The sequence below is a fragment of the Notolepis coatsorum genome (genome assembly GCF_963971535.1).
Source record: "Notolepis coatsorum genome assembly, chromosome: 6".
NCBI classification, from domain to species: Eukaryota; Metazoa; Chordata; class Actinopteri; order Aulopiformes; family Paralepididae; genus Notolepis; species Notolepis coatsorum.
This window is the reverse complement of record NC_140170.1, coordinates 69950850-70022938: the sequence shown is the minus strand read 5'-3', so window position 1 is coordinate 70022938 and position 72089 is coordinate 69950850. Positions and strand designations below refer to the sequence as shown.

Genomic DNA, 72089 nt, shown 5'->3' with positions numbered 1-72089 from the left:
AGGCGGTTGTTGATCTGGGTCCCACACCGCCTCACGCTGTGCAGCCAGAGGTTGGAGCATGGCCTCGTCAACGACTGTGGCGAGGCCCTCGACAGGCGGCCATGTTTCCCCCGCCAGTGGTACCCTGGGCGGAGAGTCAACGGGGATCCACAAGGCCGACAGCCTTGGCGGCCGAGGGATCGGCCATTTTGGGTGTATTCGGCTTGGATAAAACAAGCCGTCGTCATTCTGCCGCGAGCAACCCGCTCCCCGTTCAATCCTCTCTCCGTTACCCACGGAAGCGGGGCTCTGATCGTTTTCCTTTGGCTGCGAACCACTTTTCACTTCTCATGGGGACAGGGGCTGACACCCAGTTGATGGCTGAGCCTGGGTCTGTCCGTGAGAATGTTGTGCTGTCGCGTGGCTCTTGCACCACACGTTGTGTGATGGGTGAGCCTGGTGTTACGGCTGCCACTAGCTACAGTGGTCAGCAGGGGGACTCGAGGCCTCTTCTGTTGAATGCACAGCAAGGGTTACCCCGGCCTCGCCTTCGCCAGGCGGGGTGTCACGCTGACGCCTCCCACTCCTGTGAGAGCGGCAGTGGTCTGCAAAGAAGAGGCGAGCGTGATTTGGGTGATAGCAATATCACTGCAGGGCTACGGCGTGTAGGAGCCCATGGGATCCTCATGCCTTGCGTGTCTAGCTGTAGAACAACTCCTCAGCATGCGCTAGAGGGGTGTTCAGGGGGGGTGTGTGTCAACCAGTTTGATGACAGCTTCTCCCGTATCAAACCGGCCCTTTCTGTTGGGGTCCCCCCTTGGGTGCGTCGCACAGCAGGAGGGACCGGGCCAACTATCTACTGTTCCTTGCGGCCCAGCGCCAGTTGACGGCGGGTGCGCTGTGGGATTATTTTCACATATGGCGACAAGAATGTCGTTTGGAGGGGTGGATAGAGAGAACATTGAGGGAGGGGCTTGTTTTGCAGTTCGCACAACCCCACCCTCCATTCTGAGGTTTGGTGCCGACCCTATTGTCAGGGTCAGAAGCAATGACAGCCCTGGCCGACGAGATCCAATCTCTGTTGGCAAAGCAGGCCGTAGTCGTGGTCCCGAGAGAGGACGCGATGTCAGGCGTCTACTCCCGTTATTTTCTGGTGCCCAAGAAAAAGGGGGGTGTCAGACCTATACTGGATCTGTCCGCGTTCAATCGGTTGATTGTAGCGAGACCATTCAGGATGTTGACCGTCAAACTCCTTCTGCTTGCTCTCAGAAGGAGAGACTGGTTCACCTCCATAGACCTGAAGGATGCGTATTTTCACATCCCGATTTTCCCTCCTCACAGGAGGTTCCTGCCGTTCCTGTTTCAGGGCGTAGCGTACGAGTACCAGAGGTTGCCGTTCGGCTATTCTCTGGCTCCCCGCACATTCACGAGGTGCGTAGCGACTGCGCTGGAGCCTCTACGTTGTCGGGGAATACGGGTTCTATTCTATCTCGACGACATTCTACTCCTCAGTCGTTCGGAGGAGGTTGCCAGGTCTCATACCAGGCTGGTGGTGGAATTCCTCACCAGCCTGGGTTTTGCTGTGAACTGGAAGAAGAGTACGCCTCTTTCCAGTCAACAGGTGGAGTACTTGGGCTTGACGCTGAGGTCAAGGCCCATGGTTGTAACCCTCTCGGAGCAGCGGCGGGTGTCTATCCTTCACGCGCTCGGGGGTTTCCGTCTGGGAGGGACTTATCAACAGGCAGGGTGGGACTCGTTCCATCTGCCTGCAACGGGCGGCGGTCGAACTTTGGCTATGGGCATCTCGCAGGCTGCGCAGTCTGAGGGCGCTCCACATCCCTGGTGCAGAGAATGTGGGTGCGGATATGATGTCTCGGGGCGGTCCTCGTTACGACGAGTGGGAACTCCGCTCCGACATAGTCAGGCAGATCTGGGATCGCTTCGGGGAGGCCTCGGTAGATCTGTTTGCGAGCCGACGCTCTCACAAGTGCCCCTTGTGGTTCTCGGTCAGTCGAGCAGATCATCCCCCCTTGTGGGTGGATGCCTTCTCGATCTTTCCATGGCCGCCCGGTCTTCTGTACACCTTTCCTCCTGTACAGCTGTTGGGTCAGCTGTTGGAGCGGATACGGAGGGAGCGCAGGACGGTGATCCTGGTCGAGCCGGACCGGGGCACAGCAGTGTGGTTCCCGGTCTTGATCCAGCTACTGGTCGCTCCGCCTTGGGTTATTCCTTGGTCGGCGACGGCCCTCTCTCAGCAACACGGGTCGCTGTTCCAGTACCCGGTGTTGAGCCAACGCCTGTTGGTGTGGCTGGTGGGAGGGTAAGTCTGGAGAGGATGGACCCTTTTGTGGTTAATACCATCCGGAATGCGCATGCTCCCTCCACTGTCGCGCTTTACGCGGGCAGATGGCGTATGTTCCAAGAGTGGTGTAAGGCGGGGGGCCGGGACCCAGTCTCCTGCCCCCTGGATGCTGTCCTTGGTTACCTCCAGTCTCTCCTTGGTAGACTGTCGGCTTCGACGGTGAGGGTATATGCAGCAGCTATATCCTCCTATCATGAGGGGTTTGAGGGGGATGTCTTGTTCAGCCACCCTCTTGTGAAGCATTTCCTGCTTGGCGCTCGACGCGTTAAGCTGGTGCAACGCTCTTTGGCTCCGAGTTGGGATCTTCAATTGGTCCTCGGTCGGTTGTCCTTGGCCCCGTTTGAGCCGCTTGAGCAAGCGCCGTTGGGACGGCTGTCTTTCAAGACCGCATTCTTGCTGGCTGTCACCTCCGCTAAACGCGTGGGTGAGCTCTGTGCTCTTTCGGTACATCCAGAGTGCCTGTCTTTTCGTTCCGATTGCGGTGCCACTCTGCGGCCTAATCCTGCTTTCGTGCCTAAAAATATCCGGAGTTCCTTCCGCTCCAGGGATATTGTGGTTCAGGCGTTTCATCCGCCTCCTCACGCTAGTGAGTTAGATGCGGGCCTTCACCTATCATGTCCGGTCCGTGCTTTGGGAATTTACCTCAGCCGTACTCAGGACCTCAGGGTTACTGATCAGCTTTTTGTCTGCCGGTAAGGCACTATCGAAACAGCGCCTGTCCCATTGGTTGTGCGAGGGCATTGCCCTCTGCTACACGTTGACCGGGCTGGATCCCCCTGGGGGCGTCAGGGCGCACTCCACTCGTTGGGTGGCTGCCTCTGCCGCTCTGCTGGGTGGGGCCTCGGTGAAGGACATCTGTGCTGCAGCTTCATGGTCCTCCCCGGGCCCCTTTGTAAGGTTCTGGGGTCTGTGGCCTTTCCTGCTTCCCGTCCTTTGGTAGGGTAGCAGGAGTGTGTGGGTATGGGCCATAGTGTGTTGGGTCACACGTGGTTCCGCCTGTGCTGTGTGTTCAAGGGGTTCTAGTTCCCTCTTGCTTGCACTCGGGTGGAGTTGACTGCGCCCCCCCTTCATTAGGAAGGATGGGGTGACGGGACTCCCCAACTTCTTGATGTGGGCTTACGGGTCTTCAGGGGGTACATCTGTCGGGCCTCGCGTCCGCTCTACCCCATATCTCGATAGGCTTAAGAGCGGGACGCGATGGCCAAGTACGATAATATAATGACAGGTTATGTATATAACCTAGTTATATGAGTACTGGCTAAGCGTCCCGCTCTTAAGCGGCCCTGAGTTCCCTTGGGAAATCTTTTCCTGGAAACAGGTTTTTTGCGAGGAAGAGTGTTTGATGACCATGCCGAGTATCTTATAGAATACGCCTCTATAGGGGCGGGGCCCAGCAGGTGATGTGCGTATTTTTGTTTTCGTTGATGGAGTACAGTAGGTACATGAGATGAGGTATATCTCGATAGGCTTAAGAGCGGGACGCTTAGCCAGTACTCATATAACTAGGTTATATACATAACCTGTCGTTCATGTTAAAAGGATGACACAAAAAGCCAGACCGAGGGCTTGTTTCAGTTTTATAATAAACAATCAAACTGAGAATTTTTTTTGCCTGCCTATTTGTTTGGTGGAAACTTGATCATGAAGTAAAAAAAAAAAAAAAAGTAGTGCCGTGCTAGTAGCTATTTTTGCCATGTTCTTGTAGTGTAGCTTGCTACATTTATCTGGGGATAGCTTCCATTGTAGTTGAGCTATATTTAATCGAGAGTAACTTGTAGTGTAGCTTGCTACATTTTCCAAGTAGCTTGCCCATCACTGGCCTTAACGCTCGCCAGGCCAGGTGGGCGTTATTCTTCACACGATTTAGATTTACCATCTCCTATAGGCCCGGGTCCAAGAATATCAAACCCAACGCGTTATCGCGCCAGTTTGATCTTCCTGGTCGGGAGGAGCAGCCCCATCCCATTATTCCACCGGCCTTGATTTTGGCACCCGTGTCATGGGGCATAGATAAGGTGGTAAGGTTGGCGCTGACGCGGGAGCCCGATCCTGGCGGGGGCCCTCCGGGGCGGTCGTATGTGCCCAAGGCGGCATGCTCACGTTTGCTGCAGTGGGCACATGCCTCATCCCTCACCAACCACCCTGGGGCCACCAGGACCCTGGAATTTATCCGTAGGAGGTTCTGGTGGCCGACAGTGGAGGGGGATACGCGTTCCTTTGTGGCGGCCTGCCCGATGTGCGCGCGCAGTAAGACCTCTCGCCGTGCACCAGCAGGTCTCCTCCGGCCGCTTCCTATTCCTAAACGGCCCTGGTCGCACATATCCCTGGACTTTATTTCTGGCCTCCCCCTTTCGGACGGGTTCACCGCCATTTTGGTGGTGGTGGACCGGTTCTCTAAGGCGGCTCACTTTGTTCCTCTCCCCAAGCTTCCATCGGCCCGAGAGACTGCTGATCTGGTGATACAGCATGTCTTTCGGGTCCACGGGCTTCCGGTGGATATCGTGTCGGACCGAGGTCCTCAGTTCGCTTCCAGGTTATGGAAGGCGTTTGCCGCCGGTCTCTGCGCCTACGTCAGCCTTTCGTCTGGGTTTCATCCGCAGTCAAACAGGCAGACGGAGCGCGTCAACCAGGACCTGGAGGGGGTCTTGAGATGTTACGTTGCCGGTTGCCCGGCAACGTGGAGTAGGAGGTTGGCATGGGCTGAGTACGCGCATAATACCCTCCTCTCCTCCTCTACCGGTATGTCTCCCTTTCAGTGTCAGTATGGTTTTCAACCTCCTCTGTTTCCCGAGCAGGAGCAGGAGGCGGAGGTGCCCTCGGCCCAGGCACACGTGGCTCGCTGCCGCAGGACGTGGAAGTGGGTCCGGGCGGTGCTGCAGAAGGTTTCGGTTAGTACCCAGCGGCAGGCTAACCGCAAGCGTCGTCTGGCTCCGGTTTACCGTCCTGGGCAGCGGGTTTGGCTTTCCACCCGGGATCTCCCTCTCCGGGTGGAATCCAGGAAGCTGGCTCCTCGCTTTATAGGGCCCTTTAAAGTGGTACGTCGGGTGAATCCTGTGGCTTACAGGCAGGGCCGCCTGGGAGAAATGCGAGGCCCTGTGCGAGATTTAACGCGAGCCCCCCCCCCCCCCCCCCCCCAAAGGTAAAAAAAATTAAAAATAAAAAAAAATTATATATATATATATATATATTTTTTTTTTTTTTTTTATATATACAGTCAACATATTCTTAAATAATAGCGCTGCCCGAGGCGGGGCATGATACAGTCAACATATAGCAAAAGAGAGAGCGAGAGAGAGCTCCCGTTCTACAGTCAATATACAGTGTACAGAGAGAGAGAGAGAGAGAGAGAACATGTGTTTGTCATGTGTGTGTGTGTTAGAGAGAGACTAGAGCATGTATGACAGATTCAAAAGGACAAAGATCAACACTTAAATCCAAGAGAGAGAGAGAGAGAGAGAGAGAGAGAGAGAGAGAGAGAGAGAGAGAGAGAGAGAGAGAGAGAGAGAGAGAGAGAGAGAGAGACATTGGAAAGAAATTGAAATGCTATTTGGCCCTAAACAGAGAGTACACAGTGGCAGAATACCTGAGCACTGTGACTGAAGATCCTTGAGCACAGCCTAGCCATCGAGAAAGGCCGCCATAGGCAGACTGTGTGTGTTAGAAGAGAGAGAGAGAGAGAGAGAGAACATGTGTGTTTGTCATGTGTGTGTGTGTTAGAGAGAAACTAGAGCATGTATGACAGATTCAAAAGGACAAAGATCAACACTTAAATCCAACAAGAAGAGGGTATACCAGAGAAACCAAAGCAGCAAGGAGCCAATGGCCGACATCAGCTAAATAGGCTAGCCAGGTACTGTGACACCAGGCCACACACAGCTTTGGCCAATGGCCCAACGCTACCCAAGCTACACAAACGACCATTCACACACAGCACATGTCGTATCTCCAAATGTTGTGAAGTAGCATATGTTTTGCCTGGAAAAAAACATCGTTATTAACAAAACATTCGGGAGGGGAAGGAAGGAAGAGTGGGGTAATGTCATGACATTTTCATTAATCTTAGTTACCTGCACGAGGTACGCAGGGCGAAAGGCCGCAACACAGGTCTCCACGTTGACGAAAGGCCTCTCGCTGGCGGGACAAAAAGCTATGGCCAGAGCCTTGTCATGGTGCAGGCCCGACTACATCTTCTGTCAAAGGGCCTGCTATTCTCAAGGCTAACTGATAGCATCAAACGAACGTTCCCAGCTGACGCTAAACAGCTAACTGGCTAACAGTTAGCTCAATCAGGCACCTGGCTGTACAGCCAGGTGCTCTCACCACCAGGCACACACCGTTAGCGTTAGCTACTAGTAGTATTAGCTAGTCGACCAGTTTGGCTCCAGAGAGAGAGAGAAAGAGAGATGTCAGGTCCACGGCGGGTATATAATCATAGGTTGACTCACGTCACTCACCATAACGCAGTATCAACGTGGAAGGAGACTTTCTTGGCCCCACGGTGTAATTTCTTCTTCATCTTCTTCGAGTACTTTCCGGCAGACTGGACACCTTTCGGCGTATTGCTGCCTAACAGATTTATCTGCTCACAAGTTCTCTTCTCCTTCTTTTGAAAAGACATCCACTCGCCTCGCCTCGCTCCTCTGGATAGGCTAGCTAACGCTAGTTAGCCGTTAGCTAAGCTAGCTACTAGCCGACAGCATCATGGCTATCCCGACTGAACCACACGTTAGCACTCAATATTATAACGTAGCTAAAGCTAACTAGCTGTCCCTGTCTTTAGCCGGGATGGCTAGCCTGACTGAACTGTCTAACATGCAACAACTTTCATCTTCAGTCCATCTGCCGAACGATGTCCTCTTCACCTTGTCTGGGATAAACTCCAATGCTGCACGCGCGGAATAGTCAGACGCTTTAGAATAGTGTAACCCCTCCCCTCATTGAAACCAATGCCTGCTGCAGAGCACCAGAGCTCCAATAGTGACCCAGGTGCAGACCCAGGAACAAGTCATTCTACAAACGTGTCTAATGTGAAATATATAAGCATATAAGCAAAACTAGATTTTAGGTCTGTGATGAAAAAGGGCCTCGCGGGAAGGGGGGCCTCGCAAAAAAATAAAAAAAAAATAAAAAAAAAAATAAAAAAAAATAATAATTTTTTTTTTTTTTTTTTTTGCGAGGCCCCCCTTCCCGCGAGGCCCTGTGCGACCGCACTGCTCGCACACCCCCTGAGGCGGCCCTGCTTACAGGCTACGGCTTCCGAGCTCTATGAGGGTTCATCCGACATTTCATGTGTCCCTGTTGAAGCCGTTCCTCTCATCGCCCTTGGCCCCGCCACTGCCTACGGTTCCTTCGCCTCGGTTTATTGGTGGTCAGCCCATTTACACGGTGCTGAGGATACTGGGTTGTAGGCGGAGGGGTAGGGGGTTTCAGTTCTTGGTGGATTGGGAGGGGTACGGGATAGAAGAGCGTTCTTGGGTGCCTCAAAGGGATATTTTAGATCCCAGCCTGATCGTTGATTTCCGGCGGCTGAATCCCGAGGCCCCCAGGTGAACGTCTGGTGCCGTTCGTCGGGGAAGGGTACTGTTACGATTCTGGTTCCTGACTACGGTCGGGAACCACCCACCTTCTCTGTCCTCTGTCACCTGACTGCTGTCACTTGTTTTTCCCTGTCATTTAGTGCTGTCACTTAGGGGTTGGCTTCTGATTGGCTGTCACGGGGGTGGAATGTTGGTATTTGGTGGCTATTTAACATTCCTTTCCTCTGCTTGTCATTCGTCAGGTCTTCACTATAGGCGTTCGGAGATAACGCGGCCGGTTCCAGTTCTGTACCACCACTAAGCTCCATTATCTGTTACGATTAGTACGCTTCTTCGGCATGGTGATGAACCCAGGTGGCAGAGTATAATGAGACAGAAGTCGACGTGGTGATGAACAGTTTACTTCACAAGACAAAAACACGACTGACATACAAAGGTAACATTTAGCAATGATCGCGCACAGGAGGGCAGGACAGACAACACTAATATACACAGACTAATTGACAAGACACTGATAGACACAGAGGGTAATTACAAACAGGACACAGGTGTGATAGACAGAACCAACCGAACACAGAGTACACTGGGGAAACAATAACAATTAAACAACCAGACTAACACATATTTACAAACCACAGACAGGGGAACACAAGACTAACACAGTGGACACAACAACAACAACACAGATAATACACATAACAAACACAACTGACAATAAATAATAATGAGTTGGTGTGTGAGCTGATGCCAGATCTGCATCAGCCTACCGGTTGGCAATGTTATGTTCTGAGGGTTATTGATGGGGGGTTGTGAATGTGAATGTCTGGGTCCTGGTCCCACAGGACCAGGACCAGAGGAAGTGTTACAATACCCCGCCCTCGAAGGTCGACTCCCAGGCGACCCAGCAGGCCCCCCGGGAACGGGGAGGGTGGGGGGGATGGAAGCCGCATCAGCGAAAAGATGAGGGGGGAGGATGGGGGTTCGAGGGACGGGGCTCGCGGGAACTGGATCGGGGGGAGGGGGCTGACGAGGAGGGTTGGAGCAGGGAAGGATGGAGGGAAGAGGCAATGGCTCCGGAGCGCGACCTGGGGCTGGGATCTCCACGGTGGCGAGACCCCCCGCCGAACCCCGAACCGGAGGCTCCCTGGCGGCAGGACGCGGTGCAGGACCCCCAACCGGGGTCCCTCCGGCAGCGGAATCCGACGTCGTCCTCCAGGTCTGCCATGGTGGTGGCTCGTCTTCTGGAACCTCCCAGGGCGGAGGAGACCTCGACCAGGCCGGCGAGGAAGACCTGTGGTCCTGGAAACCCCCTCCCCTGGGGCTGTGGCGTCGGGATCCGCACCCCTTCCCTGACGCTCCCCTGCGGACCAGGCGACTCCCCACCCAGGGATCCAGCACAGGGGTGGCCGCGGCGCAAGCACCCAATGTCATCAGCGCCGCTGGCCCAGCCACTGCGTCCCCTGGTGCCAGACCCAGAGCGGTCGCCTGGTCGGCACGCAGGACGGAAGCGCCCAGGATCCCGAGCGCGAAGCTCGCTCCGTCTCTCCACTCTGCCGGATTCAGGTTAGGCGGCGCGATCATTCTGTTACGATTAGTATGCTTCTTCGGCATGGTGATGAACCCAGGTGGCAGAGTATAATGAGACAGAAGTCGACGTGGTGATGAACAGTTTACTTCACAAGACAAAAACACGACTGACATACAAAGGTAACATTTAGCAATGATCGCGCACAGGAGGGCAGGACAGACAACACTAATATACACAGACTAATTGACAAGATACTGATAGACACAGAGGGTAATTACAAACAGGACACATGTGTGATAGACAGAACCAACCGAACACAGAGTACACTGGGAAAACAATAACAATTAAACAACCAGACTAACACATATTTACAAACCACAGACAGGGGAACACAAGACTAACACAGTGGAGACAACAACAACAACACAGATAATACACATAACAAACACAACTGACAATAAATAATAATGAGTTGGTGTGAGCTGATGCCAGATCTGCATCAGCCCACCGGTTGGCAATGTTATGTTCTGAGGGTTATTGATGGGGGGTTGTGAATGTGAATGTCTGGGTCATGGTCCCACAGGACCAGGACCGGAGGAAGTGTTACAATTATCTATTTTCTCGTTCCTTGCCTTTGGCATAGTATCCTAGTATTACTTTTTGTGTTCTTTACTATTAAAGTCGAACCTGTTCAAGAGTATACCTTCTCCGTGTCTCTGTGATTGCCTACAACAATTGGAACTCACCTACCTCCATCCTGACAATAATCCATCCAGAATTACACCCAGGGAAATAAAAATATACAATTTACAGTAACAACTCTGACTTGTAGTCAGAAAGTGGACAGTTTATTGTTACGGCTTGAAAATGCTACCCCAATAGCACAACATTTACATTTACATTTAGTCATTTAGCTGACGCTTTTATCCAAAGCGACTTACAAGTTCTGTACGACAAGTCATCAGGAAGGGCACAACTCTATCAGCTGAGTAACAATGTTCATCAACGTGTTGGGTGCTACAGTGTAGGTTAGTTTATTAGGACAAGTGTATGACAGTAAGGTTAGTTAGGGTTAGATATATATATATTTTTTTTATTTAAATTTCAGATAATGGTTGAAGAAGTGCATCTTTAGTCGACGGCGAAAGATTGGACGGGTTTTGGCTGTTCTAACTGGGGTGGGTAGTTCATTCCACCATTGTGGGGCAAGGACTGAGAATGACCTTTGAATCTTTGATGACCCTGCCGGAGCTCGGATAGGAGTAGGTCTGAGGCGGCCAGAAGATGCAGAGCGTAGGGGTCTTGAGGGTGTGTAGTTGGAGACCATTGACCGGAGGTAGGCGGGAGACACAAGACAGGTATGAGAGTTAGCCAAAAACTGGGCATAATTTATTATATAACAAAAAGTGGCACAGTCCCTTTAAGGGAGAACACAAAAAACACTAGAGTCCATGAAATATGAAAAATGTGGCACTGTCCCTTTAAGGGCAAAATATAATAGAGTCCATGAATAACAAAATGTTCTGAGTCTGGCCTTGTTCAGACTCACCAGAGTAACTGCCGACGGGCAACTCAACTAACAGGGTCCACGGAAAAAGTGCGAGAACGCAGGCATCCTCCCGTGGAAGCATGCGACGACGACGTCTCACACCAGGAACGAGGAGCCATGGAGAGAGAGAACGCACACACACAGGAGTCCTCCCGTGGAAGCATAGGGAGCGACTCGACGTCTCATACCAGAGACGCGACAGTAGATGGTGGAGTACCAAAGGCACGACGTCTCGCACCGGAGACGCAACAAGGAATCCTCCCGTGGAAGCATAGGGAGCGACTCGACGTCTTGCACCGGAGACGTGACAATAGGTGGAAGGTTACCAATGGCACAACGTTTCGCACCGGAGACGCGACAGTAGGTGGTAGCAACAAAACGACCTGGCCCTGAGTGGAAGGCAGTCGGCAATTCTCGAAGTCAACTTCCTGTCTGTTGTTGCTAAACAACTACGGCGTGGGGGAAACATGCACCCCCGGGTACATTGTGAACGCTTCATTTAGTGCAGAAACGGATCGGAAAAACGGCAAATTAAACACAATCAAGGGTAATTTTATTCAGTGCATCACAATGCCAAAGAGCTGCTGTGTTACGTTTTGTACTAATAACAAAAACAGAAATCCAAATCGCAAGTTTTATATAATACCAGCCGAGGCATCACACAGGAAAAAGTGGCTGGCGGCTAACGTTAGCTACGTTAAACCAGACAAATAGTAGCTACATGCTAAGCTAACGTTAATTACATCATATCGAACCGATATGAGCTTATCTTATCTTATTTTACGTGGATGTTTGATCAGGTAGTGGTCTGATCAAACATCCACGTAAGATTAGATAAAATAAGCTCCTATCTTGTATGTTATAAATAATAATAATTCATTTATTTTGTATAGCGCTTTTCAATGACCCAAAGTCGCTGACAATAGGCAAAAAAAAACAAAGGAAACATAGAACCACAGGGAAACGGAGAACAGTATGAATACACAAGAACATAAAACCACGGGTAACGGATAACAAATACAGGAGTCAGTAGGGGAGAGAGTCGGGAAGTAAGTAAGGGAAACCGAGGGGGGGTGGGGGGGCAGGAGAGGAGAGAACGTAGGGCAGGGGAAAAGGGGGTGGTAGGTTGGAGGAGGGTGGTTATGGGTAAGGAAGGTTGAATGCTAGGGAGAACAGGTAGGTTTTGAGTCTGGATTTGAAAGTGGAGAGTGAGGGAGAGTCTCTGATGGTCTGAGGGAGGGAGTTCCAGAGCTCGTGAGAATGCCCGGTCACCAAAACTTTTAAGTTTGGATGATGGGACAGTGAGGGAAAGAGTGGAAGAGGACCGGAGGGAACGGGTGGGGCAGTAGGGGAGAAGGAGGTCAGTCAGGTAGGGGGGGGGGGGGGGGGGGGGGGGGGGGGGGAAGGCTATGGAGGGCTTTGAAGGTGAGGAGTAGTGTTTTGAAGTTGATGCGTTCCTTGATCGGGAGCCAGTGGAGGGAGTGGAGGACAGGAGTGATGTGTTCACGGGACCGGGTGTTAGTGAGGAGGCGGGTGGCTGAATTCTGGACCATCTGCAGTTTATGGAGGGAGCGGGAGGTGATGCCAGTGAGGAGGGAGTTACAATAGTCCAGGCGGTAGGAGGCGTGTATGAGGGATTCAGCAGCAGGGAAGGAGAGGCAGTGACTGATTTAGGCAATGCCCATGTTGCCCGTGCCTAAGTTAATTCGTTTTTCATATTGTGCTGTTTTTAATCTCAGCTCCTAAATGTCTCTCATCTGGGATAATGAAGACCTGAACTGAGCGAGGCAAAACAGAAAGGAGCACAGTGCTGACCCCTAGTGGTTGTGTGTGAGAATATGTGTGCGTGTGTTGTGTGTGTTGTTGTCTCAAACATGCCAGAGAAGGGCAGAGCAGTCCGTGAACGTCCTTCCTTACAACTACTGTTCATATTTATTTCTCGGAAGGGAATCTGGCAGTTAAATACTTGTAAACACTAGACCGTTGATGCTGTTAATATTACTCAGTATGATGTCAGTATGGCTATTCCCAATATTACTCAGACAGTATGACGTCAGTACGGCTATTCCTGTTCCGTGGGTTTTCCTGCACATCCGCTCTTTCACTTCCTTTCGTTTTCGACAGGCCTTGTTAGCCGAAGTGAGCAGGTAGGTGCCTTTAAAGACCTGTCCGACGGGAGCACGGCGAGGGGGAGGAGTGGAGAAGTCTCCCTGGGGGCTGATGGGAAATGGGCGCTTGACGATTCCTCGCAGGACTATGATGTGTATAACAGAGAGAAGATACCAGCAGAATGTTACAACTGCCTGATGTCATATTCTTCTGGAAGGAGTGCATTTCTTAACCCTTTCCAAGCACTGGGACACAAAGTGCTTTACAGTGGATGGCCTGGTGGGAATCAAACCATCAACCCTGGCCAGTGGTATTCCAAGCTTATATGCAGCCCCGGGGGCGAACCCTTAAACTATTGCATAATTAACACTACATTGAACAAATCCTGTATCAAACAAATACTTGTATTAAACAATTGCATTTCAAACAATTGTATCGGTAACCTCATCTTACTGTGTCACTCAGACAAGGTTATTTGATCACCTGACGTGATGAGCAATGAGCGATAGAAAACCGATCGTGCAAATGTCATCATTCGGGGGGGGGGGGGGGGGGGGGTAATAAACAAACATTTAAATGTTGCCTCCTCATTTCACCCTCAGCAAGATGCCCATGTTGCCCGTGCCTAAGTCCGCCCCTGAGCCTGGCAGTAATAGTGCCAAACAGGAGGTCTGCTTTTAGTCAGGCAGCCTTTTCCATGAGAGCAGCCCACACCTGGAACAGTCTGCCAACACGGCTCAGGGAGTATCAAAGACACATTTAATTTAAATCTAACTTAAAATCATGGTTGAGAGATGGTCAAGTGTGCGACCGTTTTAACTGAGGGGTTGTGATGTATTGTAATGTATTTTATTTTTAACATATTTATTAATGTATTTTGGTTTATTGTAACCTACTGATTCCTACTGCGTTTTAATTATTGTACTATATGTCTTAATTATTGTAGTGCTCATGTCACCTGCCCCAGAGAATACAGTTGAAAATTATCCAACATGGCAAAACTGCCATATTTACAGTAAAATGTTCCTTAATATGCACTGTCTCTGTATTTTAAACCAATAAATACAAATACAAATATGTCCAGAGGGCCAAGTGCTCTACCCACAGAGCTACACAGCAGGACCCCCTGACAGGAATCGGGAGAACGGCCTCAGGCCACTAGCCGTTCAGAAGACCAAGGTCATTTGGTTTTCCGGTGGTGTTACGACCCCTGTGGGTCTAAGGGTAAAGGGCTGTAACATAAATGTTGGTTGATAGAAATGATGGACCAGGTTTGTAAACACAATGATATTTATTGATAAATGCAAAGGAAGCACATGTAGCTCAAGGGTGAGCCAAGGCCAAAACAACAAACAAACACCACTATTCTCCAAATAAACCAACCTAATCTATGGTAAAAGAAATTACATTACCTAAACCAGGGGTTCCCAAACTTTTCAGGCCGGGGCCCAGAAAATAAGGCGTCAGAGAGCCGCGGCCCAATGCACATCGTCTGGCTTTTTTTTTATTTTTTTTTTGCCAGGCAACCGATTTTTTAAGCCAAATATCACTTCAATCCTATTAAGTTAGTTCAAGTTAGTTATTCATTTATATGTGCTATTTATGAGGGCTAACTTGTTGCAAAATAATAATGATAATAATAATAGCCTCATTAAAATACTATTGTTGCTTCGGTTGTTTTCAGCGTTTTATGTGCATAATCTGTTATTTAGTTTGAAATGTTCGTTGAAATAAGTAGATTTTTCGTTTTTGTTTATTTATTAAGTTAATATAAAACCATATAGTCACATTTTAGAATACAATAGAATAGAATTTTAGAATACAACTAGAAACACTGTCCTGGCCTGCTTCTAAGTTCAGTGGCCTAAAAAAAAAAAAAAAAAAAAATTAAATCATCTCGCGGCCCACCCGTGGCTGCTCGACCCCGACTTTGGGAACCACTGACCTAAACTACCCTTACCTAACCAAAACAGGAGAAAACAATATCCAAAGGAAATGGCAGCTCACCCCATCCGTGCTTCCTGAAAAAGAGGAAAATAACACACATTAGTATATACAAGAATGGGAAACATAACAAAACAACCTAAAGCTATCAATGCTCTCTCTGTGGCCACACACACAAATGCAATGTCACTAATACAAAGGCCAATAAACAAATGCAATATTATCCAGGTCCAGGTTACAAAATCACACCAGGCCTAGCCTTATGCCAGAGAGAGAAAGTGACTGAAGTGAGCAGCCATGTTTTAACAGGGTGTGGTGATCCATGATTGGGTGGTGGGTGATGGCTTCTGATTGGGTCTTGGAGTCTTGAAACCCATTCACCAATCGGTGCTGTGCTGCTATGTAGTCCACCAATGGAAGGGCAGGCATAGCAGGGACCAATGGTGGAGGACGGGTTCTGGCTGGAGGGAGGAAACAAAATGGAGAACAAGACACACACTGGGGAAGCACATACATTGGGATGTAACAGGTGGAAACCCCAACACCAACGGCAAAATTCCAAAAGAAGAACTAGACGGACATGTTCTAAACGCTCCTGCTTTAGGGTACAGCATGTAGGTTCCTAGTGTAGTAGCACTGTGACATGGCTTTTAAAATTACCGCTTACCGCTAAGCCCCTAGGCTACATGTTCCGTGTGATATATGACGGACAGAAATAGCACATGGAAATTACCATAGTTTGCGTTGCAGAGTTACAGTAACAATCGCACACACAGACAGACGGGACGCAAAGGAACGTTATGGGAAAAGCACTTAACAACCGCTCTAGACAAGAAGATAGACACCAGTTTCCTCTCTGTGCGTTCCGTAGAGAACTATCCAAGTTCAAGTTTTGTTTTATTTGTCACGCATAAAGTACAGGTACATTACAGTGAAATGCTTGGTTCTGTATGAGCCCCTCAGAATGTGCTTCATACAGTAAAAAAAAGTCCCAATACTATACAAATATACAATCTATTGATTGATTGATTGATTGAATTGATTGATTGATTGATTGATTGATTGATTGATTGATTTTGATTGATTGATTGATTGATTGATTGATTGATTGATTGATTGATTGATTGATTGATTGATTGATTGATTGATTGATTGATTGATTGATTGATTGAAAATTGTATTAACAGATTGCAGAATGGGTACAATACAGTATGGCTCAATACACACAATTGTTAAGGGGATGCAGACCAGAGAAAGACTTTCGTCTTGTTTACATCAGGGTCCCCCATTTTCAATTCATAACATTTATGACATACATAATATACAGATATACAGTACTGTTTATTTACAGACAGAGTTTCTAAAAGAGAATATATACATTTGAGGGGGAGGAAACTGTACATTGGGTGGGTTGGGGATTGTACATTGGGGGGGGGGGGTTGGACATTTAGATGGATGGGTTATGGCCGGGTTAATGTTGCATAGAGTCATTGAGCATCCTGATGGCCTGGGGATAGAAGCTCCTTCTGAGTCTCTCTGTACTGGCCATGCAAAGAGGCAGTTGTTTGGGTGGCTAGAGTCTTTGACTATTCTCTTATATTATTATTAGCCCTTCAACGCCTGGTGTAAATGTCCTGGGTGGGAACCTCCAATGCATCCGGATGCATGCTTAGCCTAGCTTAGCATACATTAATTGGACGTGGATATGGATCACAAGACTAGCTTAAAACTCCGGGAGAGGTGTTTTTGGCCAACAGCTAGGCTAGCTGGTCCATATCCACTTCCATTCCATTTGTGCTAAGATAGGTCTAGGGGAAACCTGGATAACATGTTTTAGAGGCCCAGCTCTTTCAACTCCCAAGAACAGCCAGCCGAACAGCAACGAAATTAGCAGTTTTTCAGAAGTTTCGGGGAGAGCAATGCCAAGAAATAACCAAAATACTTTTAGCAGCGATGTCAATGAACAGGGCTTTCCCTAAACTATGGTATATGGGCACCGCGCCACTATGACAACTTGCCGAGCCAGACACCATGATAAATAGCTCTAATTTGCAATACAATTATCACAGTGTGGATGTAGTGTCTACAATGCAGCAGTAGAAACAGTGATAGAAATGTCTCTGAATTACAATACAAGAATCACAGTCCGGATGTACAGTAGTGTGTGCAATTTAGCAGCAGAAACAACAATAAAGAAGCAGCAAGTTATAATATAATAACAGTATAATAATCAAAGTACAACTGCCTCATTGCACTGCTGCGGTCAGGCAAGCGCTACCGGAGACTCAATGCCAGTACAGAGAGACTCAGAAGGAGCTTCTATCCCCAGGCCATCAGGATGCTCAATGACAATGCAACACTAAACCATTCATTCTACATTCACTGCACACAACATCCACATTCGCTCACTTTAAACATTCACCTTAAACATTCATTCACTTTAGACACTTTTTAAACACTATACCATATTTTATCTATATATTCTTACACATTTGCACTACCTCTTCTACCTAATTTTTGCATTTTACATTTTAGTTTTGTATATTGTATAGTGTTTGGTCTTTACTCTTTTACTAACTTCTTTACTGTATGAAGCACAATCTCAGGAGGGTCGTACAGAACCAGGCATGTCACCTTATATGTGACATAAAACAAAACCTGAACTTGAAACTTGAACCCGAACTTGAAACTTGAACTTGAACATGATCTTGAACTTTAGCCCTGTGCTCAATTTCTTTAGCTGCCTGAATATTATTATGTATTATTTCTTGTATTTTCTACTGATCTTTTAAAAAATGCTGTGAAGCACTCGTTATGAGATATGTGATGTGAACACAGAGCAACTAGAAACTGCTGACTCTCTCCACAGCAGACCTGTTGGTGTTGGTGTGAACACAGAGGAACTAGAGGCTGCTGACTCTCTCCACAGCAGACCTGTTGATGTGAACACAGAGGAACTAGAGGCTGCTGACTCTCTCCACAGCAGACCTGTTGATGTGAACACAGAGGAACTAGAGGCTGCTGCCTCTCTCCACAGCAGACCTGTTGATGTTGATGTGAACACAGAGGAACTAGAGGCTGCTGACTCTCTCCACAGCAGACCTGTTGGTGTTGGTGTGAACACAGAGGAACTAGAGGCTGCTGACTCTCTCCACAGCAGACCTGTTGATGTTGATGTGAACACAGAGGAACTAGAGGCTGCTGACTCTCTCCACAGCAGACCTGTTGGTGTTGGTGTGAACACAGAGGAACTAGAAGCTGCTGACTCTCTCCACAGCAGACCTGTTGATGTGAACACAGAGGAACTAGAAGCTGCTGACTCTCTCCACAGCAGACCTGTTGATGTTGATGTGAACACAGAGGAACTAGAAGCTGCTGACTCTCTCCACAGCAGACCTGTTGATGTGAACACAGAGGAACTAGAAGCTGCTGACTCTCTCCACAGCAGACCTGTTGGTGTGAACACAGAGGAACTAGAAGCTGCTGACTCTCCACAGCAGACCTGTTGATGTGAACACAGAGGAACTAGAGGCTGCTGACTCTCTCCACAGCAGACCTGTTGGTGTTGGTGTGAACACAGAGGAACTAGAGGCTGCTGACTCTCTCCACAGCAGACCTGTTGATGTGAACACAGAGGAACTAGAGGCTGCTGACTCTCTCCACAGCAGACCTGTTGATGTGAACACAGAGGAACTAGAGGCTGCTGCCTCTCTCCACAGCAGACCTGTTGATGTTGATGTGAACACAGAGGAACTAGAGGCTGCTGACTCTCTCCACAGCAGACCTGTTGGTGTTGGTGTGAACACAGAGGAACTAGAGGCTGCTGACTCTCTCCACAGCAGACCTGTTGATGTTGATGTGAACACAGAGGAACTAGAGGCTGCTGACTCTCTCCACAGCAGACCTGTTGGTGTTGGTGTGAACACAGAGGAACTAGAAGCTGCTGACTCTCTCCACAGCAGACCTGTTGATGTGAACACAGAGGAACTAGAAGCTGCTGACTCTCTCCACAGCAGACCTGTTGATGTTGATGTGAACACAGAGGAACTAGAAGCTGCTGACTCTCTCCACAGCAGACCTGTTGATGTGAACACAGAGGAACTAGAAGCTGCTGACTCTCTCCACAGCAGACCTGTTGGTGTTGGTGTGAACACAGAGGAACTAGAAGCTGCTGACTCTCCACAGCAGACCTGTTGATGTGAACACAGAGGAACTAGAGGCTGCTGACTCTCTCCACAGCAGACCTGTTGATATGAACACAGAGGAACTAGAGGCTGCTGACTCTCCACAGCAGACCTGTTGATATGAACACAGAGGAACTAGAGGCTGCTGACTCTCCACAGCAGACCTGTTGATATGAACACAGAGGAACTAGAGGCTGCTGACTCTCCACAGCAGACCTGTTGATGTGAACACAGAGGAACTAGAGGCTGCTGACTCTCCACAGCAGACCTGTTGATGTGAACACAGAGGAACTAGAGGCTGCTGACTCTCCACAGCAGACCTGTTGATGTGAACACAGAGGAACTAGAGGCTGCTGACTCTCTCCACAGCAGACCTGTTGATGTGAACACAGAGGAACTAGAGGCTGCTGACTCTCTCCACAGCAGACCTGTTGATGTGAACACAGAGGAACTAGAGGCTGCTGCCTCTCTCCACAGCAGACCTGTTGATGTTGATGTGAACACAGAGGAACTAGAGGCTGCTGACTCTCTCCACAGCAGACATGTTGATGTTGATTGGGTCCAGCCTTTCTCCCCTCTCCTGTAGTCCACAACCAGCTCCTAGGTCTTGTCAACATTGAGAGAGAGGTTGTTCACCTGGTTATGGACCTCGCTCCTGTATGCCGTTTCGTCGTTATTGGTCATCAGGCCTATTACTGTTGTGACATCAGAGAGCGTTACTGCTCTACATCTTCTGGCCGCCTCAGATCCACTCCTATCCGAGCTCCTGTGGGGTCATCAAAGAGAAGCCAGCTATTCTCAGTCCTTGCTCCACAATAGTGGAACGAACTTCCCGCCACAGCTAGGACAGCTTAAAAAACGGCCAATCTTTCACCGTCAACTAAATTATTTTGATAAAACTGTCTTACTGTCTTCTACTATCATGCACTTTTCCACTAAATAATCTTCCTTGCCTATATTACTTTCCCCCTAAAGAAACGGTTTTATTTGATACTAAATATGACCATCTAGTATCAAGTATAGTGATAGACACTAGTATCACATCTAGTATCACATCTAGTATAGTGATAGACACTAGTATCACATCTAGTATCACATCTAGTATAGTGATAGACACTAGTATCACATCTATGTGATGTGAACACAGAGCAACTAGAAGCTGCTGACTCTCTCCACAGCAGACCTGTTGGTGTGAACACAGAGGAACTAGAGGCTGCTGACTCTCTCCACAGCAGACCTGTTGATGTGAACACAGAGGAACTAGAAGCTGCTGACTCTTTCCACAGCATACCTGTTGATGTGAACACAGAGGAACTAGAGGCTGCTGACTCTCTCCACAGCAGACCTGTTGATGTGAACACAGAGGAACTAGAGGCTGCTGACTCTCTCCACAGCAGACCTGTTGATGTGAACACAGAGGAACTAGAGGCTGCTGACTCTCTCCACAGCAGACCTGTTGATGTGAACACAGAGGAACTAGAGGCTGCTGCCTCTCTCCACAGCAGACCTGTTGATGTGAACACAGAGGAACTAGAGGCTGCTGACTCTCTCCACAGCAGACCTGTTGGTGTTGGTGTGAACACAGAGGAACTAGAGGCTGCTGACTCTCCACAGCAGACCTGTTGATGTGAACACAGAGGAACTAGAGGCTGCTGACTCTCTCCACAGCAGACCTGTTGATGTTGGTGTGAACACAGAGGAACTAGAGGCTGCTGACTCTCCACAGCAGACCTGTTGATGTGAACACAGAGGAACTAGAGGCTGCTGACTCTCTCCACAGCAGACCTGTTGGTGTTGGTGTGAACACAGAGGAACTAGAGGCTGCTGACTCTCTCCACAGCAGACCTGTTGATGTGAACACAGAGGAACTAGAGGCTGCTGACTCTCTCCACAGCAGACCTGTTGATGTGAACACAGAGGAACTAGAGGCTGCTGACTCTCTCCACAGCAGACCTGTTGATGTGAACACAAAGGAACTAGAAACTGCTGCCTCTCTCCACAGCATACCTGTTGATGTTGATGTGAACACAGAGGAACTAGAAGCTGCTGACTCTCTCCACAGCAGACATGTTGATGTTGATTGGGTCCAGCCTTTCTCCCCTCTCCTGTAGTCCACAACCAGCTCCTAGGTCTTGTCAACATTGAGAGAGAGGTTGTTCACCTGGTTATGGACCTCGCTCCTGTATGCCGTTTCGTCGTTATTGGTCATCAGGTCTATTACTGTTGTGACATCAGAGAGCGTTACTGCTCTACATCTTCTGGCCGCCTCAGATCCACTCCTATCCGAGCTCCTGTGGGGTCATCAAAGAGAAGCCAGCTATTCTCAGTCCTTGCTCCACAATAGTGGAACGAACTTCCCGCCACAGCTAGGACAGCTGAAAAACGGCCAATCTTTCACCGTCAACTAAATTATTTTGATAAAACTGTCTTACTGTCTTCTACTATCATGCACTTTTCCACTAAATAATCTTCCTTGCCTATATTACTTTCCCCCTAAAGAAACGGTTTTATTTGATACTAAATATGACCATCTAGTATCACATATAGTATAGTGATAGACACTAGTATCACATCTAGTATCACAGCTAGTATCACATCTAGTTTAGTGATAGACACTAGTATCACATCTAGTATCACAGTCATCTAGTATCACATCTAGTATAGTGATAGACACTAGTATCACATCTAGTATCACATCTAGTATAGTGATAGACACTAGTATCACATCTAGTATCACATCTAGTATCACATCTAGTATAGTGATAGACACTAGTATCACATCTAGTATCACATCTAGTATAGTGATAGACACTAGTATCACATCTAGTATCACATCTAGTATAGTGATAGACACTAGTATCACATCTAGTATCACATCTAGTATCACATCTAGTATAGTGATAGACACTAGTATCACATCTAGTATCACATCTAGTATCACATCTAGTATAGTGATAGACACTAGTATCACATCTAGTATCACATCTAGTATAGTGATAGACACTAGTATCACATCTAGTATCACATCTAGTATCACATCTGATATAGTGATACACACTAGTATCACATCTAATATCACATCTAGGATCACATCTAGTATAGTGATACACACTAGTATCACATCTAGTATCACATCTAGTATCACATCTGGTATAGTGATACACACTAGTATCACATCTAGTATTACATCTAGTATCACATCTAGTATAGTGATACACACTAGTATCACATCTAGTATCACATCTAGTATAGTGATAGACACTAGTATCACATCTAGTATCACATCCAGTATCACATCTAGTATCACATCTGGTATAGTGATACACACTAGTATCACATCTAGTATCACATCTAGTATCACATCTAGTATAGTGATACACACTAGTATCCAATCTAAATGGTAAATGGTGCATTTATATAGTGCTTTTATCCAAAGCGTTTTACAATTTGTTCCTCACATTTTACCCATTCACTCACACATTCAGACGTGCACAGGACTTTAGAGGGGCAGGTGCTCAAAGGCTGAAAAGGGCACTATACCTGTGTGTGTTTTAACCGAGCGCACGTAGCGCGCAAGCCAGATTCTTAAGGGCCATTTTTGGGCGGGGGCGCCCCCTTTTTATGCTTTTTGGGGGGTTTTGGTGATCAAATATTGAATATTGAACTATAATAATCAGTGCAGGAGCTCACTTATCCTTGAAAGACACTTTTATCACTGACTTAAAAGGCCCATACATCTCCATAAATGTTCACGGGGGAGGGAATAAGTGCTTACCCTACAGACCCCAAGAAGTGCTGTATATTCTGTATTGTTTAATATAAATGCATTTTTTATTCCAATCCCGATTTGTATTTGAGATTCCCAAATCCCATCGGACTTGACTTCTTTGTGTCCCTCAATGAGTGTAATACCAACATTCAACTGTATGCGCCACAGCGGTTTCTATCATCATCATCACCACCCACGCTATGCATAAAATATAGGTCCGCGAAGAGGCACGCTGAGGAGGCCGTGCAAACTGCAATGGAATATGGGGCATCTCTCTCTTTACCTAATATTTTTATTCTATCCTGACATTTTTCAGTTGGAAGGGCAGTCTATATGCGTAACGGCAAAAAATAAATAAAAAATTGTCAAAAAGGCAGGTGCTCAAGCACCCCTTGGGCTCTATGTGTGCACGTGCCTGCACACATTCACTCACCGACGGCCTGCACATCGGGAGCAATTAGCGGTTAAGTGACTTACTCAAGGACACTTCAACACGTTGCCTGGGAGGAGGGGGAATCGAACGGCTCGAATCGAACCGGATTACCAGACTACTGCTCTGCCTCCTGAGCCACTGTCACCCCTAGTAGTATCACAGCTAGTATAGTGATACACGCTAGTATCACAGAACGGCATGTGATACACGCTAGTACCACAAAACGGTACGTGATACACACTAATATCACAGAACGGTATGTGACACATGCTAGTACAGTATCACTGAATCATATGTGACACACACTATTATCACCAAATTGTACATGGGGCAGGCTTAATTAACAGGTACATTGGAAGGGGGGGTGCGGGGGGTGCGGGAGCACCCCCTAGTGGCAGCTTCAGTTACTGCACAAAACGGTCTTTTTATATACGTATAAGTTATACGTTTCTCCTGCTCAAAGCACTGCAGAGATGCTGCAGCTTGTTTGACAAATGGTGCGCCACAGTATAGAGAGGGCTGCACCCTCTGATCTGTTGAATAGACTACAGAAGAAGCGACTGACGTCCAAAACACATGGAATTTGTTTAATGGAAAATCTGTCATGGATTATTTCTAACACATTTGAACAACCGCGGATGTAAATAGAGAGACTCACCCACGTAGCAATAATGAATGTTCACCATGACATTTTGGATGACATTGATGATTCCACTCTGATGAAAGAGTTCATTACACGTACAACTGAGCGAAGGTCCACTTTTGGTCATGCATGAGACTGATGGTTCATGGTTGTATAGGCTACTACGCTTAATTAAGGCTTTATTTCATCAGAGTGGAAACATAATACGAAAACCAAATAGCCTACAAAATGCAAAAGAGCGCGCCGAGCGAGCATGTGAATTCATTGTTATGAGTGAGGTATTCAGAAGTGAGGTTTGTTTTTATTTCTTCAACTGGCTTGGCTTGTTGTAATATGCCCAATGTTGACTGGGTTTCTCTTTAGTCAATCGCTGACAATATATAGCCTAAGCCTAGCATACAGTTCTTGAAAATATAGCTAATGTAGGCTTGAAAAGTCTAAATAAAACAATTATTACTATTATACTAAAGGCTATTTCAAAGCTGTTCTGAACAATGTACGTCTCACTCCTTCTGACGTCATTTTCATTTAAAAGGACATTGGAAATCACGTTAAAGGCGTTCTGAAAAAGATCTCAGAAAGGCTGCACCCCCTGGCTATTTAAAGTTCCAACGTCACTGGGCTAGGAAAACGTTGGCACTTTTGGACTTCTGGAATGCTCTGGGTTTTTCTTTCCGGGTAGGGCAGGACAGGCAGCAATGAGACGACCAGAATCAGGACAGTTGTATTAGGCCAGGAGTTTCTAGGGAACTGGATTCAGTTGTATTAGGCCAGGAGTTTCTAGGGAACTGGATTCAGTTATTAGGCCATGAGTTTCTAGGGAACAGGATTCAGTTGTATTAGGCCAGGAGTTTCTATAGGGAACTGGATTCAGTTGTATTAGGCCAGGAGTTTCTAGGGAACTGGATTCAGTTGTATTAGGCCAGGAGTTTCTATAGGGAACTGGATTCAGTTGTATTAGGCCAGGAGTTTCTAGGGAACTGGATTCAGTTGTATTAGGCCAGGAGTTTCTAGGGAACTGGATTCAGTTGTATTAGGCCAGGAGTTTCTAGGGAACTGGATTCAGTTGTATTAGGCCAGGAGTTTCTAGGGAACTGGATTCCCCGTCTAAATATGGACTATATAGGGTTGTGATGTATTAAGGTGGACAATACTTGTCAAAGCAAACTCATCTCTACTTGCCGGTATGGCAGCGGCAACCAGCTAGCTCAGCCAGCTCACCAAACAAACCCCATCCCTCAGCCTCTCATGCAGGAGCGCTTTCAACGCCTCTTTCTTTGCATTCAAAGGCATCAAGTTGAGGTCAGCTTTCCTACACATATATATCTAACCTGCCTTCAGTCAGATCAGTGGAGACTACATTTTGCCACCCACACTGGTTCTGAATTCAATAATAATAATAATAATAATAATAATAATAATAATAATAATAATAATAATAATAATAATAATAATAATAATAATAATAATAATAATAATAATAATAATAATAATAATAATAATAATAATAATAATAATAATAATAATAATAATAATAATAATAATAATAATAATAATAATAATAATAATAATAATAATAATAATAATAATAATAATAATAATAATAATAATAATAATAATAATAATAATAATAATAATAACAACAACAATATTAATAATAATGTAATAATAAACCTTTTTTTCAAGTAAACTTAATTTTTCAAGAAAACTTTCATTCAAAATTGTAGCTCAAAGTCCTTCACAGCAGTAATGCAGACATAAAATAGACATGGGCATAAAATGAGCATAACATTTGGCGTAAATATAGATGGGCATAGAATTATCAGAGAATTGACTAAATAAAAGCAATGCATAAAGTGCAGACATACATTTTTTATAAAATAGACAGAATAAAAGAAATGCAATAAAATAGCTCTCATTTAAACATGTATCAATGGTATAGACCAGAGGTCGTTCTATCCGGACCCAGACCTATAACCGATAAATTATTGAGAGTTAATACATTTTGACGGAGCGTTTCTATTTTAAGAGGCGCAACTTTTCTAGCCTTTACATTACTGGTCTAACGGCCCAGGAAACTCACAGGTCAAGTCGTCTCACGTGACGCTATTCAGCCAATCAAATCTGTGCATTCCCATAAGCATTGCGACTCGAGTCAGTGTTATATTACTTTCTTTCAATAAAATTTGTTAAATAATTTGTTTATTCAGTTGTTGCCTAGACGTTGATACAACTTTTAGGCTACTTCAATAAGCACTGAATCATAACATGAGTTAGACATTATGATGTTCCAGACCTTTGCTTGAGGACATTTTCTCTGACCGGACCTCTTTGAGGTTTTTAGTCCTCAACCACATTCTCAGGGGGCTCATACAGAACCAAGCATTTCACTGTAATGTACATGTACCTTATATACGTGACAAATAAAAACAAAACTTGAACTTGAACCTTTCTCCTACTGTGTGCCACTAGTGGTCCAAGACTCCATTGGATAGCGGTAAAGGTGCTACATTTAATTTAATTTAATTTCAAACCTTTAACTCAAAAGGCAACTGAGGTTTCCCTCATTTACAGTCACGTCGAGTGTACATACAGAGTTATAAAAACATATACAATCACACAGCATATAAAATCATAACAATAAGACAAGTAAGGATAACAATAAATTAAAACACGTACAACTTGACTGACAAAGGTTGGAGATCAAGGTTTTAAACTCTGAGACAGAGGGGAGAATCTCAAGCTTCAAGGACTGTTGGAGTTCATTCCATGAGCTAGAGGGGCATCATACACTGTAGCAAAATGCAGATTTACCCTGTTCAGAGCAAACTGAACTTTAAGGACCAGCCAGTCACTAGAACGGGTTAGTAATAAATAAAGCAAATCCAAATTTGAATTAAAATGAGGCACGAGCTAAACGCAAAGGTATGTAGCTCACCTCACCACACCTTTCGACAGGAATAGCTTCCCTTGAAAATCCCACCTGTCATTGTCACTTTCACTTAATTTCGACTACAATTAACTGGCAATTCCTTCGACTGAGCATCACTTCCTTCCTTCTCCTGTCACTCCATCCGTGCACGTGGGCGTGTGTGTGTGCATGTGTCTGTCTAACCTGTGTACAGGACCTTGTGAAATCCCCCTCTCTATACGCTATAAAAGGTGGGAGCATGGATGCTCATCTCACACATCCACTGGACACCTCTCCAGAACATCACACATCCATCCACTGGACTCCTCTCCAGAACATCACACATCCATCCACTGGACTCCTCTCCAGAACATCACACAGGTGAGTGTGGACACATGGAAGCTCGGCCCGGTGGGGTCTTTGGGGGACGGTTGTCTGGTGTATCTAAGATAAGATATTCCTTTATTGATCCCCTTGGGGGAAATTCAGGCATCATAGCAGCATGGGGAGGGGGGAGGGGAGGCGAGGTACAGGTGCACATAAATACAGGCAATACAATTATAGTACAGTAGAAAAGTGAATACAATAGGCAGTGTATAATAATTATAAAATAATAAAATTTGAATATACGCATATCATACAAAGGTGCAGATAAGGGTCTCTATGCCCTATCAGTTGTATTATACATTACAATAAATATGAATTAATTAATATTAATAAATTACAAAAAAGACTAGGGCTGTCAAAATGTATGCTTTAACTTTGGAGATTAATTTAAATTATTTAAAGCATTAAAATAAATTAATCTAGAGTAATCTATGGAGTGAAACATCTTAAACGTTCTGAACTTTCAGCAGTATATTTGCTTGTTCGGATATAAAAAAAAAAAGAGGTCTAGCTGAGGTTTTGTTGAACATTTGTATTTCACTTCATTAATTCCATGTAAATTATTGTAAAATTAATATTACTCAAGTAAATATCTGTTACAAACTTCGGTCTTAAGTAGAAAAATGCTATTTTCTATCTAGATTAATTACAGAAAATTGTGAGATTAATTAGTTAAATTTTTTTAATCTATTGACAATTTGACAGCACTAAAAAAACATATTATTTTGGTATACAATGTCCTATTTCATTCCATATGGTCTATTATATTTTGTAATACTGCTGCAAGGCACAATTACCATCTATTAACAGTATTTATATATTTTTTACTATATATTCTATTTCTAGAACTCTCTTTGTTACGTCACCATTACAATATACAGTTCTCAAAATTCAATGTGATATACCGTATACCTGAAGGGTTAATATATTAGTTGTTTCTTTTCCCTGTCTGTCCGGAAGTTTGAAATTCTGATTAGGTTATGCTGTAGCCTGTAGCCCAGTGATTCTCAGGCCCTCCTTGGGAAACTGGGAACATTTAGGCATCAAGGGAGAAATACACTTCATCGTATGCTGCATCATACGCTTCATCATACTTTCTTGTTTTTGGCTTTGTAACATGAACAATTGTAAAGGGTTATTTCACTTTGGTAGAACTTCAGCAGTCCTATCTCTATATCTAAAGACTCCCAAGATGTAGCAGTGAACGGCACAGGAAGTCCTTCATTCTGACAGCCATCAAACTTTATAATGCATCACTGTGCCTCACTGCATCACTGAGCACAGTGTGACAGTACTATCTTCCTGGACTTTTACTTTACTTTTAAACCGACATTGTACAATTTTACACTTTTACTGTACACTTACTGTATATATCTGTATATTTTTACTGTATATTTTATATTAGAATGTATATACATAAGATAGGAAATGTATATCCCGGACCGTATTTTATTCTTAGTCTTATTTTTATTTTTATTCGTGACTTCTGTTTTTGTCTACCTAAATGTTTACTGTTTACTGTGAGCGATTTGTAGTGCCAAATTTCCCTCGGGATGAATAAAGTATTTCTATTATTTTCTATTCTATCCTATCGTATAAAGTCATCTACAAGTAAGCTAGCGACCACTGCTGCCCCCGGCATCCTTTGAACTTGGTTTTCAAAATGAATGGAAGTGAATGAGGAGCCTGATGCCTGGGAGGAGCAGTGGACAGTGGGTCTCTGGCTTACTTGTAGATTACTTTAGATATGGAGATAGACTGCTGACTTTTGACAAGCTCTACTAAAGTGAAATATCCCTTTAATGTCACCTGGAATGCGCGTTCACTTTTATTTATTTATTTATTCCAACTGTGTCAAAAATCAGATTTTCTTTCTCTCCCTGGTCGGATACTTAACATAGCGTCAGCTAGCTAGCTCGCTATCACAAGTAATATACAGTAACTGATCTTGTGTGACGGTAACCAAGCAACAGAGTTTGTTTACAGCTCTTGTGTGCAACACAAATGAGAATATTATTCGTTCTGCTGCTCTGATAGATTCGTTTTTTCCAGGACAGCCAGACCTCTCTCCACACTGCATTAGAGCCATAGCAGCATTCCACTAGGCCAGTGAGGGGGGGGGGGGGGTGTCGTGAGGAGATATACAAATACATTATCACGTTCATAATCGTTGGTATAGATCAGGGGTTCTCAAACTTTTTTATACCATAACCCCATTTTATTCAGGATATTTTTTTGCGACCCCACACCTAATGTATCGCGTAATTTCAGCGTAATTTCAATATCTAAATAAAATATCTAAATATAAAAATAAAAAGATTATCTAACCCTAACTAACCTTACTGTCATGCACTTGTCCTAATATATACTAACCAACACTATAGCACTAAACACTTTGATGAAAATTGTTACTCAGCTGATAGAGTTGTACCCTTCCTGCTGTCTTGTTGTACAAAACTTGTAAGTCGCTTTGGATAAAAGGGTCAGCTAAATGACTAAATGTAAAAATGTAAATGTTGAACTTGATCATGCATATGTAATAGAAATATTATCATCTCATTATAGATCTGTGTTAAAATACATATTCTATCTCTGATAGGCTTGAATCGTTTAATATAGGTATAGCTACAGCTCAGACTAGGGCGACAGTCTGGCTGATGTTCTTAAAACAACCTCAAGGGCCAGGACAGTTTGACTTAGATAGACATTTCCAAGTTCTTTTCTTGTTAATAATATAATTCTTGAACTATATACAAATGATGACCTGCCTCGTTTATTTTTAAACACGGTCATATCTTGACCTATAGAGGTCAATGGATCGAGGAGTGAATGCTCCCAAGCACTGGAATACACAAACGTCATGTAGACTGTGTACTTCTCCCTTGTAGATTTGGTCTTGGGGGGAACAAAGGGGGGAAATCCGAGGTGGAACCATAGGGCAGAAAATCAGATTCCAGGGCTAGAGTAGACATGGGGTACTGAAACTCTAGTTCTTCCTAGTATGCTATGGTGCTGTGTTTTTATGTTTTTATGTTTTAAATTTTTTATGTCTTTATGTTTTTATTTCTTCCATCGAGGACCACCTTGGAAATAACTATTTTAATTAATGCTTTTAGGTGATATCCTCAGGAATACAAATTGGTCATGATAATTTGTTTTTATGATGTGTTTGTAATTTCCAAATAAAAATAAAATAAATAAAACTCCCTCCCCAGGTCTATACGAGGGAACAAGGTCTTCTAGCGATTAATAGTTTTGGCTGATTCCACTCGACAAATCTGTAAAAATAGTTTGTACTTGAGATGTGCCTATAGTTTTTCAGATAGAAACTCATTCAGCATGGAAGAAAGCCTAAAAACAACTAACTAACTAAGTTCAAGTTCTTTATTTGTCAAATACACAAGAATATCCCTGTATTCTTGTGTGTTGCAGTTAATGACATGTTTGTGTTTCGAGCTCAGACTCAACGGTGCACAATTAAGAAACAACAATTAAGAAACAACTATTAAGAAACAACAAAGTCTTGATTGATTGATTGAAAACTGTATAACAAATTGCAGAATGGGTACAATATACACTACGGCTCAATACACACAATTGTTAAGGGGATGCAGACCAGAGAAAGACTTTCGTCTTGTTTACATCAGGGTCCCCCATTTTCAATTAATTGTAACATTTATGACATACACGACATACAGATAAGCAGTATACTGTTACATCCAGACATTTATGACATACAAGATATACAAATATACAGTACTGTTTAAGAGACAGAGTTTCTAAAAGAGACTAAGAGTACTAAACTAAGATCAAAACATCCCGTCTACTCAGCCCTGATCAAAATCATCCCCTATTTCTTCAACAGGACCCTGACTATAAAACAGAGGATATTGGAGTGAGCTGTTGTCTGTTGTTACCACAGCGATGAGACTATTATCCGCCTGCCTGCTCCTCTGCTTGAGCTGGATGGGTCCCCCCGCTGAGAGCCGCCGGCTGCACGTCGGAAGCTGCCCCGTCAGCATCTACACGCACGAGCTGCGCAAATACTACACTGATCTGAGACAGAGCGCGGTGAGTTCATTACACAGACACAGTTGTCACAGACAGACACACACACATCAATACACAGGCACAGACAGACATATTTTAAATTTGATTTGATTGAATTTTATGTTTTAAACCTTTTTAAATTTTTTTTTAATTTTTTTTTATTATTCTTATCTTTTTATTTTATTAATTTGAATGTTTTCATGTTTAAACTTTTTTTTTTTTGCTGTGAAGCACATTGAGAGCTCACTGAGGTTAGAGTGTGCTATATAAATTATTAACAGACAGACAGGCAGACAGACAGACAGACAGACAGACAGACAGACAGACAGACAGACAGACAGACAGACAGACAGACAGACAGACAGACAGACAGACAGACAGACAGACAGACAGACAGACAGACAGACAGACATACAGACAGATAGAACAGACAGACATACAGTACAGACATACTGTAGCAGTGTCTCACTCTCTTTCTTGTGTTAAAACACAGCTATCAGAGGACAATGAGATGGGAGTGAGACTTCTGAATGGACAGGTGATGAAGGACATTAAGGTGAGTTTCTACTTTATTTCTTTATCGTTTTCTATTTAATGGCAATATATGTACAGTTATATGCAGTTGATATAGAAATGTTGAAGCTTTACATAAATGTAGGGCCCATCTGATAAATACACTAGAAACACTGCCCCACATCCAATTCAAGCGTGTGCTTTTGACTGGACTCAATCCGTAGCATACAGGACCCGCGGTTCAGAACCGGGCTCGAGGTGCAGGTCTCAGTCAAGGGAAGGAAGTAATCCTTGCTAGTATGAACGACACCTTGACCCGGATTCCACAGATTGGACCTTTTAAAATCAAATAGATTAAGTATACAATTACCTCGACATATGCACAGACACATACACACACACAGACATTTACATTTAGTCATTTAGCTGACGCTTTTATCCAAAGCCACTTACAAATTGTGAACAACAAGTCAGCAGGAGCGGGGTACAACTTTGGCAGCTAAGGGTCAGTAGCATTGTTCATCAAATAGTGTTGAACTTGAGTGTTACACTCTGAGTGCATATATAGACATTATTAGTATAGTAGCATAGTAGTACAGACATATTATTATGATAGGTACAAGTATAGTAGCATAGTAGTATAGACATATTAGCATGATAGGTAGTAGTACAAGTATATTAGCATGATAAGTAGTACAAGTATTGTAGCATAGTAGTACAGACATATTAGCATGATAGGTAGTAGTACAAGTATAGTAGCATAGTAGTACAGACATATTAGCATGATAGGTAGTAGTACAAGTATAGTAGCATAGTAGTACAGACATATTAGCATGATAGGTAGTAGTACAAGTATAGTAGCATAGTAGTACAGACATATTAGCATGATAGCTAATAGTATAAGTATAGTAGCATAGTAGTACAGACATATTAGCATGATAGGTAGTAGTACAAGTATAGTAGCATAGTAGTACAGACATATTAGCATGATAGCTAATAGTATAAGTATAGTAGCATAGTAGTACAGACATATTAGCATGATAGGTAATAGTACAAGTATAGTAGCATAGTAGTACAGACATATTAGCATGATAGGTAGTAGTATACAGTATTTATAGTAGCATACTAGTAAGGTACATGATAGTAAAATAATACACTATTGTAATCTGACAGTGTGTGTTTTCTTCCCTCCAGGCAGGCGACAGCTGTTGCTTCTTGCGCCTGCTGTTACGTTTCTATGTGGAGAGAGTCTTCAGCACATACAGGGCCTCTCAGCCGCAGCATCAGCGCTCCACCAGCGCCCTGGCCAACGCCTTCATCAGCATCAAGAAGGACCTCCGACTGTGTGTGAGTAAACACACACACACACATACAGTACACATACAGTACGCATACACATACATACATACATACATACAGTACACATACACATACAGTACACATACAGTACACATACATACACATACATTCTCTCTCTCACTCACTCACTCACTTACTCACACATAGAGAGAACTGCACATTCACTCATTCACACACAGTATCTAACATAGTATTACTGCACTACACATTATCTATCATAGTTTTACTAGAGTACACAGTATCTAACATAGTATTATTACAGTACACAGTATCTAACATAGCATTACTACAGTGCACAATATCTAATATAGTATTACTACAGAACACAATATCTAACATAGTATTACTACAGTAATAGTAGTATTACTAGTAGTATTACCTCCGACTACAAATGAGTAAACACACGCACACACAAACACACACACACACACACACACACACACACACACACACAACACACACGCACACACATAATGATTATTTACTGATAAAATGTACCCATATATTAAAGTATTCATTGATTTTTAGCACTGCGAATGCCGAGAGGAAACGCAAAGGAGAATGGACACCCTGCACGCAGAGTTCCTGACGGTAAGATGACCCTTCACAAACACACATATACGTACACATCCCCACACACACACTACACACATACACATCCCCACCTAGCCGTTACATCTAGGTTCCCAACCAAAAGGAGTCCTAAAGGAACACACCAACATTTTGGGTAATTAGCTTACCGTCTTCTCCAGAGAGAGACAAGAAGATAGATACCAGTTTCCTCTCTGTGCGTTCAGTAGAAAGCTATCTGGCTGCATGCTAGCCTAGCTTAGCACAATGAATGGAAGCGGACATGGCCGGTTAGCCTAGGCCCTAGGCATTGTCCAACTAACACCTCTCCCGAAGGCTAACCGGCCATGTCGCGCTTCCATTCATTGTGCTAAGCCAGGCTAACGTGCACAGATAGAAAACTGGTATCTATCAGTTCTTGTCTCTCTCTGGAGAAGACGATAAGCTAATTTCCCCAAATGTTGGCGTGTTCCTTTAAGACGGTCTCATCATCCCTTTCTGAGTTTCCCTCTTCTTCATCCTCCTACAACACACATACTGTATACGCTCACACACTAACAGACACTTTAGCACGAACACACACACACACACATGCTGCACACGCTCACACTCAACGGTCACTTTACACAATGAAAAGGTCACTTTAAAAAAAGAACAGGAGTGGTTCTTGTATAGTAAATAGATGGACATAGCAAGATAGCATAAGGATATATAGTATAACTGTATATTGTATAGTAGTGTACATAAGACTGCAGTGCCTCATAGCTAACACTGTATTGCACTATCGCATGTCTTTACCATGCTTTTTGTAAACTTTATGTACATTATACCTGTTATGTCTTATTCTTATTACTTATTATTGCACAATCGCTGCGGGCATGACAACCCGCATTTCACTGTATGCTTGTATGCCGTGACAAATAAAACTCTTGACTTGACTCCTCTGCTCTCCTCCTCTGCAGCTGGACGTGCAGAAGGCAGCCCTGAAGGCCGTGGGGGAGCTGGGCACTGTGCTGGACTGGCTGGACAGATTCAACGACCGCATGGCGCACAGAACAGAGAAGTGAGAGGCAGCACCCTGGATGGAAGAGTGCTTAACTATAGGTGGCAAGTCATTTCTGGAAATCCGTTGAAAGCTTCACAAGGACCACACACTTATTCTCACACTGCTTGTAGGCAGGGCTGAGTTAACCGCTTTCAGGTGTAATGTTCTCTCAGAATGGAATTCTATGGCAACTCCGTAGCTTCGAAGGCTGGTAGTCATCTGATTGTCGGTTGTTGTTTAAATTACAATTAGAATGTTCGGTAAATGAAAATGTGCACCACGTGTGCGATTGTACATCTGAAAGAGGTTAATGTCTTGACCGTGCCATGTAATGTGTTGCTATATTTTTTTATATTATATTTATGAGTGAATTGAATGTTCTGGAGGCAGCTGTTTTCAGGTTGCCAAATAATAATTTAAAGATGCAATTATTTATAAAAAAAATCTTATTTTCTATTTTGACATTATTTATATATATTTATATATGTATTAAAAGTGTAATACTTAAAGTGTCTATGTTTCAATGTCTAATTATTATGTTGTCATGTCATTACTGCAGCAAGTTGCAAGTTCAGTCTCAGCTCCCTGACTGATATCAAACCCATGTCACCTGTACTCAGGATGGTATAATCAGTAGTACAGTGATCTTCCTTCAGTGTTCTTCTGTCACAGCGATTGCTCTTGTCTACACCGCCATCTAGTGGTGAGTAATGAAAATAGCATGTCTTTATCCAGGACACGGAGCATGGTTTCCACCCACATTTTCACCATTTTGGGTGATTGAAAACTTTATTAACAGACGAAAATCTTTTTCGGCTCAATATTTCGGCTCAATACAAACAACTGCTACGAGGATGCAGACTAGAAAAAGACTTTCGTCTTGTTTACATCAGGGTCCTCCATCAGGACATTTATGACATAAAAAGATCAATGGGGTCATGACTAGGGATGTCCGATATTATCGGCCTACCGATATTATCGGCCGATATTGGCATTAAAATGTGATATCGGAAAATATCGGTATCGGTTTTAATTTGTATTTTTTTTACATTTCTATAACCTTTATTTACCCAGGCAAGCAAGTAAGAACAAATTTTGATTTTATTTATTGTCAAAAGTATGCATAATGTTATGTTAATTCCACAACAAGACATACGTAATGTTAATTACCTGAAATTATTCAGTTTTTTGGCGGGGGAAACCCTGCATATATCGGTATCGGTAATTAAGAGTTGGACAATATTGGTATATCGGTAAAAAAGCCAATATCGAGCATCACTAGTCATGACTCATAGTTTAAGAAACCAGGCTGTAGAGAGCTGGATAATAATAATAATAATAATAATAATAATAATAATAATAATAATAATAATAATAATAATAATAATAATAATAATAATAATAATAATAATAATAATAATAATAATAATAATAATAATAATAATAATAATAATAATAATCATAATCATAATAATAATCATAATCATAATCATAATCATAATAATAATAATAATAATAATAATAATAATAATAATAATAATAATAATAATAATAATAATAATAATAATAATAATAATAATAATAGTTATGGTTTTTAAACAACCCCAACAGCACGACACAGACAGGTAGTTCAGAGTTAGCCAAAACCGAAGGGCGTATTTATTTTCACATAACAGAAATGTGCAACCACAATGTTAATCCTCTTGAGGGGAATGTCCTTTAGCCAGGTTGGGCTCTGCGGCTCTGCAGCACTGCCCTAACACTATGACGACCGGCGGGGCCCGGCGATTTAGGCCTCAGAGGACAGCAGAAAGTAAACAAACCGATGTACTTTCTAAGAGCTTTATATATAATTTATAGTATTGCTATCTGTCCATTCTCATTGTCACTTGAGTGCATAAACCGTGCCTTCATAATGGCTTAAAGAAAAAAAAATCCATCGGTTGGTTGTCATTTTATAGCGTCGTGAATATAAGGTTTATCGCACTTTTCGTCTCGTCTTTTTTCCCGGGAGCTAGATAATAGGCTAAACGTTGGCGCCGTTATATCAAACGCCATTTCTGCTGTATATATACGAATGAAATAAACAAAACTGCGTAGCATCCAGACTATTACAGAGCATCTATGGATGAAATGGGGGCGGCGGGGAACGCCGATTACTATTATTGATTACCAATACAGTGTGCGTTCAATATAGCATTTTCATTGACCGATCAAGTTACGTTATAAAACAATGTCCAATCCAGCTGTAATTTGGGGTAATATTATCCTACCGTCAGGCCATGTGATCACCAGCAGCATTTCCTCACCAGTCATCGGATTCTGGTAGATCGATATGCACATTGGCTAATCATAAATCCCATTATTCCACGCTGAAAAAAACGCTCGCCAAGCTGATCCAAGATGGAGGATGTTCGGCTGGGATCAAGGAACTATGATCCGCCCACAGAACTGTACTTTTTTTATATATTTTTTTAAATTCACATAATGATACTGCAGTGGAGCGATGGCGCCCCTAAGCGGGTCTGGCCGGTACTGCATGTTTCGAAAATCAAATATGTGAAAAGATGCTGGTAGTGGATCGGGTACCTAAGAAGCATTATAAATATGGAATAAAACAATAACAACTCGTCACGTATATACTCGTGGCTCTGGTCCACAACGCTCTTTTTCGAAACACGTATATACTCGTTCTCGGACAGCATAGTGCTAAGCAGAGTTGACTATGCGGCTCTGCAGCACTGCCCTTAGCAGAGTTGACTCTGCGGCTCTGCAGCTTTATGCTATCCCACTCGCGGGGAAAATAGAAACGGAGAATGTCATTAGTTCCAAAACGTAGAAAGTAACAGGCAGAGTCCAGTAACAAAACAATCAACAATTCTTCAGTGTTTGAGGAAACACACAGGCAGAGTCCAGTAACAAAACAATCAACAATTATTCAGTGTTTGAGGAAACACACAGGCAGAGTCCAGTAACAACACAATCAACAAATCTTCAGTGTTTGAGGAAACACACAAAAAACAGACGAAGGCAGTGAGTCCAGGGCAAAAACGAGGATATCAATTCATAGAAAAATAGTCTTCCAAAAGACTCACCAGAAGCAAGGTCGAAGTGGGAAAACGAGGCACGGGTCCACGGAGGCAGAGAGAGAACACAGCAACAACCTCCAAGGGCGCACTGGAGGAACACGAGAGGGAACAGCAGTAGAGTACGTGGTGACAAAACGACCGACACAGAAATGATCAGCAAACCCAGTATATGAGTGCTCCCGCCGAGTTGATTGGAAACTCCTCTCAGGTGCGTGATGGTAATTGGCACTGAGAAGCTCGCAGTACTGGATCAGCCCTCACAGTACCCCCCCCTCCACGGGAGCCACCTGGCGACCTGCCCGGCCTCGGCTTCTCCGGATGGGAACGATGGAAGTCGGTGATCAGGGCGGGGTCCATGATGAGCTGGCGGGAGACCCAGCTCCGTTCCTCAGGACCGTATCCCTCCCAGTCCACCAGATACTGAAACCCCCGTCCTCTGCGTCGGATGTCCATGAGCCGGCGGACCCTCCACTGGGGGTGTCCATCCACCATCTCGGGAGGAGGCGGATCTGGGGCAGGAGGCATCAGGGGACTGAGAGAGACAGGCATTACTCGGGACACATGAAACACAGGATGAATGCGCATGGATGCTGGAAGCTTGAGACTCACCGCCGTGGGACTGAGCACCTTCCGGATCTTGAAAGGGCAGACGAACCGGGGGTTCAGCTTCTTGGCGGTGGACTGAAGCGGGAGATCCTTGGAGGATAACCAGACCCTCTGCCCCGGATGGTAAGTCGGCGCAGGGATCCGGCGTCGGTTAGCTCCCCGACTGGCGCGCTCCGATGCCCGGAGCAGCGCAGTCCTGGTGATCTCCCAGACACGACGACACCGGTCGAGATGAACCTGCACAGAGGGAACTGCCACTTCCGACTCCTGTGCAGAGAAAAGAGGGGGTTGGTAGCCCAGATATGACTCGAACGGCGAGAGGCCGGTGGCGGAGCTGACCAGGGAGTTGATGGCGTACTCGACCCAGGGGAGGAACCGGCTCCAAGATGCAGGCTTCTTGGTGGCAACACACCGGAGAGCAGATTCCACGCTCTGGTTCATTCTCTCCGTCTGCCCGTTAGTCTGTGGATGGTAACCAGATGAAAGGCTAACAGTGGCCCCCAATCCCTTACAAAAGGCCCGCCATACCTGGGAAGTGAACTGGGGCCCCCGGTCCGAGACGACGTCCTGGGGAAAACCATGGAGGCGGAACATGTAGCTCGTCAGGAGGTCCGCTGTCTCGGGAGCAGATGGAAGCTTGGGAAGGGCCACGAGATGGACCCCCTTGCTGAAGCGATCCACCACCGTCAGAATGACAGTGTTTCCCTGGGAGGGAGGAAGGCCAGAAACGAAGTCCAACGCCACATGGGACCAAGGGCGGCACAGAATGGGAAGTGGCTGCAGTAGACCGGTGGGTGCCTGGTGAGAGGCCTTGCTGCGGGCGCAGACCGTGCAGGCCAACACAAACTCCCTGACGTCGTTCCTCATGGTGGGCCACCAGAACCGGCGAGCCAGGAAGGAGAAGGTGCGGTGGACGCTGGGGTGGCAGGCAAACCGGCTGGTGTGGCCCCACTGGAGAACCCGGGACCGGACAGAGTCGGGGACAAAAAGGTACGTTGCTCGGAGCGGGATGGAAACGTAAGGCACGCTTGACCACGGTCTCGATCCCCCAGGTGACCACTCCCACCAACCTGACCTCAGGGAGAATGGGAGTCGGATCCTCAGTAGTTGGATCCCCCTTGGAGTGTAACCGGGACAGAGAGTCAGCCTTTGTGATGCGGGACCCAGGGCGAAAAGTCAACGAGAAGTCAAACCGACTGAGGAAGCTGGCCCACCTTGCTTGTCGGCCGTTGAGGCGCTTGGATGCGCGGATGTACGTCAAGTTCTTATGATCAGTCCAAATGGTGAACGGTTCCTCGGCCCCCTCCAGCCAATGACGCCATTCCTCCAAGGCAGCTACCACTGCCAACAGCTCCCGATTCCCTATGTCGTAGTTCATCTCAGCAGGAAGGAAACGATGAGAGTAGAATGCGCATGGATGGACTTTCTGGTCCATCGCCGACCGCTGAGACAAGATAGCCCCTAGTCCAGTATCCGAGGCGTCCACCTCCACAATGAACTGCCTCTTGGGTCTGGGTGGAGCAAGACCGGGGCGGTGGTGAATCTGTTCTTGAGGGAACGGAACGCAGCGCAGGCCGCTGGAGACCAGTCAAGCGGCAGGGAGGGAGAGGTCAGCTTGGTAAGTGGCTCCGCCACTTGGCTGTAGTTCCGGATGAACCTCTGGTAAAAGTTTGCAAAACCGAGGAAGCTCTGTAGCTCCTTCCGAGAAGAGGGCTCTGGCCACTCTACCACGGCCTGGATCTTGCGGGGGTCGGCTCGGGTCTGGCCACTCTCCACGATGAAGCCAAGGTAATCGACGGAGTCGGAGTGGAAACGCCACTTCTCTGCCTTAACGAAGAGCCGGTTGCGGAGAAGGCACTCAAGTACTCGGCGGACATGATGGACATGTTCCTCAAGAGTCTTGGAGAAGATGAGGATGTCGTCAAGGTAGACCACCACAAACTCATCGAGCATGTCACGAAGGACGTCGTTCATGGGCACCTGGAATAACGCCGGAGCGTTGGTGAGGCCGAACGGCATTACCAGGTACTCGTAATGACCCCTGGGAGTCTTGAAAGCGGTCTTCCACTCGTCGCCCTCTCGGATCCGGACCAGATGGTAGGCACTCCGGAGATCCAGTTTAGTGAAGACGGTAGCCTGGGTGAGGGGCTCAAAGGTGGAGTTCATGAGAGGAAGAGGATACTTGTTCTTGATGGTGATCTCGTTGAGTTGGCGATAGTCAATGCAGGGCCGGAGACCTCCGTCCTTCTTCTTAACAAAAAATAAGCCGGCCGCCACCGGGGAGGACGAGGGCCGAATGAGGCCTGCTGTCAAGGACTCGGAGATGTACTCCTCCATCGCTGCCTTCTCTGGGACGGTCAGACTGTAAAGGCGGCTGCCGGGAAGGGGAGCCCCAGAGCGGAGGTCGATTGCACAGTCGTAAGGCCGATGGGGACTAAGGGCCTCAGCCCGGGACTTGCTGAAAACCTCCCCAAGATTTTTTTTTATCCACTTTTTCTCCCATTTTCTACATTTTCTCCCATCCCAATTTCGTATCATCCAATTCAACCCTCCCCTGTCACGAACGCTGTTTCTTGCCTCCCACAAGCCGGCTGCAATGTGGACTAAGTCATACATAGCACAAGTCCCCTCCGGTACTTGAGGTAACAGCAGTCGCATCTTTTCACATGCGCAGCTCGATCTCTCAGTGGCGAGGAGTAACGCGTGGGAGGCTCACGCTGCCCCCGACACTTCCTTATTCTACTGCGCAGGCGCACCAACCGACCTGTAGGAGTCGCTGTCCACAACGCCCGATCCCCACCCATCAGTTTCCCACCCCCTAATACGGCCAATGTGTATTAGTATGAACGACCAGCTAAACTGAAAGCAATGTAGCCGCCCCAAAACCTCCCCAAGATTGTGGTAATCATGGGGGATAGTAGAGAGGTCTGGGGGCGGCACACTAGGGCAACTCCGGGGTGACGGACTGGACGCAGCCTGAAGACACTGGGCATGACAGGAGGAGCTCCACCCCATGATGGTGCCGGAGGACCAGGCGATGTGGGGCTCATGCAGCGTGAGCCAGGGATGACCCAGAACTACTGGGACTGAAGGGGACCTGGTAATAAAGAACTGGAGTCTCTCAACGTGATTACCAGCAATGGTGAGGAGGACAGGACAGGTGCGTTGAGTGATGTCGGCCAGGCGGTGCTGATCCAACGCGAAGACCTCCAAGGGCCTCTCGAGGTTCTCAAGCGGAATGTTAGCCTGGGTGGCAGACTCAAAATCCAGGAAGCTCTCATCAGCCCCCGAGTCAACGAGTGCACCCACCGTCGCCCGCTGGTCCGCCCAGGCCAGGGTGACGCTCGTCAGATGGTTAGGTGGTGCAGGGGTGTGGGAACGGGAGAAACGGCTCACTAGGAAGCCTAGTCTTTTGGCCGGGTAGGACAATTGTATACACGGTGTCCCACAAGGCCGCAGTAGAGGCAAAAGCCGGACCTGAGCTGGGACTCCCGTTCGGCTGGGCTAAGGTGTGTATGTCCCAGCTGCATGGGTTCCTCCCTGGTCACAGGTCGGGAGGTGAAGGGGCTACCAGTCGCGGAGGAGGCAGGACGAGCAGCAGTCCAGTCACGAGTGCGCGAGATCTGGGGAACGGTTGGGGGTCCTAGTCTGGCTCCCGGAGGCGTCCGTCGATGCGGATGGCGAGGCTGATTAGGGCCTCGAGCGAATCAAGCTCCTCCCGGGTGGCGACCTGGTCTCTCACAGCCTCGTTGAGACCCTTCAGAAAAGTGAGACGAAGCGCCCGGTCGTTCCAACCACTCTCGGTTGCAGCCAGTCTGAACTCCAGCGCGTAGTCGGTGACACTGCCACTGCCCTGCTGGAAGGTGCCCAACCGGGCTCCAGGATCCTGGCCACAAGCTGGGTGGTGGAAAACCCTTCGGAGCTCTGCCACAAAATCTGGGTAGGAAAAACAGAAGTTAGCCCTCATGGACCAGGAAGCATTAACCCACTGTGCTGCTCGGCCTGTGAGCAGGTTAGTCATGTAAGCCACCTGGGCTGCCTCCGTCGTGAATCTGCTGGGTTGATGAATGAAAACTAACTCACACTGCATGATGAACGTGGCACAGTCCTCGAAGTTACCGTCAAACAGTCGCGGGCTGGAGAGATGGGGCTCCCGGGGAGCGTGGTTGGGAGGTGTAGGGTCAGCTGCGGCGGCGGGAGGTGGTCCGGCTGGCACTCCTGTCAATAGTGGGTTTAAAAGCAGGGTGTTAAATGCTGCACTGAGTGTCTGCAGCTGGTGTAGAATATCTGCCTGCTGATTACCCTGCGCAGTCTGCTGGGTGGTTAGTATGTCCAGAGAAGTCTGGAGTGGCTGGACCTGGGCCCGGAGGCCCTGCACAGCAGCCGCAGCCGCCTCTAGCTGTTGGGTGTGGGCGTTGGTCAGCTGGATCTGACCTGCCAAGGCTGCTCTAACACTGACTGTGTCGGCTGGGGTCGACATGGTCGGGTCGTAATGTTATGGTTTGTAAACAACCCCAACAGCACGACACAGACAGGTAATAATACAACAAAAAACAACAATAATAATAATAATAATAATAATAATAATAATAATAATAATAATAATAATAATAATAATAATAATAATAATAATAATAATAATAATAATAATAATAATAATAATAATAATAATAATAATAATAATAATAATAATAATAATAATAATAATAATAATAATAATAATAATAATAATAATAATAACGACAATGACAAGACCATCAGTTAAATCAGAATAATGAAAAATATAATAGTCATGTATAAATTTAAATTAAAGATATACACATACATATATATACATCTGCCCTTAGCAGAGTTGACCCTGCGGCTCTGCAGCACTGCCCTTAGCAGAGTTGACTCTGCGGCTCTGCAGCTTTATGCTATCCCACTCGCGGGGAAAATAGAAACGGAGAATGTCATTAGTTCCAAAACGTAGAAAATAACAGGCAGAGTCCAGTAACAAAACAATCAACAATTCTTCAGTGTTTGAGGAAACACACAGGCAGAGTCCAGTAACAAAACAATCAACAATTCTTCAGTGTTTGAGGAAACACACAGGCAGAGTCCAGTAACAACACAATCAACAAATCTTCAGTGTTTGAGGAAACACACAAAAAACAGACGAAGGCAGTGAGTCCAGGGCAAAAACGAGGATATCAATTCATAGAAAAATAGTCTTCCAAAAGACATAACCATAAGCAAGGTTGAAGTGGGAAAACGAGGCACGGGTCCACGGAGGCAGAGAGAGAACACAGCAACAACCTCCAAGGGCGCACTGGAGGAACACGAGAGGGAACAGCAGTAGAGTATGTGGTGACAAAACGACCCGACACAGAAATGATCAGCAAACCGAGTATAAGAGTGCTCCCGCCGAGCTGATTGGAAACTCCTCTCAGGTGCGTGATGGTAATTGGCACTGAGAAGCGCGCAGTACTGGGCCAGCCCTCACAGTAGGGCTGACCCCTATTAATCGATTAGTCGACTAATCGGTCGAAAGGAGACGTAGTCGACTGGCCAACCTCTTAGTCGAATATAATTTAAAAAATATATATATTTTTTATCATTCTTTCCAAAAGAAAAGAGGCCTAGAAGCGTGGCTAACGCTAATGGCATGCATACCAGAGGCTAACTGCCTACGAAAACAGGCACAGAGGCACTGAAAGATGATTTCGCCCATCTAATGAACACACTAGACTAGACAAATATCAAGATGTATCCATCAGTGGACCAATTGCATGCTTTTGCAGAGCACAAGAAGCCTTCAGTCGACTCCTTCAGACATTAAGCACCCCCCACAGCCCAAATGGAATGATAAAAAAGTTTAAAAAAAAGAAATAAAAAAAGTTTAAAAATATTATACTTTTCTTATTTATTTTTTTTATTTTTAAGTTGACCAATAGTCGACTAACGGCACATTTAGGCTAATCCTAGTCGACCATCCAAATCCTTAGTCGGGGACAGCCCTACCTCACAGTAATAATAATAATAATAATAATAATAATAATAATAATAATAATAATAATAATAATAATAATAATAATAATAATAATAATAATAATAATAATAATAATAATAATAATAATAATAATAATAATAATAATAATAATAATAATAATAATAATCATAATCATCATCATCATCATCATCATCATAATCATCGCCATCATCATAATACTAATATCTAATGATAATAACAATAATATTAACTCAATTGGCTGCCAACAACAAGTATACTAGAAAAGTCATAAAGAAAAAAAGACAAAACCCTAAGAAAAGGAACATAACATCAGTCTGTATCAGAAGGACAAACTGGAGCAGTGAGGCTTGTAAAAATAACAGCATACTGTAGCAATAAAATCTGCCTGATTTCACCTGATCTTATGATGAGAAAACCTAAGCAAACCTAATCATTTCGGTTTCACCTGGTTCTTGGAATTATAATTTATTCATTATTATTTATTACATAAAGAAACCCACAAGAATTATCATAACCTTTAAGTAAAATACTTAATGACTTTTCTGAAAGCATGACATGTTTCACATTTGATGGTAAAATCATCGTAATTAAGCACAAACAAAATTATTAATTTAAGTCACTTCAAGGAAATGTAGCCAAGAATTCTGCAGCACGTCTCACTGACCCCTGAATCTGCTGACGTGTGTGTGGTGAGAACACCAAACCCAATCACTTCAGTTTCACCACTTCAACTTCTCAGGCCCAAGAACTGAAACACCCACAATAATTATTATGTAACCTTTTAAGTAAGAGACTAAAATAACTTTTCTGAAACTATCTTCAATGGCATTAGGAAAATGTTATTTTTTCTTATTTTATTTTGCAAATCAGCCGTTTGCAAACCATGTTAACACCAAAGGTGTCATGTTACACAGTGACTCACAGCATTATAATTGTGGTTAACACCATCACAGATAGACATATACGTATAGCGCGCGAAGCCAGCCGCGCGCAGACATGATCATAGGAGCACACAGAAATGCGAATGAGAAAGTAAAAGTAGGTCACAGAAATACCGCCTGTACATGATGTCCTCATAATGGCCCTTTTGGCTTTCCATATAGTCCTCAGACTGAGTGCAATCCGCGTGTGTGGTAGTTCAGCGGTCGAGGTCTGCGTACTTCGACATGATGATCCAGCAACGAGGACCATGTAGACTCAACCACTAAATGACATGCGACAGTGGCTCAGGAGGTAGAGCAGTCATCTGGCAATCCGGAAGTTCCCGGTTCGATTCACGCTCCTCCCGGGCAGCGTGTCGATGTGTCCTTGAGCAAGACACTTAACCCCTAATTGCTCTCGATGAGCAGGTTGGCACCTTGCATGGTTGCCTCTGATGTCGGTGAGTGAGTGTGAAAGAATGGGTAAAATGTGAGTAACAAATTGTAAAGCGTTTTGGATAAAAGTGCTATATTAAAAAAAAGCAGCGATTTACCATTTACCATTGTTCCACAGCGGGGACATTCGTAACACTGCAGTGTCGGGACGTCCTGTGAGGCGTCCTGTGAGGCGTCCTGTGAGGCGACATTTGAGGTGCCGTTCCTCCGCCGGTCAAAGGCGGTCGGCTGTAACGCGGACGTTACCGTGCTGTCTTTGGCAAACACTAACGTCAGTACCGCACTGTGTAACGCAGGAGTGTCAAATTCGTTTTAGGGGCCGCATACTGCCCCCCACTTTGATCTCAAGTGGACGGACCAGTAAAATCATAGCATAATAACCCAGACATAACGTTTACGTTTAAGTGCAAATGAGTACAACTATATTCAGAATATTGCCAAATTTAATGAGCTATCTTTTTACAAAACAGTATGAACAAACTGAATTGTATAGAAAAAGTATATCAATATATGTAACGGGTGGTATCGTGAAGCGCAGTCAAGAAGGGCTGGGGTGAGTAGCGGTGCCAGGATGGTATCGTGAAGCACAGTCACGAAGGGCTGGGATGAGTAGCGGTGCTATGGGTTAAACTCACTCTCACATCCTCAAAAGACGCATAGACACGGTACAAAGAAGTGAATTCACCTCTTGATGGTATAGAGGTCTGTGTTGCTGCCCGCGGTGTGGGAGACCAGGGGTCAACTCCCACTCGGAGTTTGCAGTTTGAGGTGACATTGTCACAACCGTTACATATATATATATTGAAAAGTGCAATTTCAACAATACTTTGCTTCAGTTTACCATTTACACAACAGTGAATCTACAAAGAAGCAAAACATTTAGTTACAAGTATTGGAACTGACAAATATAGTATTTGCCTTTAAAAAAATAAACGTATCTAGATATAATTTTTTTTTTTTAATAATTACTGACATTTCCACATCTGTGTAGTTATCTGTCCACCTGAACTGACTGACTGTTACGACCCCTGTGTGTCTAAGGGTAAAGGGCTGTAACATAACAGTTGGTTGACAGAAAAGATGGACCACGTTTGTAAACAACAATGATATTTATTGAGATGCAAAGGAAGCACATGTAGCTCAAGGGTGAGCCCAGGCCAAAACAACAAACAAACACCACTATACTCCAAATAAACCAATCTAATCTATGGTAAAAGAAATTACATTACCTAAACTACCCTTACCTAACCAAAACAGGAGAAAACAATATCCAAAGGAAATGGCAGCTCACCCCATCTGTGCTTCCTGAGAAAAGAGAGAAAAACACATTAATGATACATACAACAAAGGCAGAATATATACAAAAACAAACTATAGCTAACAATGCTCTCTCTGTGGCCATACACACACAAGGACATTTCCACTAAGCACAAAGGCCAATAAACGTAATGCAAATGTCAAAGTCAATGTCACAAAGTAACAATAGGCCTAGCCTCATGCCAGAGAGAGAGAGAGACTGAAGTGAGAAGCCATGTTTTAACAGGTGTGTGGTTATCCATGATTGGGTGGTGTTGATTGAGTGTTGGAATCTGGAAAACCATCCACCAATCGGTGCTGTGCTGCTATAATGGAAGGGCAGGCCTGGCAGGGACCAATGGTGGAGGGAACAATGGCTGGAGGGAGGAAACAAAAATGGAGAACACACACACATGGAGACACACACTGGGGAATATATACATTGGGATGTAACACCCCCATACATAAGACAAAAACATGTCTGACACATAACACATAACACCAACAAAACATGTTTTTTTATTTTCTTTTAACAACGAGAATCCCAACTCCGAGATAACATGTACTTCAAAGTAAAGAGCTATGAAAAAACAAAATAAGCAGTCGGTACAACAATGAACCAGTCAACAAACAAGTCGACCAAACGAGAGATTTAACTCCGAGATAGAGCATCCGCCAACACATTCTCAGACCCCTTCTTATGCTTTATGTTGAGGTTATAATTTTGCACTATGAGCGCCCAACGCATGAGGCGCTGATTGTGGTTGTACATCCGCAACAGAAATACCAATGGGTTGTGGTCGGTGTATACTACCACTGGTAACACGCTCGAACCGACATACACCTCAAAATGTTGCAACGCATACAACATAGCCAAAGTCTCCTTTTCAATAGTGGAATAGTTTAGTTGATGTTTGTTAAATTTCCGGGAAAAATAACAAACCGGGTGACTGACACCATCGTGATCCTCCTGTAATAACACTCCTCCAGCTCCCACCCCACTGGCATCTACCGCCAGCTGGAACGGCAGGGAGAAATCTGGAGCAGAGAGAACAGGGGAACTGCATAAGAGAGCTTTAATACCATCAAATGCATTTTGACAATCAGCTGTCCAAATGAATGGCCTGGACGGGCTACACAGGCCAGTGAGAGAAGTGACGACAGAAGAAATGTTTCGGCAAAAACCACGGTAATACCCAGCCATCCCAAGGAATCTACGCAATTCCCGCCTAGTAGTAGGCACTGGAAAAGTAGTGATTGCAGATATTTTTGCATCCACCGGACGCACTTGTCCTTGTCCTACCTGCTTACCAAGATAGGTAACCGTAGCCTTGCCGAACTCACACTTGGCAAGGTTAAGGGTCAGGGAGGCTCCAGCTAAGCGGTCAAAGACAGTTTGTAAGGTTGTCATGTGGTCACGCCAGTTGGTCGAATAGACAACCAGGTCATCGAGATAGGCATTACAATTTGGAACACCAGCCAGGACTAGGTTCACCAGTCGCTGGAAAGTGGCTGGGGCATTACACATTCCAAAAGGCATTACAGTATATTGCAAAAAATTGTCAGGAGTAACAAACGCAGAGATTTCAGAGGCACGGGGGGTCAAAGGGACCTGCCAGTAACCCTTTAACAAATCTAGTATGCTAACATAGGTGGCAGATCCAAGGTTGTCAATACAATCTTCCATGCGGGGCAGTGGGAAGGAATCAGGCACGGTGACAGCATTTACCTTTCGGAAATCAGTACAAAATCTAGGAGTTCCATCCGATTTGGGAGCTAACAAGCAAGGTGAACTCCAGGGACTGCAACTTGGCTTGGCTAAACCATGTTTTAACAAATAGTCAACCTCCTGTTGCATCATGGCTCTCTTGGTGATGTTAACACGGTATGCATGTTGCTTGATAGGCACAGCATTGTTAACATTAATATCATGGGCCAATACAGAAGTACAGGAGGGAACATCACCAAACAGAGCCATGTAGGCCTGAATCAAATTTGTGATGTCCTCTCGCTGCTCCTCAGGTAAGTGTGCTAAGTGAGTGGGCAGGTTCAATAACATCTCAGTGTTGGACAATCTAGCACACTGATGGGCTGCATTGTGCAACTCTAAGCCATCTACATCCTCACCAATAACGTCAGGAGAGTCCGGAACTATTGGAGTTGAGGCAACAGCAGAGACGGCCAGTCCGGCTGTCTGGTTTGAGGTCTTTACCTGCAGACTATCTCTGGAGAAATATGGTTTAAGCATATTGATGTGGCAAACACGAGAGTGACGTTTATGATCAGGGGTGCAAACTACATAGTCTGTATCACTTATTTTCTTGTCTATTGCATACGGTCCGGAAAAACGAGCGGAAAGAGCAGAGCCAAGGATAGGTAACAGGACTAGAACCTTATCACCTGGCTGGAAAGATCGAGAAACAGCTTTCTCGTCATAGTGCCGTTTCATAGTTCTCTGGGAAGAAGAGAGTGCTTCTTTTGCGAGAAAGCACGCCTGATGCAGTCGCTCTCGAAACTGGCTAACAAAATCTAGAACATTAATGGGTGTGCTGGCACCCTTTGACATGAACCGTTCTTTAAGAACTTTCAGAGGTCCTCTAACAGTGTGCCCGAAAATGAGCTCAGCAGGACTGAAACCAAGAGACTCCTGTATGGTCTCTCGCGCAGCAAATAGAACAAGGGGGACACCCTCATCCCAATCTTTCTCTGTGTCTAAGCAATATTTACGCAGCATGGACTTTAATGTCTGATGCCAATGTTCTAGAGCCCCCTGAGTTTCAGGGTGGTAGGCACTGGACACTATATGTCGGATACCCAGGGACTGTAACACTTGCTCAAATAACCTAGACAGAAAGTTGGTGCCTTGGTCAGTCTGTACTACCTTAGGCAGTCCAAATGTGGAGAAGAACTTCGTCAAAGCCTTAATTATTACAGGCGCTGTAATTCTGCGAAGAGGTATAGCCTCAGGAAAACGGGTGGCGGTACACATTATTGTCAACAAAAACTGATTACCGGCTTTGGTCTTTGGCAACGGACCAACACAATCAACTATGACATGTTCAAATGGTTCACCGACCACTGCTATAGGACAGAGGGGAGCAGGTGGAATTACCTGGTTTGGCTTTCCGGTGATCTGACAAGTACTACAGGTACGACAGTACTGTGCTACATCGGACTTCAAACCGGGCCAAAAGAAATGTTGAAGTATTCTGTTGTATGTTTTAGTGACTCCCAAATGTCCAGACCAAGGGTGGTCATGGGCCAAGAACAGTACATGCTGACGATAAACTGCAGGGACAACAATCTGATAGACAGTGCTCCAGTCTGGTACCTGATCTGGTAGCCCTATCTCCGATTGTGCATGCTCTGCCAGTCTAGTACCATGGGACCTCCATGTACGCATCAAAACTCCTTCATCCACAAAATAAGAATGCAACTCTCTCCTCTGTTCTGTTTCAAGAGAAGAGAAACATTTTGCAAGAGAAGGGTCAGCCATCTGGGCAGTAATTAGCATTTCACGAGTAACGGGTAACTTCAATGCGTCGGAACTAGTTACAGTTGTCTGTGGGGGTACCTTACTATGAGTCGGTGGTTTGTCAGCGGTATCAGAAGTTGGAGCCAGCAACTCCTCCCTGACAAAAGCTGAAGCAAAAACAGAGTCAGACAAATTAATTTCATCACCTCTCTTTTTCAATTGAGCCCGAGTGACAACACTTGCAGAAAAAACTTCAGGGAAGTTCTGTGACAAGTCATCAGGCAGAGAATCTGTGTCTGGGTGATCCAAAACTTCCAGCACAGCGTTCACCTGTCCTCCAGCTAAATCATTTCCCATGATAAAGGAAATGCCTTTAACTGGCAAGGAAGGTCTCACCCCTATTTTAAAGAAACCAGTGACCAAATCAGATTGTACATGAATACAGTGTAACGGGGCTGGCACGAAACCCATCTCAATACCTTGAACTAGGACACTAGAACCACAGGAAGATTTCTCAGACAGAGGTAGTACATCAGAGAGGATAAAGGATTGTGAGGCTCCAGTATCTCGTAAGATCTGAACTGTACACTGATCTTTTGGATCCCCTGTCAAGGAAACTAAACCCTTCGAAATAAATGGCTTGAAACAAGGATCGAGAACATCCTGATCATTGTGCATCTGTCGATCGGAACCAGGTGCCATTTTAATCAGACCAACCCCTTTGGGTTGCCTAAAGTTCTGAGAGGACAGTTGCTGCTTACGCTTCAATGTTAAACAGTCAGAAATAACATGACCAGATTTATGACAGTAGTAACATGTCCGCTCCTCTTTTGAGCGTGGAGATGACATTTTTGGTCTGGGGTGTGTGAATTCTGAATGGTTGGGGACAGAATGCTTCTGAGAGAAATCATGGGGGAGAAACGAGTCACGCCTATCTACAGACACAGTTTTATGGGTTAGCGCAAACACATCAGCTTATACAGCAGCCTGCTGCAGAGTGGACACTTTCTGCTCACTCAGGTAAATGACAATACGCTCTGGCAAACGATTCTTAAACTCTTCTAATAGAATGAGTTCTCTGAGAGAGTTAAGATCTGAGGCCTTGCTTGATGCACACCATTTATCAAAGAGAGTTCCCTTCTCTCTAGCAAACTCTACAAAGGTCTGGTTGACAGCTCTCTTGTGACTGCGAAACCTCTGCCTATAAGCTTCGGGCACAAGCTCATATGCACAAAGGATGGCAGCCTTCACAGTATCATACAATAGACTATCTTCTAGGGAAAGTGTTGAACAAACCTCTTGGGCTTTACCAGTCAATTTGCATTGAAGCAACAAAGGCCAGACCTCTCTTGGCCAGCGCAATGAAGCAGCAATACGCTCAAACACATTAAAATAAGTATCAACTTCTGTCTCTCGGAACGGAGGCACCAAAGCAATGTGTTTACTTATATCAAAAGTGTGTGATGAATAAGCTGTGGAGGAGGACATACCAGGGCCTTGTGGAGGAGTCGGTGTAGCAGAGTTGGATTCACTCCTTAGGACTTCCAGCTCCAACCTCCGCAGTCTGAGCTCTTTTTCCACTTCATGCTCAAGCTCCAACCTACGAATGTTAACAGCCCTTTCATTTTCTGCCTCAAGCTCCATTCTACGAAGCCGATACTCCGCCTCACGTGCTTGTGCCTTCTCCTGAGCCTCCATCTGGAGACGTGCTATTCTAACCTTGACCTGGGTCCCTTCTCGAGACCCAGTTGACACAGGAGAGGCCAAGTGAAAATGTGGCAATGTGACTTTCACACCTGCCTTCTCAGCACTTTCACCATGAGCTTGCTCCTCAGATACAGAAGGCCACACCACAAAATACAAACAAACACATGTGGGAGCTATAAAGTAAGAATGTTGGGTTACCCAGAAATATAAATATAGTAAATAAATGTATTATTAAAATATAAATGTATGAGTATGTTCAAATAGCAAATATCAGTGCATGCAGACGCAGTGCATGAGCCACAGTGTTCAACCAAACCAAATTATTTTGTAGTGAAGCTGCACTGATATTGCACACAATGTTCAGTGTCAAATATTTCAACAGTACGTTTTAATCTTCACATAACTGTATTCTTCAGGATGCAAAAGTGTCTGAAGCATTATCTTACATGAAGTAGGTCAACTCAGATGAATTTGCTCCTGAAATTTGGCATATTTTAGCCTTCACAAGTGCATCAATATCAGGCTTAAAATCCTGAGTAGCAGCCAATTTAAGAATATCATTCAAGTGCTCGTGTGTGAGCCTTGAGCGCAGCTTTGTTTTAGTGATTGTTAGGGGTTGTAACCGACCCCAAACGCAACGGCACAGAGAGAGTTGTTTTCAGAGTTAGCCAAAAACAAGGGCGTGTTTATTCTCAGAGTCACAAGATTGAATTAGGTGGAAAACAGAACAAACAGGGAATCTGGCATGTGAAGAATGTCTTGCGGCTCTGCAGATTCTCCCAGACGGTGTTGGTGAGGAATTTGCTTGTGACGTCTGAGCCGCTCTGCAGATCCCCCCAGCATACACTCCAGATGGAACACGGAGGGAGAGAGAGAATCCCAGTTAGCTCAGCGCACAACAGATAACAGAGAGGTGACTGATCCAAATTAATATCCAAGTGACTTGATCTTCGGTGTGATACACACAGTTAGCAGAGTCCAGAGAAAAAAACATTACGGTAATCCAAAGAGTAAATCCAACAACAAAAAATAGGTGAGAACAGTATAACAAAAACGGGATCTCTTCGGTGTTTCACAAACACACAAAAAACTGGTGATCCAAAAAGACTGTTTCAAAAACTCACCAAAGCGCAACGCGTAAAGCGGGCAGATAAACGAGGCGTAGCTTCGTACGGGAAATCAGGTTCTCCAAGGGATACTTCACGAGAGTCCTGGAGAGCAACAGACAGCGAACGGGAAAGAAAGGCAGATGCAGGGAATATTCAAAAACACGGGCATCTTCCCGACCAGAACGCTGCCGACGGGCAACGCAGCAAAACAGGGGGTCCAAGGGGAATGGGGTGAGAACACGGCATCCTCCCGTGGAACGATAGAGAGCGATGACGAGTCTCACCCCAGGAACGAGGTCCATGAAGAGGGAGTATACAAAACGATCCAACCTCGATATTAGGGGAATCAGAGTATATAAAGCCTCTTGGGGCGCTGATTAGAACACACATCAGGTGCGTGATGGTAATTGATACTTGACTTAGAAGTGTGCGTTCGGCCACGAACCAATCATCACAGAATTCTCACAGTACCTTAAAGGAACGGAGCGTGGCGGGGAATGCAATTAATCAACAAAGTACTTTAAAGGAACGGAGTGAGTGGGTGGGGAGCGGACAAAACCTCACAGTGATGTTCATTACAGAGAAAACCTGTTCACAAAAGTAGGTACAATACAGTACAGCTCAATACACACAATTGTTAAGGGGATGCAGACCAGAGAGACTTTCGTCTTGTTTACATCAGGGTCCCCCATTTTCAATTCATCATAACATATATGACATACATGACATACAGATAGACAGTACTGTTACATCTAGACATTTATGACATACCAGATCTACAAATATACAGTACTGTTTATGAGTACAAAAATAGTCTAAAAAGAGAATATATACATTTGAGGGGGAAGAAACTGTACATTGGAGGTTGGGTAGGTGGGGTGGGGGGGGGGGTACTGTACATTTAAGATAAGATAAGATACTCCTTTATTGATCCCCTTGGTGAAATGCAGGCATCATAGCAGCATGGGGGAGGGGGGAGGGGAGTTACAGGTAGTAGAAGACATGGTACAGGTCATAGAATTATGGTACAGGGGAGAAGTAAAAATAAAAATAGAATAAAAAAGATTCAAAGAAAGAAAAAGAAAAGATCATCAGCTGTTTGCAAACCATGTTAACAGAAGGTGTCATGTTACATAGCAACTCACAGTATTATAATTGTGGTTAACACCATCACAGACAGACATACGTATAGCGTGAAAAGACAGGGGTGCTCAGACATGTGCACAGGAGCACACATGCACGTGCCACACAAACACACAGAAATGCAAATAGGAAAGTAGGTCACAGCAATACCATCTTACATAGAGGCTGCCCTCAGACTGTGGACCACATAACCTATAATAGGCAGCATGTGGTGTAGTGGTAAACACTGTTGCCTGACAGCAAGAAGGTCACAGGTTCGATTCCCGTTTGGGGACCAGGTTGCCAGGTACCCAGACGGGGTATCTCCCGGGCCTTTCTGTGTGGAGTTTGCATGTTCTCCCCCCGTGCTCACAAGGGTTTCATTCCCAGAAAAAGAGAACAGATCGCGAACGCTGTCGCGTCCCTGATAAAGAGAATCAGGACGATGGGATGGGTCAAGCACTGAGAGGCATTTCATCGGCAACCGTGTTGTGTGTGTGTGTGTGTGTGTGTGTGTGTGTGTGTGTGTGTGTGTGTGTGTGTGTGTGTGTGTGTGTGTGTGTGTGTGTGTGTGTGTGTGTGTGTGTGTGTGTGTGTGTGTGTGTGTGTGTGTGTGTGTGTGTGTGTGTGTGTGTGTGTGTGTGTGTGTGTGTGTGTGTTTTCCACGAAAGGGGGGACAATTATAAGCGTCCAAACTATTCCCAAGCGAGTTTAGCTCAAAACCCCGCCCATAGTGTGACGAACTGCCGGGGCCTCTGATACCACGCTGTGATTGGCTGAGAAGCTCTCTCTCTACTGTTCGTCAAGCTGTTAGCTATAAGCTAACGTTACGCTAGCCAGTCTTATTGTCGCTTGTCTTCTACATTTGGAAATCAGTGAATAATAATCAGACAGAGTAAAGTTAGCTCTCTCTGTGTCTTTCTCTCTCTTTCTCTCTGTCTCTGTCTCTCTCTCTCTGCCTCTCTCTCTCTCTCTCTCTCTCTCTCTCTCTCTCTCTCTCTCTCTCTCTCTCTCTCTCTCTCTCTCTCTCTCTCTCTCTCTCTCTCTCTGTCTCTGGTAGGCAGTAACCATAGCAACATTAAAGAGCACAGCTGTCAAATTCGTTATCAACTTGATAAACTAACGACCAGGAAGGAAAACACAACAATGACAAGTGCAAAACTATCACGCACGACATGGAGGCGAAGAACTTCAAATTTAGAAATTAGATTAGATTCAAATGTATTGTCATCATACAGCACAAGTACAGTACAACGAAAAGACGTTTGGCATCCGACCAGAGTGCAAATGTAGCAGTAAAGTGTGATAGTAATATATAATGTACAGGTGATTAAACCTGATATAAAATATATAAATGAGTACTACTGAGTAATAGTGCTAATCAGATGTATGTACAGAATTGTAGTATTATTATGTACAGTGATACAGGTATACAGGTATAAAGACACTATGGTAGTAGTAAGTAATACTGGCCAGCAGCATAACTAGTAAGAGTAGGTAAGGGATATGTACAGATATATATATATGTCTTTACTGTAGATTACTCAACATATTTGAGGTCTTGGCTGATAATATCCTGGTCACTTCTTGGGTTTCATTGTGGGAAACTCTGCCTCAGCAGATTGGGCTGGTCATACAATATCCCCTTTGATTCAGCTGAGCTCAACTAAAAGATTAAACTGTTGAGTTTTTTTTGTATTCTTACGATACACATACAATGTAATCATACTACAGAGCTTGGTTTGACTCAGGAAAATATTTATTTGTATTTATTATTTAAATTTTATTTCTAAAACAATGGAAATGTTTCTTGAACATTATGCTAATAGCAGTAGCCATATCAGCAATTAAACAGTATGCTAATAGCAGTAGCCATCATACCACCAGTTAAACACTATGCTAATACCAGTAGCCATACCACCAGTTAAACATTATGCTAATAGCAGTAGCCATACCATACTATCAGTTAAACACTATGCTAATAGCAGTAGCCATACTACCAGTTAAACACCATGCTAATAGCAGTAGCCATACCATACTACCAGTTAAACACTATGCTAATAGCAGTAGCCATATCACCAGTTACACACTATGCTAATAGCAGTAGCCATACCATACTACCAGTTAAAGTCAAGTCAAGTCAAGTAATTTATTTATAAAGCACGTTTAAAAACTCAAGAGCCAACCAAAGTGCTGTACAATCAAAGCATAAGATCAATGTCATAATATAAAATACACAAATTAAAATAGATAGATAAAATTGCATGGGAGTGTGTGAGTTAGGGTGTGGGAGAATCAGGGTTTATTGAAGGCTAGGGAATAAAAGTGGGTTTTTAGACGGGCCTTAAATGTCTCCAGCGAGGGGGCAGATCGGATCTAGGAGACTCCAGGGGTAGCTGGTTCCACAGTTTGGGCGCCACGGCCTTGAAGGAGCGATCGCCTCTCTTTTTGAGTCTGGGGGGTACCAGCCGAGCCTGGTTGGATGATCTTAGTGACCTGGGTGCTGAGTAGGGGGTGATGAGTTCGGTGATGTATAGGGGTGCTGCACCCGATAGTGCCTTAAAGCTGAGGAGGAGGATTTTGAAGTCTATTCTAAGTGGGACTGGGAGCCAGTGTAGGGAGGCTAGAATTGGTGAAATGTGTGCCCTTTTTTGGTGTCGGTAAGGAACCTAGCTGCAGAGTGTTGTACCATTTGGAGGCGGGACATGGCTGCCTGACTGATGCCGGTGTATAGGGCATTGCAGTAGTCAAGGCGTGATGTGATGAATGCGTTAACTACTGTTTCCAGGTCGACGGGTGAAAGGATTGGTTTTATTTTAGTGATGTTGTGGAGTTGGAAAAAGCATGACTTGACTACGGCATTTACCTGCCGGTCGAATTTGAGCTCTGGGTCAAAGATTACGCCCAGGCTCTTGACATGGGGTTTGAGGTGGGTGGAGAGTTGTCCTAGGCTGTTGGAGCCAAACAAAATGATCTCTGTTTTGTTTTCATTTAGCTGAAGGAAGTTGAGGGCCATCCAGCTTTTTATGTCCCTGAGACAGTTTTTAAGGGAGTCTAGGTTAGCTGTGTCAGAGGGGTTGAGGGGAAGGTAGATTTGGGAGTCATCGGCATAAAAGTGATATGAAATGTTGTATTTCTGGATGATTTCGGCCAGGGGGAGCATGTAAATAGAGAAGAGTATGGGGGCCAGGATGGAATCTTGGGGGACCCCATATGGTAGACTAGCTGTGGGGAGGAATGTCCACCCAAACTGACCGAAAAGGAGCGGCCGCTCAGGTAAGATGCAAACCAGCTTAGGGCAGACCCCCCAATACCGAGCATGTGTTCGAGACGATCGACCAGGGTGGAATGGTCGACCGTGTCGAACGCGGCAGAGGAGTAGCTATACTACCAGTTAAACACTAGCTTAGCACCAGCTAAACAACATGGCCCCCCTAAGAACCACCAGGGTAAAAGATTGCGCGGAGCCGTGGATGCACGCTGAAATACTGACCGCTATGAAAACCAGAGACAAAAAATGCTCTGAGTTTCGTAAAAGTCAGTCAAAGCTTACCATAAGCACGAGCAGTGAACTCCAAGCCCACGTGACTGAACTCAAACTGGAAAGAAACAGACTAGGAAATGATGTAAACTCCATGATCAAAACAGCAAAAAAAAATGTCATCAATGACAAAACCGAGGAAAACAAAAACAAACCACGTGAACTTTGGAAATTACTCAATAACCAACTAGGCTGCAGTAAAAAACTTAAAACCAGATTCTCAAACATAAACATAAAGACGGACAACACGCTCATCACAGAAAAGCTGGATGTAGCCAATTACTTAAATAGTTTCTTCACAAACATAGCCACAACACTGGTAAACAAACTACCCTCCCACTCAGGGCATTATGGGGTAGAACACATAGTAGCATACTACAAGAACCTAGGGGTCCACAAAGATGACTTCAAACTGGAAATGGTAACAACAGATGAGGTACTTAAAAAACTGAGCGCCCTCCAACCTAACAAGGCCACTGGCCATGACAACATCCCCTCCAAATTCCTCAGAGACTCAGCAGCCGCCATCACCCCAGTCATCACACACATAATAAACCTCTCCATAAAACAGGGACACGTCCCCAAGGACTTCAAAATTGCGAGAGTGACCCCTCTGCACAAAAAAGGCAGTAAATTAGACCCAGGCAACTACCGCCCTGTTTCTATCCTTACCTCCATCTCGAAAGTCATGGAACATTTTTTATACGAACAGGTCGAAAAATACCTTGCGGAAAAAAATCTAATCTACGAATTCCAATCTGGCTTCAGAACATCCCACTCCACTGACACATGCCTTCTCTATTTAAACGACCACATCAAACAAGAGGTGGACGCGGGCAAATACTGCGGCATGGTCATGCTGGACCTACAAAAGGCCTTCGACACTGTCAATCACACCATTCTGATTGACAAGCTAAAAGCAATTGGTTTTGATAGTCTATCAGTGAGCTGGATGCAATCCTACCTGGAGGGGAGAGAACAGATGGTGGAGGTAAACGGTACCCTATCCCCCGCCCTCACAGTAAGCTGTGGTGTTCCACAAGGAAGCATACTAGGTCCGCTACTGTTCCTAATTTATGCAAATGACATGTCGTCAGCTTGTGACTGCAACTTGTTCCTGTTTGCGGACGACTCAGCCCTGCTGGTCTCTGACAAGAACAAGTTACAGGTTGAAAAAACCCTCAGCTCAGAACTAGGCAAAATCTGCATATGGCTCGCTGATAACAAACTATCATTACACATGGGCAAAACAGAGTCCATTCTCTTCGGTTCAAATAACAAACTCAGCAAGACCGACGGCTTCTCAGTTACAGTGGGTGACAATATTGTCACAAGGAAAGAAGATATTACCTACCTGGGTTCCATCCTAGAGGCAAATCTTTCCTGTGACAAAATGGCATCCAATGTAATAAAAAAAAGTCAACCAACAAACTCGATTCTTGTACCGGATCTCCTCACTGGTAAACAAGAATACCCTGAAGACTCTGGCAGGAGCACTCATTCAAGGGTACTACGACTATGCTTGCACCTCATGGTACCAAAGCACCTCAAAGGCGCTAAAAACAAAATTACAAACATCTCAAAACAAACTGCTTGACCTTACTCCTAGAACCCACCTCACCCCTGCCCACTTTGACAACCTAGGATGGCTTAGAGTAGACGACAGAGTACAGCAACTTGCAATGGGCCTGGTCTACAAGATACACTACACGACCAAGGTACCCATGTACATGTCAAAATACTTCCCAAAGGTCAGTGAATACCACGATCACAACACCAGAGGGAGCTCCACAAATCATGTTAAACCCAGATTCGGCTCAAACAAGGGACTAAACACGTTTCGCAATTATGCCACATCAATGTGGAACGCCCTATCCAAAGCTGTAAAGGAATGTGAATCACTACCCACTTTCAAAAACACTCTCAAAAAACACCTAAGGTAGACTGCAACTCGAAACTGGCCCCTGTAAATGTCCGAACACAACCCCCTCCAATGTACAGTAAATTACCAAGTATGGTCTTGTCAATATTCCAATGTACAGTTTTGTTTGTACAGTTGTACAGTGTCCCCCACCCACCCCTCCTACCCAACCTCCCCCCCACCCACCCAACCACCTCCAATGTACAGTCCCCCCCACCCCCCCCCCCCCACCTACCCAATCCAATGTACAGTTTCTACGTCAAATGTATATACTCTTTTTTTCTGGACTCTTTTTGTATCACAAACAGTACTGTATTTGCAAATCTGGTATGTCATAAATGTATAGATGTAGCAGTACTGACTATCTGTATGTCATGTATGTCATATATGTTACGATGAATTGAAAATGGGGGACCCTGATGTAAACAAGACGAAAGTCTTTCTCTGGTCTGCATCCCCTTAACAATTGTATGTATTGAGCTGTACTGTACTGTACCCATTCTGCAATCTGTTAATAAAGTTTTCAATCAATCAATCAATCACTATGCTAATAGCAGTAGCCATACCATACTACCAGTTAAATTGAGAGGGGAAAAAGATAACCTGGGGAAGAGAACAATAATCGTGAATATCATTTAACATTTCTATACACTGTATTGAACCTGATTTTTGTATTGAGATCATTACACCCCTAAGTTATTGAGGCCCGTTGGGGGAGGAGAGGGGAGGAGAGGGGAGGAGAGAGGAGGAGAGAGGAGGAGAGGGGAGGAGAGTGATAAACTAGGCAGTGATGACAGAGCAGCAGAGGAGGGGACAGGGGCTGGACAGAGAACATCCAGTATTTTATGATGACTACACTACAGAGTCCATGTGAAATGCGGAAAAACGCTCTGTGCTATTACAGTGCAGGTCATTCACAGGTTACACACAGTGGAAGCTCCCAAGTTGTGTCCCTTCCCATATCCTATACCCTCCCATGCACACACATAGACATGCGTGTGTGTATGCGTGTGTGTATGCGTGTGTGTGTGTGCGTGTGTGTGTGCGTGTGTGTGTGTGTGTGTGTGTGTGTGTGTGTGTGTGTGTGTGTGTGTGTGTGTGTGTGTGTGTGTGTGTGTGTGTGTGTGTGTGTGTGTGTGTGTGTGTGTGTGTGTGTGTGTGTGTGTGTGTGTGTGTGTGTGTGTGGGTCACCCGGTTTCAGGACAGTACAAACATACGTAAGAGGTTCCTCATGTCCATGTATTCATAGGTCAGCTGTCTAATCAGTCAGACAAGAGTAGAACTTGACTCAGGCCTTGAAAAAAAACCTATCCACACCCCTCTGTCCAAGCCCCAACCAAGCCCACAGGATATAACTAGCTGTACGCCAAAACCCGACTGAAGCCCAAACTGGCTAATCATTTCCCAGTAATAAATGATAACAGTGTTTTTCATTAATATTATTTTAACCCAAGTCCGGCCCGAATCGAGAAAGTAAGTGAAAGATTCTGCCGGACTGGACGCGTGAATATTAAAGGCAACCAACTTGTGTTCAGCTTTTCGTTCAGCGTTTCTCTGATTGGCCACACGGCCAATCAATCAATCCACTAGCACACGCCCTCGCGCAAAGAGAGACGCGGCAAAAGCGCTGGTCGAACCAGCGGTGTTCTGTTGTGTGACTGTACTCTACAGCGGTGTTCTGTTGTGTGACTGTACTAAACACTTCCACCACATGACCGACATTTGACATACAGTACACCTCCTATCTATGTTGGGATTATGTTTGGTCATGACAAAACAATAAAAATCGCTACTGTTAGTAATGCTGCCACCACCCACTTCAATTACAGAGCTCTCATATTTGCGAATGCATAAACTATATCTTAAATTATGGCGATGTGTCTAATATGGCTGTCGCGAAGTCATTGATAAGCGACAGCCATATTAGACACATAGCCATAATTTAAGATATAGTTTATGCATTCGCAAAATATGAGAGCGCGCCGCTGTCATTGAAGGGCTTCCTACAACAGAGCACCGCCGCTGCGCTGCTGCTGAAGCTGTATCAAGCCGGCGGCGGTGCACGGACGCCGGGGAAAAACCACCGCGTCGCCCCGCTGGCGCTTCAGGCTCAGCAGCCTCCACGGGCGAAATAACATATAACGTTACAGTTCCACACTGATGTACAGTGAGTGTCTAATATGGCTGTCGCGAAGTCATGCCTCTCCCTCTGACAATATCATAATGATGTGTTTTCTATATTATATCCACAATCATTCATCTAAAAAATTGTATGGGCTTTGATTAAACATGTAACCTACACCTACTGTAACTTACTGTACCTCTGCTTCCTACAGCACAGCAGGTAATGGCGTTAATCAATGGAACGCGAAACATAATAACGTTACGCTTTCTAGTTCAGCGCATTTCATAACTGTGTGGGCTTTTATACACGAGTGAATCTGGTAGTCTATGATACACAGCGTGGATCGGCTGTCAGAGGGAGAGGCATGACTTCGCGACAGCCATATTAGACACTCACTGTACATCAGTGTGGAACTGTAACGTTATATGTTATTTCGCCCGTGGAGGCTGCTGAGCCTGAAGCGCCAGCGGGGCGACGCGGTGGTTTTTCCCCGGCGTCCGTGCACCGCCGCCGGCTTGATACAGCTTCAGCAGCAGCAGCGGCGGTGCTCTGTTGTAGGAAGCCCTTCAATGACAGCGGCGCGCTCTCATATTTTGCGAATGCATAAACTATATCTTTAATTATGGCTATGTGTCTAATATGGCTGTCGCTTATCAATGACTTCGTGACAGCCATATTAGACACATCGCCATAATTTAAGATATAGTTTATGCATTCGCAAATATGAGAGCTCTGTCATTGAAGTGGGTGGTGGCAGCATTACTAACAGTAGCGATTTTTATTGTTTTGTCATGACCAAACATAATCCCAACATAGATAGGAGGTGTACTGTATGTCCACTGCTACCGCAGCTGAACACAAGTTGGTTAGACTTGGAACAGCAGCCCAACGCGTACACAAGTTGGTTGCCGCGCTGCCGCTCGCTTGCTCCTTGGATTTCATTTGGGACGTGCGCTTGCCTGCGCGTGGGGGCGGGGGGCGCGCGGCCAATCAGAGAAAAGCCGAACACAAGTTGGTTGCCTTTAATATTCACGCGGACTGCACCCCACGCAACCCAAGCCAAGCCCATCGAGTACCATTGGGTCCTGTCATGTTTGTGCATTAAGTTTAAAGTTCAAGTGTTTTATTTGTCACATATAAGGACTAAATGTACAAAATGCAAAGAAAATTGGAAGAGGTAGTGCAAATTTGTAAGAATAAATATATAAAATGTGGTGTAGTGTTTAAAAAGTGTTTAAAGTGTCTAAAGTGAGTGCATTTTTGATGTGAATGTAAAATGAGTGTGTGTCATGTGGATGTTGTGTGCAGTGAATGTAGAATGGATGAGTTAGTGTTACGTAGAGTCCACATTGAGCAGCCTGGTGGCCTGAGGATAGAAGCTCCTTTTGAGTCTCTCTGTGCCTGCCATGATACTCCGGTAGCACTTGCCTGACCGCAACAGTGCAAAGAGGCAGTTGTTTGGGTGGCTAGAGTCTATTCTCTTGGCCTTGGCCCTGCAACGCCTGGTGTAAATGTCCTGGAGAGTGGGAAGCCCACCTCTGATGGTGCGTTCGGCTGATCGAGCCACTCTCCAGTCTGCTGCGGTCGTGTGCGGTGCTATTCCCAAACCAGGAGGTGATGTTACCAGTCAGGATGCTCTCTATTGTGCATGAGTAGAAGTGTTTTAAGATCCTCTGACTCTGTTTGAACTTCCTAAGACGCCTAAGGAAGTAGAGGCGCTGCCGTTCCTTCTTCACTACATTAAACTACAGTGCACCCAAAGCAAAGGGGTTTGTTTTTGAGTTTGTTTAATAAATAATAATAATAATAATAATAATAATAATAATAATAATAATAATAATAATAATAATAATAATAATAATAATAATAATAATAATAATAATAATAATAATAATAATAATAATAATAATAATAATAATAATAATAATAATAATAATAATAATAATAATAATAATAATAATAATAATAATAATAATAATAATAATATAATAATAATAATAATAATAATAATAATAATAATAATAATAATAATAATAATAATAATAATAATAATAATAATAATAATAATAATAATAATAATAATAATAATAATAATAATAATAATAATAATAATAATAATAATAATAATAATAAAATAATAATAATAATAATACATTCAATTCATATAGCACTTTACAGTGTAAACAACAAAAAAACTGAACAAAACAAAACAAAAACAGTTAATGGTCGAAGGCAAGAGTGAAAAGGTGGGGTTTGAGGGCTGTTTCAAAGGACAGTAGGGTGTTGGCAGTCTGGATGTGGCTGGGGAGGGCATTCCAGAGGGAGGGTGCGGCTGCAGCAAAAGATCTGTCTGGTCCAGAGCCTGGTCCGGACGGGAGTCAGTAGGGTCCAGAGCCTGGTCCGGACGGGAGTCAGTAGAGTCCAGAGCCTGGTCCTGATGGGAGTCAGTAGGGTCCAGAGCCTGGTCCTGATGGGAGTCAGTAGGGTCCAGAGCCTGGTCCTGATGGGAGTCAGTAGGGTCCAGAGCCTGGTCCTGATGGGAGTCAGTAGGGTCCAGAGCCTGGTCCTGATGGGAGTCAGTAGGGTCCAGAGCCTGGTCCGGACGGGAGTCAGTAGGGTCCAGAGCCTGGTTCTGATGGGAGTCAGTAGGGTCCAGAGCCTGGTTCTGATGGGAGTCAGTAGAGTCCAGAGCCTGGTGCTGATGGCATCAGCAGACCTGAGGTGACGGGTAGGGGTGTGGTGATGGAAGAGGTCAGAGAGGTAGGGGTGTGGTGATGGAGGAGGTCAGAGAGGTAGGGGTGTGGTGATGGAGGAGGTCAGAGAGGTAGGAGTGTGGTGATGGAGGAGGTCAGAGAGGTAGGGGTGTGGTGATGGAGGAGGTCAGAGAGTCTCTGATGGATAGGCGCAACAAACACAAAAAAGGCCCTTATTGGTAAGCTACCTCCTGATACTACAACTACATCATTATTTGGAATTGTGGAACCTATGTAACCCGTTCTAGTGACTGGCTGGTCCTTACTCTTAACGTTTGGCGGCCCTCATATGGGCCACGCACGCTCGCACACGTCACGGCACTTTGCACGCGTCTGCGTTTCTCCCGATCATTCAATACATTGTTGGAAAGTTGAACTTCCCGCCGTTCGATCGCCACCCCTCTCGACCTATTGCGTGCTTCGGGTCTCGACTTACAAGACGAAATATCCGGCAAGCGTAATTTGACAAGCCATTCCGACGAGTGACCACGTCCAGTTTTAAACGGGCCTGAACTAACCAGTCACCGCCATAGGCGGAGTTTGAACTTGACGCCAGGGGGTGCGACAGCTTGGCGAACTATACCCGCGCGCACGCGCGATTTTTTTTGACCTTTATTTTATTATTTTAGCGTTTTTACAATGCCCTAACCCCTAATTTTTTATTTTATTTAGGTAGTACAGCAGCACACACACACACTCACACACACAGCACTACGGGGGATCATTTTTAACTGACTTAGGCTCTAATTATTATTATTCATAGAGACTCTCGAGCAATAATAATTATTACAGCCTCCATTTTTCGTGGACGAAAAATATACCAGGCTATAGATATCAATTTTCCCGAAATAACGTTACCTGCCTCGACAAAATTCGTGCATTGGTTATCCAGATACATTAATTATCATCTCAGAATAAGTGGCTTTGTATCGCGCTGCTGCTGCTGCTGCTGGCCGCGCGTTGCCGTTAACCCTTTCACTGCCACACTACAGAAGGTTCGCCTTATAATGTGACATGATTACTACTATAAAATGAATGTATTGTAAAACAAAACATAATAGAATTCAGATTTGTTTCTCACAATTATTATAATTTTATTAAAATAAAAATAATCTTGATAAAAAAAAATAAAAAATAAAAAAAAAGGCAATTTCACCCCCGGCCACCAGGGGGTGCAATGCACCCCCTGAACCCCCATAAACTCCGCCCATGGTCACCGCTGATGGCGAAAATGATTGACCACCATTGTAGCCATGGAGCGTCTGCTCCGAAAGCGATTCCAGACTGATTCTCAGTGCTGATTGCAACGAGAAGAGGGCAGAAGAAGACCAACAAGCTCTTTTTTTTTTTTTACTCGTGCTTCTGAATGAATGGAAGCGGACGGCCATTTTGGATAATCACGTTGAATTATTGCGGTACACACATTACAAAAACTTTGTAAAACACTCATTTTCTGTGGGATTTTTATAAACTTTGGACCTGTATGACTATAAGACTTCATGCTATGGAACCGTTGTGTTTTCCAGCTCCCACCTCTCAACTGGAACCCAAAAACAGGCATCTGGCAATAAGTCAACACAAAAGTAAGGAGCAAATATTTTATTTCAGTGTGTTCAAACCTCTGTTTCTCTATTACATTAGCACTCAAAGTGATTTTTCTTTATTGTGTAGGAAACTTCAGAATGTTACCTAAGTATAAAGTATAATAAATCGCAAATTACTTTGGGTATGCAATCGACAGGTGTTTTGTGCTAAATGTGCCCGACTGTTAACACTTTCAGTGGCAGTCATGCAGTGCCCCGGAACCCTGTTGCGTGCCAACGCCCACTTCAATGATAGAGCTCTCATATTTGCGAACGCATAAACTATATCTTAAATTATGTATCTTAATTATTATGTGTATAATATGGCCGTCGCTTATCAATGACTTGTTTGCAGTCAACATTGTCGAAACGGATTGTTTTTTAATCGGTTCATTTCCGTTTTATACCATTTTGAAAAACTCTAGTTTTTTGAACGTTTCGGGAAAATATAAAGATTCTGTGATAATCGCCCTTTAGTGGAATACACTGGAATACACAAAAAACGTTGTAATTTCTCTGCCTATTTATGAATCGTTTTCAAATAAACGCTAGATTATCGATAGTATAATATATATATATTATGTGTACTTATGCATGCTATAGAAGCGGGCTGAAAAATCGATTATCCATTTCCTGATCAGCACACACGTCACACACACACATAGGGCCCATGTTGATATCTCTGTGAAAAAAGCTCTGATTATCCCAAGACTGGTAAAATAGATTCCTTACCTCAGATCAGATGTTCTCCAAAAAGATTATTCCAATTCCTGATCGCCATTCCAAATATCGATCACGTTTATTGATCCAACGCTGGGTGGTCGAAACACCGATTCCACACTGTTCTGATGGTCCACAATGAATCCGATCGGCTCGAGTTACATGCCTGAGAAGTAAAATGTGGAAGCAGGATTTATTTTTTTCATGCGTTTCATTCAATCCAATACAAAGGGGTGCAGTACCATCCGGAGAGACGATAGGGGGCGGTATTTTCCGAATGGAGCTCAGAGAGAGTTCCAGTGGTAACGTGAGGGTAGAAAAAAGAGATCTCTCGTCATTGGCACTGAACGGTTGGCATGCACTAACGAGAAATCTCGTCGTTGGCACTCAAAGTGTGAAGGGGTTAAGGGCCCCGGAGTTTGCTTGGAACAGATTGATGCCCCTCTAGCTCATTGAATGAACTCCATCAGTGCTGAAAGCTTGAGATTCTCCCCTCTGTTGCAGAGTTTAAAACCTTGACTATACTATACTATATAGTATTGTATATTAGTACACTGCACAGTATTGTATATTGTATGGTAACTACGTCTACGAACATTGTACATATGTCTAAACTGAACACTGTGACCTATTTTTTTTACTTCTAATTTTTACTATGTTTTTATTTCATACTTACCTTGTCATGCACAGTCTCTGGAGCGCAACAGTAAGAAGCATTTTGTACAAAAGTATTCTGTACTTCTGTATGACAACTATTAAAGAAACTTGAAGAAACTCCAACCTGTCAGTCAAGTTGTATGTGTTTTAATTGATTTGTTATCCTTGCTTTTTGCCTGACTACCATTCAACAACAACGTCAACAAGTAGGACACAGGGCTTGCTAGGGAGCTTGCTAGGGGGCTTGCTAGGGGGCTTGCTAGGGGGCCAACATTCTCAACTCACTCTTCATTGTCAAGCAGTGTTAATTTTGTCAACTAAAATGATAACGAAAGATGTTCGTCAACAAAGGTTTTTTCATGACGACAACGAGACGTGATGTCACGTTATTGAAGACCATGTGACGCTAACGAGACTAAATAGTTTATTAAATATCGTTGACCACAACTGAGGACACAAAAATGTAATTTACAAAAACCAGGACGAAATTTCTCTTCATGTATGTTGATTTTGTTGACTAAAACAAGACGAGACAAAATAATTATAACTTTTCTTAATGCCATCGTCCCGACAGAGCAGTGTGACGGGGAGCTCTGTTATTAGCATTAGCTGAAGAGCTATTTGAAAAGCTAGTTTTAGCTTAACGTTACCTTGGCTAAAGTTGGGACTATTCATAATTCAGCTGCAGACCTGCAAGCAAAGTACAGCAAGTTGGCAAAGGAGTATTCCAAGGTAAATCAAAAAAAGTTTTATAATTTATATAATACAAAAAAATGTAGTACATTAACTAAAAATAGACAAAAATGTCATCCTTTTTCATCGACTAAATCTAGACTAAAACAAAAAAGACAAAATTGAGACAAAAACTGACTAAGACTAAAATGCTCAGACATTTAGTTGACTAAAACTGACCAAACAAAAAATAAATGAAGATGACTAAATATGATGAAAACTAAAAAGGAGCACTTGACACATGACTAAGACTAAAACTAAAATGAAAATAGCTGCCAAAATTAACACTGTTGTCAAGACATATGAATCACCTCTTTGTAACGTCACAGTGACCAATCGCAGCCACTCTTATTGTCTTGGACCAAATACGGCCACGCCCCATTCCCAGTAAAAAGTGGGAATCTCTAGAATGGGTTTCGGGCGACGCTGTATACGGAAGTGACGATAGACAACACTTTCCAACACTTTCTGTTGTCAGTAGATGGCAGCATTGGTTTAAAATTAAAAGGTGAAAATGTTGAAAACTACATGAATACATTTCCCAAGATCCTTAGCACAGGTCACAGGTCACTGGGATGTGTTTATTCTTCGCCGTGATCTGAACAGCGGTAAACTATTACTGCAACCTCGGTATAGCGACCGCGAATGGTAAACTAATTATCTTAACAAAAGTGTGTTGGTAGCGTTACATATGTTGTCTAAAGAGGGACATATGGTACAATTTAAGATTTTAATGATAATCGGCATATAAAGGACAACACAAAGCATCGTTAATTTGTAAGAAACCTCAATGAAAACGGTAATATTCGCTATTGTTATGAAAATGTGATAGAATCCTATAAAAATGCGGACGCATTTGGTCTACGTTCCGTTAGATTCTCTTTCCAGAACCGTCCTCCAGGTTTGCATGTGCCGTCTGTATGCATGTATACACACACTGAGACTATAATGTGAAAGTGAAACAGGTGTATAGGTTTTTGCGGTGAGTTTCTTCGTGAAGGCAGGTGGATTTCCTCTAAAGTGTCGCCATGCAGGCAATGAAAGCACATCTCATCGTAAAACAATTATGAGTCCACGAGAACGCTATGAGAAACGAGTGCGTAGAGAACGAGTGATGAAATCTCACTCACTCACTCACTCACTCACTCGCTCACTCACTCTGTCACTCACTCACTCACTCACTCGCTCACTCACTCACTCACTCACTCACTCACTCACTCACTCACTCACTCACTCACTCGCTCACTCTGTCACTCACTCACTCACTCACTCACTCACTCACTCACTCACTCACTCACTCACTCACTCACTCACTCACTCTCTCAGCTACTCTGCCCGGAGTGGGGGCTCCAAGGCGCTTTGCTTCACAACTGTAATATTTTGTGTCTATCCAGACCTTTCGCCACTTTTTTACCCGAAATGCCACCGTTCTGCTGTGAGGAGGACATGTGATAATCGGACGTAAGACCTAACAGCTTGTCCTGTGTCCCCAGAGCTCGGCTGCATCGACCCCCCGTCCCTCAAGACCTAACAGCTTGTCCTGTGTCCCCAGAGCTCGGCTGCATCGACCCCCCGTCCCTCAAGACCTAACAGCTTGTCCTGTGTCCCCAGAGCTCGGCTGCATCGACCCCCCGTCCCTCAAGACCTAACAGCTTGTCCTGTGTCCCCAGAGCTCAGCTGCATCGACCCCCCGTCCCTCAAGACGTAACAGCTTGTCCTGTGTCCCCAGAGCTCGGCTGCATCGACCCCCTGTCCCTCAAGACGTAACAGCTTGTCATGTGTCCCCAGAGCTCAGCTGCATCGACCCCCCGTCCCTCAAGACCTAACAGCTTGTCCTGTGTCCCCAGAGCTCAGCTGCATCGACCCCCCGTCCCTCAAGACGTAACAGCTTGTCCTGTGTCCCCAGAGCTCAGCTGCATCGACCCCCCGTCCCTCAAGACGGACGCCGTCCTCCAGCAGGACAGAGAGCCGCTGGCTGTACTGCAGACACAGGGCTAGATCCACAAAGAATGGATTGCACGGTGCTAATTACAGTACGGCTCAATACACACAATTGTTAAGGGGATGCAGACCAGAGAAAGACTTTCGTCTAGTTTACATCAGGGTCCCCCATTTTCAATTCATAATGAATTGTAAGTAAGGGTGCAATTAGCACCGTGCAATCCATTATTTGTGGATCTAGCCCAGAGCTGTCTTCCATATAGACTCGGGGGAAGTTCATTATTCATTAAGTTCATTATGAATTGAAAATGGGGGACCCTGATGTAAACTAGACAAAAGTATTTCTCTGGTCTGCATCCCCTTAACAAGTATGTGTATTGAGCTGTACTGTACTGTCTGTACCCATTCTGCAATCTGTTAATTAAAGTTTTCAATCAATCAATCAAGTTGAAGGACCGCAGGTCCACTAAGGCTCCGCTCTCTGCCGGGTCACATCCCATGGGAGTTTCTCGGGGGGGCGATAGATTAGATTAGATTAGATTAGATTAGATTAGATTAGATTAGATTAGATTAGATTATACAATGGCATGCAAATTTCTTGATTCTGATTGGCTGAAACAGTCAAGTTACACGTTGTTATTTCTCATAACACACTCCACGTGATCCCAGAACCCGCCCACAACCGAATTACAATCACTCCGCCGTTCGTGGTTTTAGGAATGAAACCAAGATGGCGGACAATAATCTTTATGAATGAATGTATTGATAGCGTCATAACGACTCATTCAAAAACGATTCTGTCACGTGGAATGTGTTAGTTGCTTACACAATGTTGGATTATGTAATTGGTTGGTCATGACTCATTGTGAAACAAAATATAAATCGCACGAAGTTTGTTGTTAGATGCCATTGGTTATAGAACCTCCCTCTCCTTCAAAAGGACACTCTCATTTCACTGTTAAGAACATTTTCAATCAATCAATCAATCAAACCAATAACAACCGCTCACTTCACTGTTAGATGGCATGCTTTGAAGCAACCTATTGCTTTGAAGTGGTTATGCTTTGGCCCTCTTTCGAAGTGGGTTATGCTTAGAGTTTATCTTTAGAGCAGGGCGATAGACCACCAGCCCTGATTCCAAACTCTAAGCATAACCCACTTCGAAAGAGGGCCAAAGAGCGGTCAGGTGGCGTAGTGGAGATTGTGCTCATCACCAATGCAAGAGGCTGCGGTCTCGACTCCTGGAGTCAGCATTGCCTGCGGCTTGGGCCGATCGTCATACTAACTCGTTTGGCTGAGTTAGCGGGAGGGAAGTCGTGGGTGGGAATCTGGCGTTGTGGACAGCGACGCCTACAGGTCAGGTCTGGGCGCCTGCTCAGTGAAAGGCAGGAAGTAGTGAAGGCAGCGTGACCTCCCACGCGTTACACTTCACCAATGAGAGTCCTCGCTGC

The 72089-nt window shown here is 44.8% G+C and overlaps 1 protein-coding gene across 1 annotated transcript; it reads left to right on the top strand.

The window, feature by feature from the left end:
* Positions 1–31301: 31301 nt before the first annotated feature.
* On the top strand, positions 31302–34894 carry il19l (interleukin 19 like; the record flags this gene model as incomplete). Its single annotated transcript, XM_084315615.1, has 4 exons — positions 31302–31406; positions 31879–31941; positions 33093–33245; positions 34790–34894. 4 exons carry the CDS (start codon positions 31302–31304, stop codon positions 34892–34894), a joined length of 426 nt encoding a protein of 141 aa, XP_084171741.1.
* Positions 34895–72089: the final 37195 nt, after the last annotated feature.